This window comes from Bombus fervidus, chromosome 5 (genome assembly GCF_041682495.2).
Source record: "Bombus fervidus isolate BK054 chromosome 5, iyBomFerv1, whole genome shotgun sequence".
NCBI lineage: Eukaryota > Metazoa > Arthropoda > Insecta > Hymenoptera > Apidae > Bombus > Bombus fervidus.
In genome coordinates this window covers 11,934,013-12,006,101 of record NC_091521.1, presented here as the reverse complement: position 1 = coordinate 12,006,101, position 72,089 = coordinate 11,934,013, and the positions used below count along the sequence as shown (strand labels likewise).

Here is a 72,089-nt window from a genome sequence, read left to right as displayed (position 1 = left end):
GTCGCTTCTCTTCCTTTGGTATCTAGCTATTTTATCACTCTCCATAGTACGTATCACTATTCTTCCATATACTTTTGATTTCTGATAATAACGCGGAAGTGAAAAGTTCTTTGCTTCTCCAATGCTCTTTTCTATAAATTTTCCTCTTCCCTTCCATTCGCCTTTACAGTCTGTAACCGCTTCTTCATCACCCAAAATCCATCACGAATGTCGAAAACATTCTCCACGATCTCTCCTTCCCTGTCCACTGAAGTTCCCTTGGAAAACTGCAATCTTCTCCGAAAACCGGAATCTCCAAGAAAAATTGAGAATTTAACTGAGATCCGGCCAATGCAGAGTGCCAGTCAGAAAGAATGTCGAAAAACTCGATCAAACAAATCCTCTAAACGAGAGGAGAGAAAGCCGACGCCTGACTCCTGATCTCCCTATGCTCCGACGGGCTGAGATCCAACAGCCCGCCACAATTCTGATCGTTTGCCGCCTGTTTACCGATCAGAGCGTCAATACTGAAGTTCCTCTTCTTGTCAGCCGGCGGATGGCTGCTCGGTATCGTGGTGGTCCTCGTTGGCGCGGGATCGATTTGTCTGATCGGTGGAGCCGTGATCGGAACCGGTTTGTACAGTGGTGGAGGCGGTTCCAGGAAGCCGCCAAGCTTCAGAGCTTCCAAGGTCGACGGGGAGAAGTCAAGCAGGGGAAGACCGGGTGGCGGAGACAGATACGCGGCGCTTGGATAGGTCAGAGCACCGGGATGACCACCGCCGCCGCCAGGGCAAGGTCCTCGATCGCCGCAAATGGCGAAGGTCGCCATAATCGCCCTGTCTCGGAGTACATAATGCGGCGGAGGCCTCTTGTACCTCTTTCTGCGACGCAAGAAGCTCCCATTGTCGAACATGTCCTCGGCCAATGGGTCTAGGGTCCAGTAATTCCCTTTTCCAGGATTTCCTGGCTCACGTGGTATCTTAATGAAACAATCGTTCAGGGACAAATTGTGTCTGATAGAGTTTTGCCAGGCTGGGAACTTGTCGTGGTAATAAGGGAACCGTGACATGATGAACTCGCAGATTCCACTCAATGTCAGTTTCTTTTGTGGCGACTGAAGAATCGCCATTGTAATGAGAGCTATATAAGAATAAGGTGGCTTGATCAAAGACGAGGACATTTTGTCGTTGTTATAGGACGATGCTTGGCCGGACGAGTTGTTCTTTTGTTGACTGTTGGCCGACATCATCGAATAGTTCTTTTTGCTGCGACTTCCACCACGGTTTCTGGAGGACGCGGTGGTCTGCGGGACTGGAGAACTCGGGATGATTGGGCTGGACGATGACTGGGACGGTGACAGGTCGTTTTTGTCCAGACTCACCGGGTCCACGATCATGCTGCTGCTGTCAGAGTCGCGGTCGCTGTCCGCGCAGCCGTCGCACGACAGGTTCGACATCATCATCCCACGCGGTTCCATCGTGATCGCTTCATGGGCACATTTAAGCCTATTTTTTTCTGTCTTTCTTTTTGAAACTTTAGTTTCTCTGGTTCTTTGGAAGTAGGTGAAGATACTCTTTGTTGTTCGTGTTCATGGTGTTCTTGTCTTATTTCACCGACGAGGGTTCGCTTTCGTGAATATTTGTACGCGCTAATGTGTACTTCCTGCACTCTCTTGAAATATTCTTTCGTTTGTTCTACTTAAATTTTTTAACGAGGTATAAATGTAGGTTGTCCGTCGAAGTTCAAAAGCACTGAACGAAATCGCGCGAGCATTTCTCTTTCGACATGTTTTCGCGAGGCAACTGTCACACACACGAGCTCCGTACGAATTGTTATCTTACGCTAATAGTTTGTTTCCACAACGATAACGAGCATTTTTCTTTTTACTCTTCTTCTCCGTGTCACCCACTCACTCTATCTCAAGGATGACGGCTGCTAGTGACGCACTCCACTTTATTGCTAACGATCTTGCGATATTCGCTAATCATCACGATTGCCCCTCATGCCCCCTCATCGAGCACGCTTCGATTTTCCCTAAAATACTACGATCTCCCTAATCTATCAGTTTCCAACAACAAGTCACTTCTCCCTTGTTCGATGTAACCAATCTCTCCTTACAGAATCACTCTCGGTCCAAATCCGACACGACGAAAAAAGAAAATGAAAATAAATCACAAAGAAAGTGGAAAACAACAACGATTCTTCCAACTGTTCGAATAAATTTCAATCGTCAATTGCCGGAGGACACCAGTAGCCGCACTAGGTGTCGATTATCTAGAGAGTCCATGAGCGAGCGTTTCTACGCGATAGATCACGTTTGACGAGGTTAGGTGTACGAAATGCGGTCGAAGCTTATGATGCGCGGTTGCGAGTGTGCCAGCGCCGTGTAGGACCGTCTACGAGGCGAAATCGTAGGTCGAATTGATTCGAAGTGACTGCTTTGGTCCTACATGGGCGGACCAATGGGCGGGCATTTCAACCTCTCGTAAAAAGGGGATGAAGGGGTGGCGGTAGTGCTCCGGCTCTACCACCCCTCCAACGGCCGGTATTCCGGCGGATCCGGCGCGCTCCCTCCACATCCTCCTTCAGGAGAGAAGAGGAATCGTTGTCGTCACCACGAACGAGGAGAAACCCCCGGAGGGGACGTCGGAGTTAGGAAAATAGCGGGATAGATAAAGGGACTTTCGAGGCGGACCTGGAGGGGTAGAGAGAGGGCGAAATTGTAACACTCCGGGGGCTGCTTTGCTTTGAGCGGCACGGCAAAAGGACCAGGCGTTACGTACTAATAGAACCTGCCTGTACAGATTCCCCCTCCCCCCATCTCACTCTCTCACTCTCTCTCTTTCTCTCTCTAGAGGTATCGATACCCGTTTTCAAATGTTCTCGCTCACCTGCAACTTCCGCAGTGTAGACGTGTTGCCTTTGGTTCTTATGCACGAGGGTTATGGGGTGAATGTCTGGCAAAGGATTTGGATATTTTGTCGGTAAGTTCGAGGAAGGGTGAAATGCTTTTTGAAATTTTGTAGAGGCTTGATTTAAGTAGATCATGAGACAGGTTCGATTGATGTGACAGCGTAGAAGTAAGCGCTTTAGAATATTTTGTTGGTAGAGTTTGGATGTGAATCAGGAATTGAAAATATTTCGTTAGTGAGATTGAGAAACGAACGGATTTGTTTTTAGTAAATTCTGCAAAGGTTCCATGGGAAGTATCTTGACATATGCAACATCGGTATGGTGTTACAACGGCGGAGAGATTTCGAATATTTTATCGGTGGAATTCAAGTAAAGATAAAAGTTATTCTTTTTTTAGAGAATTTCGTTGGAATTAGTATGAAATAATGTTTGAAGTAATAGAGCGATAATGTAGGACTTTGGAATAATTTATTAATGGAATTAAGAGATAAATGGTAGTTAGTTTTGGAGGATGGAGATTATATAGAGGCATAGCCGACGTAAAATTTGAAACAGGATTAGTGCAATATTATAAAGAGCTTTGGATCATTTCGATGGTGAAACTCAGAAAAGGATGGAAATATGGTGTTAATTAGCTTGAAATAACGTTTCAAATAGTATCGACAACAATCGTAAATGAGACAAAGTGAGATTCGTAACTCTAATTAGCATCTAAATGGAAATTATTCTTTTTCAAGAGTTTTGTAAAAAGGAGGACCCAATTAGTATTTGAAATTAGTATTAACACTATTATACAGTATTTCAGTAACTTCTTTGTTACCAATGCTATAAAACTTTGACTGAAGCAGTGTCTAAAATAATAACGTAGTACTACGAAACTAATTCCTTTGTGCAATACAACGCGATCTACGAGTCACATAGCTCCTCATAAATACTACAATACTACCACATACAACGTAAAAATCACAATACCCTATGAATTTCTCGCCCGATCAATAAAACCTGAAAACCTCGCCAACTATCACAAATCGGGAATAAAAGAAAGAAATTCTTCAGACGCGTCGTTTCCACAAAATCGAACGATAGCGAGCCTAATAGGAGTAGCCGTGCAGGTCGCGAGATCCCGGCTAGGTTCTTGGATTTGCAGCCTCGAAATGGAGAACGATGGGATCCGTAGTATCGCCAACAGAGCGAGCCGAGCTGCACGCATCACGAGTTAACTTCCCTCAGGCAGCTCAAATAGAATCTGTATTACGCCGCGGTGGTACATAGAGAGAGGAACGAAGACGGGACACGAAACAGATCACGAGAGACAGAGACGAGGATCGAGTAAGTGAGACAGAGGAACACGATGATAGACACGAAACACGATAAAGGTGAGAAAGAGAGGAAGGGACCGAAGAGAAGGTGAACAGAAGAGAGAACGATGAATCTATTGGTGGAACGAAGAGAGTGAAAGGGAGTCGAAATGGGGTGAGACAGAGAGACATGGAGAACGATATAGACAGATGCGTATCTACCTGAGCGCACTATCGGTTCACAGAGCCGAGCAGAGAGCGAATATTGTGTTTACCCATACGCACGGCTTTGCGATGCAAATAATCTGGTATTATTGCACTTACTCCACGTACCAGCGAGGTTCTTCCGTGACTGGCACAGCTTCAACCCTTCTTTCCTTTCTGCATCCCTTGGCCGAGTATTTATTTGCACGATGCACGCACCCGTATATACCTATTCGTTGTATCGAAATCTATCCTGTTATTACTGCTTTTTCTAAGAGTCGCGTATTATTTACAACGATCGTTTTTAGCCGCATCGATCAAGGAACATGGATATCCTACGCTCGCTTCTTGCACAACGGGGTTTTTGGTGGTTTCTCGAGTGATTCTCTTTGGATGATCGTGGTTATTGAAACGACGTTTTCTTGGATTATTTCGGTGAAGCGGTAGGTACGGTAGAGTAGGCTGTTTACGGTTTACGAAACAGAAATTGGAATTATTTCGAAGGGAACCGTAAGTGTATTAAGGAAGTTCGTGTTTTATGGGAAAGGAATTTTTGAAATATAATAAGGTTGAGTTTCTTAGGCGATCGTATTCTAATGTTGTAATCTTGGGTTTTCATTTATTCATATTACGTGTTTTATCGTTGTATGGTAGGTAAGAATGCGCTGTTTCGTATAGTACTATGTATTTTACAATTATATTTTGCAGCACAAGAGGCTCATAGCGAATGATATTCTAATTTACGAATATTAAACGAAATTAACGAAACCTCTGATAAAATTAAAAGGTTTTTAATGAAACTGAGTGAATGGAATTCCTAGTACTTTCTAACGCTTTCTTCATATTCCGCAAGAATATATGAAGCATCGAGTAATAAGTAGAAAGGAGTAGTATATTTTCAGGCACGTCTTATAGAATTAACACAGTTTCTTCACCTTTAAAACCATTTCCAAGTACAAACCGAGTACAGAAAATTATGTATGAAGGTACTTGATGATTTCAAAGAATGATTTATAGCTAGGAGACTAACCCAATATAGTGACGTTTGACTTCAGAAAATAACGAGTCATCGATGAGCAATAAACGAAAGTGATTAAACGTAGCACATCGTGCCCAGTTAATTAATTTAAGCTTATCAAATATCGTAAAATATATTCGAATATACAATTTTCCAATAAACACCTAGCACCAGTATGGTATATCTGTATTTAGACCTAATTAATTGGTAGACTGCATCTCTCACAATACAATTAAGACCACGGTAGGAAATTATTTTATCTACCAGGTAACATATATTAATAATACTTTAAATATTTTATATATTGTTTCATATTGTGTGTACTTTGTGCAATTTTGCACTTACAAATTTTCTACAAACGCATAAAAATCCATAGTCTATTACTTAACACGTATCGTAATACCTAAAACGGTGTGCCGATACTTTTCCCAGCCACTGTATATATCTTCGTGTACCTCCGTTTGTTTATCGTGCAGCAACATTCCTTCGACTGCTCGTTCAAGGAGAAACATATCGAAGTCACAAGGAAGAGGAAGATCCCTCTTCCTTTTCACTGTCGCCTGCCGTGTCTTTCGCTGATTCAGCGATTACCACATTAATCTCAAGTTCTGGGTAGGTTAGGTTAGGTCGATGGACAGAGGAACAGACGGCGGGCATACCCGACCATAGAAACCCTTAGGCGTTTCGCCATTCACTTCGCGACGGATTGCGGATTCCACGAGTTCCACTATTCGATTCGATTGCTTCTTATCCATGGACTCTCTCACCACGCGTATTTACCTCTCCTGATTTCTTCCCTCTCGATCTTCTTCCGGTAAATCTGTCGAGGGTGTCCCTTCAACTTATTGCACGCTTTGCCTCCTGCCTCTTTTCTTGCTCATACACTATGCTCAGTACGAGCAGAAAAAAGGCTGCCTGATTAAATGATTTCGTTGGTTAACCCTTCGAATGTCAACAGCGTCCGTGAAGATTTTTTTCTTCGAATTAAGTCTCTGATTTTTCATCCAATTTTTTATATACAATCTTCGAGATTCCTCTGGGCGATAGATTTATAGCGTACCGTCTTTGTCCCTTTTCGATTTTTAAAGCTTTATCGTACTTGATATAATGTTTCGCAAATTTCGTAAATTGTTTTGCAGTTACGTTTGATACATTTATTGCGAATGTTTCTTGTTGAAGAATGTGAAGTAAGGAGTCGAAATTATTGACAATTCTAGCTGCAGAGCTTTCACGACTGTCTATAGCCCAAAGAAAATAATTACTAATCATCTAATCGGAATATAGAAATCTAAAGTATACAAAACATTCGTACTTGACAAAGCAACCATCGGATCCTGAAACCTATCGCAACCAACTTCAAACCGACATCAATCTCCTCAAACCTCGACGACACAGGATATCCGAATGCCTATCAACGTCCAATGTCTTTCAAAATTTGCGAGATTACGTAGATGCGCGTAAGAGATAATCGACGTGTAGGACGCGTGTTATGATCGATCTCGCAAAAGAATCGCGAGTGGAGGAAGCTCGAAAGGGCCGAAGGATCCGTCAGAGACCACCGAGCAAGAAGGAAGAAACGAAGGAACGCGGAGTGAAAGGAAAAGGAACGGTGAAAGGGGATGAGCAGGGCGAGCAGCCAGGGCGGAGTCAGTGAAACGAGACCGATGAAAGTGTTTATGGGCAAAAAAAAGGGACTGGCTGCGTTGGATGACTCGTCGACTTTCGACGAAAAGCCGGCAAGATTATGCCGCCATCTTGGATGTTGGTAAATATCTCGTGGCACAAGAGGCTGTCGAGTAAGGGATCCAGCATGGGCGGAGAAGTAAGCTGCTACTACTACTAGCAGAGAAGGGAAGACTACTGGCTTCGACGCTACGGTAGTTGCGCTGTAATCGTTGTGCACCGAAGACGAAGGAGAGACGATCAAGGCAAGAAAGTGAGAAATCGAGTCGAAGGCGAGGGAAAGACGAAGAGAAGAAGTGGAAGAAGCGAATAAGGAGGAAGAGGAGAAAAAGAAAGAACGGTGGAAGGGGGACAAGTTGGTTGGTGCACAAGAAGAAGGAAGAAAAGAAGGTGGTGGGTCTTGGATTTGATGCTAGTGGTAGTGGAGAGTGGAGCAGGGGTTGGAAAAGGTAAAGAAGTGCGAGAGGTCTTCGGCACAGAAGGCGAATATCCCCCGCTACAAAGAATACTGTCGGCTTTGCACCTTTTCCAAGACACCGTTTTTCCCGCCAGTAACTCTCTGCCTTTTTTCCACCCCAACCTCCTCTCCTCCAACGTCGTTCCTTTTTACCTCGTCGTGCTTACCACCTCGAGAACACCACTCCTACGATCCTCTGATCCTCTCTCTGTTTCGCGACAAGCCTCCTTCGTTCTTCCTTTCCTCCCTCTATCACTTTTCCTCTTTCCTTCTTCTTCTCCCTCCAACTTCGGCGTGGCCGCTTACAACTCCGTCTTTCTACTTCTTACTTTCTTCTTGCGTCTTGCTTTCTTCTTTTCTTGTCATCCTCTTTCTTTCTTTTTTTGTCTCCTCCCTCGTCGTGTCTCTCCCCCCTTTTTGATCGTAAGAGCCTCGTGTATGCGGTTAAAGAGAACAGCCATTTACCTACGCGATTCAGAGACGGCAAACTGAAGCTTCCTCTCGGCGAAAGAACCACGGATTTTCCCTCTGTAGAAGGCAACCGTAATCCCGGAATATTCTCTCCTTCTGCTGCCGGGTTTTACACAGATAGACCGACCACGTGTTTCGTATACAATTTCCTTGGACGCTCGTTAGGAGGAACGTTGCAGAGGAACGTTTCTGGGGTAAGAGCCGTACGACCAGCGATTCCACCGGAGCGGAGGAAGAGCACGCCATTTAAGCGAACGTTTGATCGTGTAAACAGTCTTGGGCTATAATGGCGGCACTCGTGCTTCTGTTTAAGAGGATTACTAACTTTGTTTCTTCGAGACAGTTCGGTTCATTAGAAATCTATCAGCGTATTTCTGAATTTTATATCATAGGCTCGGGCTACTGACGAATATCTGTTTACATGTGCGTTTGTTTTGTGTTTGATATTGGAACTACCAATAATGCAATTTCTGTTAGTGCAATTAATTGTTATTTTGTTGAAGTAAAAGTACAGCTATTATTACGACTAGCTTATCTATTTTCATCATATTACTTTAATCGTAAGAGCCTAAGTACAATATATTTAGGAAAACATAATAAGTGGAGTTTTAGTATTAATTCGTGATTTGAACCAATGATACAAAAGTATAATTTCTCGGCAATCTAAAAATATTATTTATTTGTTATTCATAAATGTAACTTATGTAAATATGACTGAAAATTATCGGGTAATCATATCTCTCAATTACTATAATCCTTTGCAATATTAGCTGGACAAATGTTAGTAATTTTTCTTCTGTAAACTAAAGCATACGTTGCACGTTAACAACTGAAAGGAGAATAATCATCAAACGTGTGCAAAAAATAATATATATATATATATATATATATATATATATATATATACATTATATATATAATAATTATATATATATTATATATTATTATATATTATATATATATATATGTATGTATGTGTGTAAGAATGTTTCCGAGACCCGTAAAATGATAAACAACAACATATTATTACCACGAATAAGGGAAAAATCAATTGAAAGTTGAAGATAAAATATAGCTATATTTTGTTTGATATTTAACTTTGAATATGAAAATAAATTAAATGGGAAGGCGGAGATAATAATGGAAAACAGGAGACTGAGGAAACAGAACGGTAATAATAATACAATAATAAGGTTCGACAACAAAATGTGAATTTCGGGGAAAGCAATATAGGGGTATAAAGTGATCACAGAAATATACATATATTTCTCTGGTACGTGTTTAAAAAGTATTAACATTATGGACCAAATAATGAATTTGTAAAAACGTGATTGTTCCGCTCCAAGGAACAAAAACTTGGATCTCTGTTAATTTTATAGAACACGTTTTCGCAGTTAAAAGGCTACCTTTAAGTCGAGACTTTAGCCCTTAGAACGATCCCTTTCAGCAATTTATTGTCCATTGTGCTCTCAATGGGCGAGCGTGCCATAAACGCGATTGCTTCCAAAGTGTAAGTTAGCTGATTATAACGATCCGATCGATCCTTATCTAATTATATACGAAATCTCACCTTCTTTATTGCGCTTCGAGCTCACAGAAATGCAATGAGTAATGATGCCCAGCGAGCGAAGCTACCGATTGGCAATTTTCCTACTCGAGACTTCTGTTTTGGACCTTGCTGAATGCCCGCCAAGCAAGATCAGTCTCGTGCGAGCTTTTTAAGTGTGGACAGTGGTTAAGTCGAAGGAAAGATATCAACCGAATTCAAAAAATCGTTGTATAACGCGATACAATTATAGAATACAAAGGATGCTTCTAAAAACTAAGGAAGAATTTTTAGATCTGTTAATATCTTCTGTATTTTGATCCTTGACTTTATATGCCATTAGTTTTTTTAATATTAAACGATAATTAGAATTAATTACAAATGATTGAAAAATTGTGCACATTCGTAAACGTGATTTCTTCGTAAAAATATTTCAAAACAGATACTCGACTTCTTATATCTTAAATTTTATTAGGAGAGCGATGAAATGATTCATAAATACTTTAAGAACATGTAACGATACTCAAAAATGTATAGCAAATTACTTTACTGCTATCACAAAAAAATATACATCTTCCTCAAATGGTTTAATTACGCTAACAATAATAATATTTAATAGCCTAATTTTTTTGCATTTCAAATTTCTCAAAAACGATAGACAAACTCTATAGATATGCTAAAAAATCGTAAAAAAATATCATCTTATATCAAATTTCGATCCAATTAAAATCTAAATCTATATCTCCTCCGTTCACACATATTCTTTAAAAAAAAGAAGAAAATATACAAAATCGCTAATTCTGTATTACCATTTTTCCATCGTATAATATCGCGATAATTCGAAGCTGGAACGAGGCGGTCTGTTTTGAAATTCCAACGCGTTTCCGCCGTGTCGTTTTTACTCTTGAGCCGGCGACATCGTTAACGTCATCGAGGCGACGCTCGTTTCACTGGCGCGCGCGCGCGCGCTCGTGCACACCAAATGGAGGCCTATCAATATTTCATAAGCCTGGTAAAAAGGGACGAGTGTTTACAGCACGCTAAGCGACGAATCCTCGATCTTGTTCGCCGGTTAGCCGTAAGTGTCTTCCCTCGTCGGAGAAATTTGCATGCGATTGAATTTCAAATTTCAGCCGCTCTGTGCTCTCGTGACCGAAGCCTCGAGCACCTTCGCCCAGTCCTCTTGCTTTCAATCCCGCGCGAAATGAAATTGTTATTAATGTAGTGTCGCGTTACGCCTCGACGAACTGAAGCTTCTTTTAAAATTCCCGCTTTTGAAGATATTTCAGATTGGAGAATATTTTCGAAGAAACGACGATTCTGATTTTTTTTCGTGAGAATAAACGATTTGGCTGTGTGAAAAATGGTTTGTTTCACGATCTATTGATTACGCGAGATAATCAATGCTTTTTCGTAATTAATTCGTTGTTAACTCGTTTCTAAGAGGGGTCTGAATCTCCAATTCCTCCTCACAATCTAGTGGAGAATTTTTAAAACTACATTTTCATGTTTTTCAATTGTAGAAACATCTTGACAGGGAAAATATTACATCAAATGAATTGTTACAATATAAATGATTTAATAAATGAAACAGAAAATCTGAAAGACTGTACGTTTGTAGCAAAGCGATACGAAAATAACACACACGTCTAAAGACAGCGTTTATTTTCTTTTAGTCTCTCTCGTTAATTTGCAAATTTGGTAACATTCGTATATACTCTTTTTACAAATCTGCCAAGGTATCCAGATATTTCAAGATAATAATATTCTTCGCATCTTTTCATTTTCATACTCCAAGTTAAAAGATGTTCACAACACCTATGTGAAAAAAATCTTTCAAAAATATACCAATCCTTAAAAATCGCCAGAAATACACATTCGAATAGTATGGCATAAAATATGCGAACGTTATTCGCGTGCATGCGATTGTACACGGCTGGGTATCAAGAAAAGAGAGCGCAACGGGCCAACGATCCCAATTATAAACATTTCTCGTAGCTTTTCAGAGCTACATTTGTCGAAAGAGGGAACGTGTATAGCCGGTGCATTTCATAGTTCACGCACCCTCGGTACACTCTTCACGTTCTCCGACGTATACCGCCTCCATATCGCTCTTGGTCCAAAAGTACTTTTCGTTTTCAAGTGCGTCCGAGCACATGCGGGTTGATTTTCTTCTTTCTTCCCTTTTTTCTCGCCCTCGTTGCGTCACCTTCCTCTCGGTGTTTTACAACGATAGGTCAACGGCTAGTATTATGTCAAAGGGAATGCACTTTACTGTTCCCTTCTTTTCTTTTCTTTTTTTTTTTTTTTTTTTTGTTTTCCATTTGTATGGAAAAAGTTCCTCTTTGATTAAGAATTAACGTTTGAAATGAAAGCTGGGTAGCATGAGAGGAAGAATCGGATGAAAATAATAGCACAAGCAATAATTGCGAGTTAAGGGTTGAGGAAATGTCGGTAGATGGAAAATTAAATTAAGGTTAAAGAGTTTATGTCGAATTGAAAATGGATGCAATATTAATGAATTGAAAATTACAATTACACCGATGAGTTAAAATTTGTGGGGAAATTGGTGGATTAGAAATGCACTGCAAGTTTGTACGCGTTTGTGGGAAATTCAAAGTAACGAAAACGCACAAATTGGACGTATTACGCGAAAATAGACGAAATGTCTAAAATGTACTGCGCTTATTCTAATATTCTGCGGAGAAACTAAATTTCTACTGAAATTCCATCCGTTTAATTAGATTTACGAGAATACGAATTTCAATAAAAATCCGCTGTCCATCGTTGAATTACAAATTGAACGAATACTGACGAGCAGAAAGTTGAATTAACAAATCAGAAATTGAAAAATACAGTTCGTCTCTGAATCTGATACATCGATGAATCAAAAGTTAAAATCGTACTGCAAGATTAGCAAGCTATTAACAATCTATATACTAGAACGATCTTGACAAATTTAAGAACATAATACCAATGAGGTGAAAATTGGAACAGTAGACGCTCGCTTATCCGCATTTCCTTCGTACAAGCAAGTTAACCCTCAACTGCCTCGTTTGCCAACCTGTTCGAATAAACGACGTTCTATTGTATATTCTTCCCAACAAATATACCTGTCTGTATCATCGCGTTACGTTGATGGCCGTCATCGTCAAATCTGTGATTGACACGAGGTTGCTGCGTAATCGCGAGCAAGAAAAGTATTTCGCGGCGGTGTACACGAAGGTGGCAGTGGTTCGTAGCATGTGAGGGTGCGCGAAAGACACGAAGAGAAAAGAAGAAAGAAAATCGGCAGAGAGAATGAAAGAGAGAGAGAGAGAGAGAGAGATAAAGAGAACGAAAAGTGACAGAGGGAGTGATAATTTGTTAGCATGCGCGCACCCCAAATGCGCGAAATCCCGTCGAAGTGCGGCTCGTGCGCATTGTTTCCTTGTTTGCCAGGTGTTTCGAGTGCTCGGGCCGAGTGGGGGCCACGCCATTGTTACGAGAAGTCGTGCAACCGCTCGACAAAGCCGACGATCTAATGCTCTTTTATTGTGCATTGTGCTCGGCCAAATCAAGGAACGGGGAGCACGCTAACCGAGGGATCTCCACCCGTTTCGATGCGATAGGGGCGGAGGAGGCGCCTCCGCAGCCACCACCGCTGCCGATCGCAACAAAGAGAAACCCCGTGGTGGAGGTCTTCGAGATCCTGCAGCTTTTTACAGTGTTTACGCTGGCACGAGTCCACCGGTATCGATTTAACTCGCCAACAAATCGTTGTTTTTTAATGTTTTCTTGTTTCATCGTCTTGAGTTTGGATTGTAGTTATTTTAACGCTGTAACGACAGACGGAGTGGTAGTTTCATAGAAATCTTACGAGTAGTCGAGTATCTTTTAGCGAATGAAAAATTTCATTTCGATCGAGAATTCTATTTTAGTATAAATTGAACGTTAATACTGAACATAAAAACTGCCAGAATTTCTCCCCTTTTTTCGTGTTTCTCCTGAGCGTATATTCTCGATCGTCGAGTATTTCTACAAGAATTGGTAAGATATCGTTCCGCCGTTTAATAATTTCGTATATTTTTGCGAAACGTTTTTTTGTGATATATTATGGGATTTGAGAAATCGAAGTTGATTTAATACATGTTTTGCATTAGTTCAATATAATTTCATGTATAAAAAGGAAAGATAAAATATACCTCGTAAATTTCGTAAAAAAACATAATTTCTCATACAATACGAAGGTAATAAAAATGATATCTTAAATTGCGTTATCGTTATCGTTATCGCTAGAAAAATTTAATATTCACTGTGCATATAAATATAAAGATTACCTATACGTATACGTATATCGTGTCAAAATTATTTTATCGTTAACGATCATTTCTCTGAAAGGAGAATTATACATACAATGCTATCAAAAAATTTTACATCACTTGATACAAATAACATCAGGAAATAATTCACGAATCGCCCCCCCCAAAAAAAAAAAAAAAAAAGAAATAAAAATAAAAGAATAACACGAAACTATACTTACTAGAACTAGCCTTCCTAGAAACGAAGATGGAGTACGAATGTGTCGCATGCAAACGATCAAAGAGTCATAGTAGGTTTCTTCCAAAAGAAATTTATTCTGTTCCAACATTTTTAAAGTGAAAATTTATTCGAACGGTTCCGTTCGTTTTAGTGTGGTACTGCGACTCGTGTTCACCGGGAGACTGACAATAATGCACGGAATAAATCGTCATCGCGATATCTCGTCGTATTAAAAACATGACAATATCCCACGATTAATAGCGCATACATAAAGTCACCAATGTATTATCGTAGTTTATTATAGCGATGCGGAGTACTGTGTTCTAAACGTCGTCAAATTAGTTTCTTATTCCCCTTTCTTCCATTTCATAATTATTACACTATTTACGCTTATTATTCGTGTCCTTCGTCCTGCTTATGGAACTTTCCGTTTTCGCTAATCACTTACACGTCCAGACAGAAATATATATATATACTCACTTGCTCTATTCAATTACAAGTTTTCAAATAATTCCTCTCTTATGGTAAAAATCAAGCGTTTGGTATAGTTTTATCTTCGTCGTAAATTTTTTCCCCTCTTCCTTGTCCTTTCATTTTAAATGTTATCTTGTATAATGTATTAACTACGTTCATGTAAAATCGTAGTCTTTTTCCTCGTAGCAAATCGTTCATACCTTTTCACCGTGCAAAAAGGTCTTACATATTTGCTTAAGTACTTTGTTAGCTAAAATCCCTGAATAGTGTTTTCAGTGGTCGTGATATATTGCACAGATGTTACTATTATTATCGAAGAAAGTACGAATTCTTATTCTCGTGGGTGTAGAAATTTCGTAGTGGTTGAAACAATGTTAGTGGCGAAGTTGCGTGCAATGCAACACATTGGAGGTATATATTCCTTGTGTTTTACAGTGGTTTCTCTCCTTTTCTCGTCTTTTAATCCTTGTGTGATTTATCAGGCATTCATTCCCATATTTTCTTTATAAGAGGATACCGTATGTTCTTATAGAAGTATTAAGAAACTAATCCAAACATTTATTATTTAAACGTTGCTTCGATCTTCGCTTTTAAAACCAAATAATTCAATTTACAAAAGAGCTAAAGCTTTAAACTTACAAGTAGACCGTGTTATATTCGAAGTATTTATTGTGATATTCTAAGGGTGAAACAAATTTCCACCGGAATATCGTTTCTTTAATTACATTCATAGAGATATAAATTCGCATAAACATTCGTGGTCTACTTGTAATACACGCTTGTCCAATAACTCAGAATACTCGAACGTCCGTGTAAGATAGATTGCAACTAAGACGCTTTACGAATGAAAATTTGGCAAAGAAATTCTCCAGCGAACGTAATTCTTCGTTAATAGCGCTTATGTTTAGCACAAGTGTAGACATAGATTCGAAGCTTTGATATTTGAGAGATCTTTTATCAATTTTACGTCGATTCTGTAAAATAAAAATTTTACAAATTTCTACAGTTCTCCAAAAAAAAGTGTTAGACAAAAAAATATATAAACAGGTTGAAGCTTTAATATGTGCAGCATTTTTTATGGAAGTCTATTTCGAAACACACAACTCGATATAAAAGTGCCCAAACCACATGGAGACTCGGAGATGTATAATGATATTTTGTGATATCTTCATAAGAACATGGAAATTTATTTAAAGAATTATAAAAATGACTACCGGGTTGCTCACACAAGGGTTAATAGTTAATAACATCGAACATTAATTTTTTTTTTTGTTTTTTCATTCAATTAAGCCGCGTTATAATTCAAAATTCAAAATCACGTTATTACAATCTACGCTTTAACACAATTATTGCCATTGACGGTTCTCCGTTTGCTTTAATAAAGCGAATAATGTTGCTACGTAAAAAAATCTTTAGCTTTGGTTAATTGCGTTTATGCACGTTACACTTTTAATTACAAATTCACACGATTTGTCCCATTCTTCTTAATAAGCATCGTTATATAGATAAACACAGTTGTGTAAATTAAAATTAATTTTTTGGCGTTTGAATTCTTCACGAGCTATACAAATGATCAAACAGAAATTCCTCGCTTCATATTCGAAAGTGGAATTGCATGCAAGCTATATTATTGTCAGTAAAACTCTGACTATAATTTATATCCTTAAACAGATCCAAGGTTTCATTAATAAATTAAATAAATAATAAATAATTCTTCGTTTCAAGCGTTAAATGCATTCACCATAAATTATCAACATCTATCTACATTATAAATAACTGAAATAAATATAAAATATAAAAGTACATATACAATTTTTCTATTGCAAATAAACAATAAATAAAAGATCATTTAAAATTGATTCTATTTGTTGTAAATAAATTGTAATTGTAAACTATCTAGACTGACGGAGATTTTCTTCATTTCGTCTTTTCTCCTTTTTCCCATTTTTTCGTCTTCGATCGACAATCGATCATCGAATCTACTTTGTCCTTAATACGGTATCGATTCGACCTACGAACGAAGATCGTTCCAGTCAAAAAACGTATAAAAGTCACATTTTCATTCCCCAACGTTCCGAATAATCTAACTATCGAAGGAGATCCTCTCAGGCGTTCATTGTTGAAGCTATTGCATCTGAAATTGTTAGGCATTTTTTCCAAAAAATTACTTCAATATTTTCTGAAAATGTCTTTCAACATTTTTGTAGTTCTGAAATGATGTGACCCAAAAACGAGTGTAGTTCATGAAAATATTATTATAAATTTCATTATAGCCATTAATTATAGAATATATAGTTTCTTTGAACATGGATAATGTGTAAAATGTATAAAAGTATAAATAAAATATTCGAATAAATTATTATTAACATTGGAATACAGGTAAATAAAATATTTACACAAATAATATTGAATAAGTATCCTTAGAATTTAATCAAGATGCCTTTTGCTTTACTTGTATCGAAAAGGATGTAATTACTAATTGATTATAGTAAAAGAAGTTTCGAGTATAGAGCATGAAAGTGTATGGACCAAAATAATTAGTTAAATTTTGCTTTAAGAAGAAATGCGAAAGAACAAAATACAAATTGAAAGATGTCTAACCATTTCAATTGCAATAACTATTGACGATCAAGCCTATATTCTCTATATAATAACCCTAACTCACTCGGACATGACTAGTATCGTGATCGTATGAAACGAACAAAACAGAAACGTGATTGACTATCGCAATCAGTTGTAAAAAAGTGGAATGCTCATAAGAAAATTTTAGAAGATTTTATAAAAATGTAAAAAAATTTTTTAAAAATTAATTAACTCATGAAAAAAAGAAAAGCTTGGTTGCCTAATTCTTTCATTAAACGTGATGCAAATTCGATTAACAGAATTGATATAATTTCACTGGCACACAAAACGAGATAGTCTTTGTCCAAAAAACGTTCAATTCTCGTCTTATTAGGATATTAATACTCGTCTTATGATCAAATTATTAATCGTTATAAACGTCAGTCTCATAAACGCCATTGAATCACAGCAGTCTCTGTTTCATTATTAAAATTATGTATTTTATCATGTGATAGACTTGATATCACTTCAAATGCAGAATACGAATTAATATAAAACACTCTATAAAAATTAAGTAATCTAACTGAGACTGTCGTGAGCCATCTACGATGAAAACTAGCATTCGATCATGGAATATCTCAAAATGCATAATTTCACGTTGATTAAATCAAAATATTGTAAATTAGCGTTTAACATAAACTTTACGGAGCATCCCACTTTACTTCGAACCTAAGCATAATTACACTCTATGGACCGATGATCAGGAATTGAAAGCACGCGTCAAGATTACGACAAACAATTGGCCATACAAACTGTACCGCACATATACAGACCCCGATCGACGAATCAATTTCACGCTAACGCCGATATAACATTATGTACAAATTTATTAAAACAATGACTAGCAGTCGGTACGTAGCTCGTACCCCATCGATATCTCACTATCGATACGTTAAGACGAATCCTCTTCACCGATGGACCTAATAGTGAATCAACCATAAAAGAACGCGTTTATGTCACTATCAATCATTTCTAGTTCACATTCACACTATATAATAATAAATCTCAACTAAACAACATATTGTTAGCTATAATGGAGGCAATAAGTATTAATCGTTTAAAAATACCTTTCCTATATATTAATTTTTAAACGAATTTGAACTTCAAGTCGAAGGATAGGATTTTGCAATTCTAAGAAATAAATTTTCTTTATACGCATTTAGAAACTTTCTGAATGGATACGACGTGATAGAATATTTTTATTTGGAATGTATCTTTTATTGTAATGCTGTACTGTTGATGCAATAAACAGAAAGAGGTTTCATGTTAAGTTGCTACCCGGGTCATTTTTTGATCCGGCACTACTTTTTGGTATGGGATTAGAAATTAATAAATAGCGAGTAGAATTTATTCAATGTCATTGATCAACACGCGTGATCCCTATTATCATCTACAATCATTTGAAATTACAAAAAATTTCTCAATTGAAACCTAAAATAATCTTCTATTAATCTTTCCAAGATATAAATATCCAAAAAATGAAAAAAGGTAAATGGAAAAATCATTTACTAATCGTTACTTTATCACCTCATCACGAGTACTTCAATTCAACCTTTACTAAGTGCTCCGCAATTCTATCATAAACAACGGAACGCCATATTCAAGTCTTATTACCGCTTAATAATCTCCATCAACCAACGCTTACTGCCTCCATAATAGTCTAAACCCAACCGAGAAAAAAAAAAGAAACATAGATGGTACGCGATAACAGTCCACCTCTAACTCGAGGACTAAATAGAGCAATGACAGCTCAAAGCCCGGTACGTTCTTGTACAGATAAAGTAAACGCACCTCGTCGAATCACCCCGGCACCATCTCCGAAAACCCGGAACTGACACGTGAAAACTCATCGAAATGTCCAGCACCGTGCTTATTAAGGTAAAACACCCCTCTAACGACCCATCAATCGAAGAAATCGTCATCCCCGAACGGATCGTTCTCCCTGACAAATATATTCACCGATTCTGACTTCCTAATATGCTGATCGTTCCTCGACTTATTGTTATTGTTATTATTATTACTTCCAGCAGAGTACTTTCCTTGTCGACCATGATTCTTCAAAGGTAACGTGGTCGCTCTGTGTTCAGAGACGTTGTCTTCCATTTCTGACTTAAAAGCGAACGCATCGTCGTCGTATCTCAGGTGTCCATTGAAGAAAGAATCACGGCTGCCGTCCCCTGATACAAAATCGTCAGTCGTCTGATGAGCATCTTTGGATTCACAGGGAAGCTCTTCAGGCGTAGCTTTTTGGTCAGAAGGAAGCCTTTGTCTATCGGGCGAATCGCCCATGCCAGTAGCCGCGAAGGGTAAATCATCTTCGAAGTAACTAGATCTTTTGCTGTAGACCTCATCCATACCCATCGCTCTCCTGGGAGCCTTCGGATACCTAGTCGTAAACGAAGGACTCTGTGGTGATGGTTTCCGTTCACTGCCTTCAGAACGAATTCGTGGCTCCGCTGTAGCCAGAGATTCCACGGTAGAGGGGTCCACGTGTTCTACAGTTTGGGCAAAATCGTCCTCAAATGGACTCTGGGTCTTTGCGTGAGGCTGGCGAGGTTTGTGCCTGGGTATTCTCTTTCGGTGAAGACTCTCGCTCTTGGTATCTAGCTCCTCGGACCAATAAGGCCTATCCGCCCAGCTGTCATACTCCTGATCGCTACCCCAATAACTTTGACGACTCCTGGAACGTTGCGAAGATCTTACATATGGATCAGAGTCATTATCATTGCATTCGGACCTGGAGGTGCCGAATTTTCCTCGGGATTCAGGGTAGACCATGTCAGCGTTGCGTCCCTCGTTTGCACTATTTGGCCTCTTCGGCCAGTGTCGCTTTCTACCTGATTGATTATACCTTGGGGAATCGTCTCCTGGTCTATCGGAGCCATAGTCTTCGTTCCAAGCTGAAGGATAATCGTGTGGTCGTTCCCTGCTTTCTCTATAGTAATAGTAGCTTTCTCTACTAGGATAGTCAGAATCTGGTGGACCCGTTGATCTCCTATTCCAAAATCTGGCATCCTCTTCCCATCGTCTTCTCTCATATTTCCTTCTAGACCACCTATCGTCATCGTCGTATCCCATACTTTCTTGGCTACCAAACCTATCTTCCTTCCACAGCATCATTTTCCTTTTTCTTTCCTCGTCATAAAAAGGTCCATGCTCGTGTGGCCAGTTCCAACGTTGAGGCTTCGATCTGCATTTCCAGTGACCCTCGTAGTGTTCTTCTTCGTCCTTATACTGCATCTTTCTATGAGGATAATGCTTGGGTTCTTTCTCCCATTGACTCTCATCGTGCCACGGAGAAGTGTCACGAGGCCTGTGTCCGGAATTCTTGATCCATGCAGAATCGCGAGGCTTCTCCATCATCTTATCCCGGAAGCCTCTATCTCGTTTGCTCCCCGGACCACCTGTTTCCTCGTAGAAGCTCCTATCGCCGAAAGGAGCATCGAATCTTGGATAGTGGCTACATCTAAATCTGCCATCTCGTCCCCTTCCATTGCTCTCCTCGCTCTCTTCTTCGTCTTTCCACTCGTTATCACTATCACCTGATTGTTGGTACATGCTTCCTTTGAAAGACGTTTCTCTGTGGAACTCTTTTCCATCAGGAGACCACGGCGAAGTTCTACTAATCGAAGGAGGACATTCAGAAGGGGGTCTGTCTGAAACGAAGAGACCCGTGTCGAACTTCGTCCAACTGCTATCATCTTTACTTTCGTCTCTTTCTGGTTTTAATTCTGTAAATGGGCAGAAGATATCTTCAGGAATTAGAGACTTGGTTTTTGGTGCGTGTCCACTGCTGCTTAACATTTTAATCTCTTCAAAAATATCCATCCCCATAGAACTCGAGTCTTCCTCATTTTTAGACTGCTTTTTAGGACTGGAAGGTGGAGGTGTGTCAGAAAATAGATTTAGCAACTCCACCTCGGCTGAAGTCTTTTGCTGGGTCGACAATTGAATCACAGGAGACATTCTAGTGGAATTCGGTGTGTCTTCGTCAAGCTGTTTGACTGGTGGTTCTGGTTCGCCTATAATTTCACGTAAAGCCGCGTATTTGTCGCTGGATATAGATACAGAAGACTTTACCTCAACTTTATTTACTTCAACCAAGGGCCCATTACCCTCTTCTGTAGTTGTTTCTTTGGTTTCTGGTTTATCAGAATCCTCGTTGGATTCGCTAGGTTTGTCAACAGGCTCAGGTTCTTCTGTTCTCTCCTCAATGTCGATTATAGCTTTCGTTTTGTCAGATTCCTCTTCTTCTTGTTTCGTCAATAAATCTGTCGGTACTTCGGGCTCTGTCACTGGTTCTGTTTTACTTTCTAGTTCAATTGGCTGAACTTTTTCAAATGTCAAACTCGAAGATAGTTCAGTCGTGTCTTCAGACTTTGCCTCAATTTGTTCTTCCTTGGTCAGATCCTCGTTACTAGGCGGAAGTTTCACCGTTAGATTCACCAGAGTAGCCAAAGTTTCTGATCTGATCTCTTCGCTGGTTTCTTGTTGCTGACTAACTAATTCAAACTCCTCTTTTGTCACTTCCTCTTCCTCCGCGAATTCTTTCATGACGTTCTCTTCGTTCTTCTCCATCTGTTCCAGCTCCAACAGTTCTCTAAAAACAGCGTACTTATCATAAGTAGCATCCTGCTTGGTCTCCTGGTCGATGTTCGTTTTGGTAAAAAGCTGTGGCTCGTTGAACGGCTTCGGTTGCACCATGCTAGATACAGGTTGTGCTTGGACAGTACTAACTTGCTCTTGCTTTATAGGAACTGGTTCCTCGCTATCGCTGGCAGCAGCTTCCTTGGCTGACAGAGTAGCCAAGCACTCAGTCAACTGCTGAAGAGTTAGGCTAGTCAACTCCTTTACAGTCATCCCTAAACTGCTCGCCAATTCATCTAAATTGGCAGACGTTAATTGGCTTAGAGTGATATCCAACGAAGGTTTCGTCTTTTTGGGTCCAGTCGTCGAACTGGAAGTGGAAGTGAAAAACGAGGACAAATTCGTGGTAGGTACCATAGAACTAAACGAGTCCTCGAACGCCGACGTGGTCATCACGCTTATCAAATCCGATTTGCTAGACAACTGAACGGGCGGACTGAAATTATCATCTGACTGACTCTTTGCGTCCCTCGACGGACTCATGTTCCTGTCGCTTGTCGCCACGGGCTCTCTTTCAGGGAAGTCGTAGTGGAAGTATGTATCTGTGTGCGGCGGCCTTGGAGGAGGCTTTACAATACCCCTGACGCCCTGCTTCTTCGGTGGCAGAGGAGGAGGGTTGATTAGAATGTTAGCGATTCCTCGAGGAGGAGGTTCAGGTACGAGTTCCAGTTCCGCGGACGAAGTGGATAGTCTGGAGTTGGCGTCGGAGGGACAAGACTTTAGCGGAGATGCTGGTGAATCGCTGACTGTCGAGAAATCTACTGGGAACGGTTTGTCCATAGATGGTACTTTGCTGCCGGTGATATCAATGTCAAATTCTTTCTGGCGCGTAGTTTTTATGGGACTGGGAAGCTTTACCAAGCCATGCGTGGATTCTGTGGAGTCTTTGTCTATTCTACCGAGCAGAGAAACGCCTGCGGAAGTGGGAATAGTCGAGATTGCCGAGGATTTCGAGGTAGAAGAGTCTTCAGGAGGCAAAGACACAGAAAGAGGTTGATGATGAGTCGTTCTAGGCGTCATATCTGATTTTCTGGATGAATCACTGCGCATGAAAACTGATTGAATCGCCTCGGTTTCGTCGAATCGATCGAAATTCGCAAAGTTTGTGTCCTCGAATTGATTTTCTTTGGGAACTATGTCGTTTCGTGGTTTCACTGACTCTATGGGTTCTGAGAGGACGTTAAAGTTCGTTGGGAACGTGTCTGCCGAATTAGTAGACACTAAATCTTTTAGCACCTTCTTGGGAGGATTCTTCAGGTGTTGGAAGAAGTCCTTCTTGTCTACGTAAGGTTTTATTAGACCGGTTCCTAGCGGGTCCAACTCCGTGAACACGTCTATTTGTGGGCTCTTGGCTTGGGTCTGTAACAATTATCAAATACAAAGTATTTAATTAAAATCATAAATTAAATGACAGGGAGTCGATAGACAGTTTGGAAAGACTTCATGGATCAAAATCGATAATTGTGACCGATTATATAGTAATAGAGCAATCTGTCCCCCCAATGTTTTTAAAAAATCAACAGTTTTTACTTAGAGAACTTAGAGAATAATTATATTACTTACAATCCGAGTTAAAATATTCGAAATAATTTATTCTCTCTAAGACCATTATAATATTAATGTATATATAATAAATATTTACCTCTTCCACTTCCTTTTTAACCGGCGTATTTTTAGCCGAGCTGGTGAGCTCACTGTCACTAAAGAGATTCTCGGTTTCTTTGTCGAACCACTGAATTGTACTTTGAAGTGGAGGGGTCTTGCTAGTCAGAGTGGTCGCTGGACTCGACGTGATCGACGATTGGGTGCCTGGAACCGTTTGTTGTCGCTCTAGGTGGCCTCTTTTAGAGGATGACGGTGGTGGTGGTAGAATTGCTCGTACAGTATCTTCGAGCTACAAAAATACACAAAGAATGTTTTAAACAAAACATATTATTTTAACGAAATAATCTAAAAAATAAGAGCATACTAGATGTTAAAGCTAATTTTTTACATACCTTCATATTCGCGAAAGAATCACCGAATGGATCGGTTTCAAAGAGATCGTCAGCGGAAGGTGGTGGATTTTCAGGGGTAATTTTGTCCATGTGATGGATACCTTGCTGCAGAGAGTCCAATTCGAATTGTATATCTAATAAATCCCTAATAACGCCACTTTGAGGCTCGTTTCGTTTATCAGTTGACTTATCCGCCTCTGAATTAGCATTCCTTACCCGAAGAAGAGAGGACTCTGATCCTGCTGCACCCTGTCACAAAACGATTGAACAATATTAAATATTTAATAATGAAATTGTTCTAAAATTGTATATTTTATATGTTACAAAATGGGGTGCATAAATTTCCAGCCAGATCAGTTTTTCACTTTATATTTCAAAAGCGACATTTTAATGAATCTTAACTTTAACACCAGAATATAATCATATACTATACACAACTTTAATATTATATAACAGCATACAATGTTAATTTGTTATTCTGTTCGTTTGCTATATCTTATACCAAATATTGCTTTATTATAGCTTTTTTATATACTCGATATATAGAGAAGCAAGGAAGTGGCCCGAAACTTTCGCACATCACCGTATAATAAATTATTAAACATTTAAAACTAGCGACTGTTATCGAAAAGACCGTGAAAATACAAATATAGTTAAAAAGGAAATGACAATTACTTTAGTGTCAGGGGTAGGTTCGACAAAGATGCCAGTGGTATGAAATTTAATAACGTTTATAGCGTTCTGCTCTAAGTGCTGCTTCGTTAGCTCGATCTCCTTCTTTTTTAACTCGAACACCACTTGAAACAAGTCTCGCATCGCGATTACCACCTGCAATAAAATTTTTAAGTAAAAATGCTTTTACAATGCAGGAACTTGAAGTGTTTAATATAACAAGGTACAAAAGTTTGCTAATAAAGACAAACAATTTTACTTTAATCAAAAACTAAAACAGAGACACGATATAAAAATGTCAAAAGCAAATTCTTATTACTTTAAAAATACCTTTCGATTCAAACACGCTTCGAAATAATGGACAGTTGAGAGTTACGTCCTGCGTTATACCGATATACTAAACGCGCCGGACTATACACTGTCCGCAGTCACTTATGGCCTATTCCCCTTCTATTACGTGTGTCTCTCTCTTACAGTCTAGACACATGGTCAGCCACATCCTCCCTCTCTCTTACACCTTTATCGATAACCTTTAACCCGTTTAATTGCAAAACATTCTAATCGGTGAAGTTTCGTGTAAACGTCATACCAATGTTCTAATATTATTACTACGAGCACGATATTTTAAACACTAAAATATACATAATTAGACTACTGCTTTGACCTTTTCCTACGTAAAATCATGTAAAATAGGCGAAGCTGCGTATACTACGTGTAGCGATTTCCATCGAAAGCTTTAGCTATTTTCGTTGTAGCCTAATTAAAAATTAATTAATTAAAATTAATTCTTCTACGAAATTTAAGAAATGGGAAGATAATGGAATTCTACATGCGATAATGGAATTCTTAATGGAATTCTAGCTTATTAAAGAATGAAGAACACTCACAGTATTCGCGAAAGAAAATCGCATCTTGTTGGAAATATCGAGAAACCAAAGTGACGTTTGAAATAATATTGAGATTCGAACGTAGAAATGTTTGAAGTATAGTGAAAGACCTTCCGAACGCTCTTATTAAAAACCTTGGGGAGGGTACGACTAAGCTTGTAGATATAAGAAAATAACGCCAGAACTACCGACGACCAAAGTAAGTAATGAAACTTATACCAAAGAGATGCAAATGAAAGGTACGTGTAAAGATAGCCAATTCAAACAAATACACTTTCATCCATGTACTTTCGAAAAAATCATTCAAATTCCCAAAAATTCCATGAATGAAATTTCTTCTTCCTTCTTCTTTTTTAACTATCCTAATCGTTCCAGTGTTAATACACGTATCTGTCAAATCGGTTTGCTGCACAAAGCAAAAATGGAGAAAATTGATGTCATTATGTAGACATCAATTCATATCGTATGTAATACAAGCATCAATTTCAGTGAATGAAATTGACCTGTGAATCGCTCATACATTGGGTTGGCAACTAAGTGATTGCGGATTTTGTTATTACCACCTAATGACAAAATCCGCAATCACTTAGTTGCCAACCCAATAGTACTATTCAGCTTCGTCCTTTGAAATTTTTCTCCATGTCCGTTTCAAAAATATATCTATTAAAAATATATCCCCACCCAGCTGCCTGAAAAACGGCGTATTGCAAAATGGAATAGAGAAAAGAGGGAAAATGGAAAAGAAAGAGAGAGAGAGAGAAAGAGACGAGGGCCACGAAGAAATCGCAATCTCTTTGAACGAGTACGAAGGGAATCGCGTATAATCGAACAACAATCTCCCGCGGTGTATCGTTAGGGCGGCAGACTGAATCCTATAATGCAATTATTTACATACCCCTGCGGAATTACTGGAGCTACCGAGGTCGATATTGCTTCTCCGGATTGGACAAATATCATTTTAGATCCCCTTGCCTCGGCAAAGCGAATCGTTCACGATAAATGACACGGTTGTAGACCCACGTTTAAGGATCGTACTCGCGCACGAACGGCTCTCCTATCGAATCAACGCGTACCAACCTTGTGCTTTTGTTGTTTCTCAAAGGCAATATCCGTGCCGGTGACGATATAATGCCCGGCTGTTCTTGCGTTCATCGCCTCTCGCTTTTTATCGATCACACAGACTAAACGGTTTCTTTATGTCGATAGTGGTTCGCTAATTATTGTTAATTTTTTAAACTTTCGACGAACGTGCGTTGTGTCAGGTTTAACGCGAATTATCGTAGCGTAAACGTTAGTGTTTAGTCATCGTTGTTCTTAGTAGCTTTTGAACTCGGCAATTGAGGATTCTCGGAAGGCGAATTTAATGATCGTAGAAAATTGTTGATTAATTTCATTTTGATTGGGTACATAAAGTTAACTGTTTCACATTACTCGTTGGTAAGGTAATCGATAAGGTACATTAGCAGATAATTAGTGCAAATATTTCAAAGGTATTAGGATATAAATAGAATAAAATTGTAATTCTGGTTATAGGAGAGATATGAATATAATATCGCTAATTATAAAATCTAGTAGGAAATATAGCATTAAAATACGTTTATAACGTAATATAAACGTGCAAAAATTCATAAATTTGATTTATTCGTAAATTTCGTTAAATTAACCATTTAAGAGATAGTACGATTTAAGAGTAATACAGCAACTTGTCACTTTTTCTACATTTTATTTTACCTGTTTCCCATTCTCTTGTTATACTTCATTTATAAAAGTCATTATTCAAACATTAAATTAAAATAAGAATTATGCAGAAATTACAATCTGTTGTTTTTACCAACGAGCGGACGAGGAATAGCAAAGTCAACTTCTTACGATCGATACTTAGTACTCATAATTTTTCTGATTAACGCGATAGAAGATAAGATGCACTGGATGAAAACTGTGAAAAACTTACTTGATTTGCTGCTTTATCTGTCTTGATGCCAAAGAAACGATGACCCGTGTCTGGTGACCCAAAAATATATCCAAAAGCCCTCGAATCGCTCATGTCCTGCGCGATGAACGATATCTTATGTACAGGATGGTGATACAGACAGTCCTGGAACGAACAAATTTTGATCATGTAAAAAACTATCCATTTCATGTACATATACACAAAAGTAACTAAAAAAATATTTTGTTACTAAAATTAAAAAAATATTTTATTTTAATTGAATAAAACACTGTTAAAAGATTTGGTTACTTAAAAAAAGAATGTAATATTCAATCGTTGAAAAATGAAATCCTTGACGAATATTTCTCTGTAGAAAGTTAATACTTTACTTTTATCATTTGTTATCGGATATTTATTTTATTATGAAATCTGTTATGGTTGTCATTTTTTAGAGTCATTACCCCAGACTTCTCGTCCCGCAAGCGTAATCCATCGATGCTGACCTGAACGGCGATTCGTTGTTTGTGTTCACCAGCAGCTCGAATCGCCATCTTCAGATCCGCCAAAGCTGCTTGGCACATCCGATCCCCGCGTGCTTCCGATACTTCCAATATGCCAATCAGCTTCGCCTTGAACGACACACCCTCCCCAAGAAATCGGGTTGGTTCGTTCTTGACTGCGAAACAGGCACAAACAAGATTATTTATATAGTTTCAACAAATAAGTGTTTTTTCCAATTAAGAAACGAAGAAAGAAAATTGGACAGCGTTCGTAATAAATCTCTGCTATGATTTAAGAAAGAGGAAATATTTCTCGAACAACAAGCATGAATATTTTTCGAATAATAAGTAGTAATACTCGGCATTTCAACTCCAATCCGAGTAAATGAAAAAGTTCCATTGAATAAAATTTCCATAAGGAGAAAGAATCCGAGCGTAAGAGCGTTATTTATTCACGCGTTGAAAAATATTGCTTGTAATAGATTTCGCTAATTATTTCTCTGAAAACGGAAATACTTCTTGCAAAAGGTAAAAATACTAATAATACCTATTCTATATTTGAACTTGAACCTGGATGAAAGAGGAAATATCGAAACGAGTCTATAAATTTCGATAGAGAAAAAAGGACAACTTATATAAGAGCTTTATTCGTCCAATGAAAAATCCACAAGCTTTCACTTATTTGCAAAAGTGAAAATACTTATCCCTGTATAAGTAGTAATAGCATTTCGAACGATCCTAAATTAAATTAAAAAGAAAGTTTTAATTAATATAAATATCGATAAGAGAAGGAAGAGAATCTAAATCGGTAAATTACCAACGAGTCTATCAAGTGATTCGTAAATCATTCGCAACAGTAGAATTGCTCCTCTCATTACAAGTAGTAATACTCAGTGTTTCAACCCTATGCAATTTCCTACACACTCGAGAATTATTAAATAACGTTTCATCTACCGATGTCTCCATCCAAGAACGAAAAAAGAGAAAGGTTCCAAGATCGAATTATTATTCGTAGAAAAGGAGAGGCGAATAATAGGAAGGAGAAATAAATTGCTTATCCGAAGGATACTCGAAAGGATTCTCGTTTGATGGTTTCGCCGGGTGAACTGATCGTGTGGTCGATCGATATTAAGTTCAAGAGGCTTGAAACCATCGCCAACGGATCGTTTCGAATCCCCGCTGTTTCGAGTTCGATAATTCGATAGAATCACGTCGTACGGGATTCAACTTGGTCCCGGCTTCAACCAGACCGCATGCAGGGATATTAAAACGAGCACCAACCGCGACAGATTTCGCGTTACTTTGTTAGTCGTTGCACGGTTCTTCGTCCTCTATCCGCTGGAAAATTGATCTCGTTAAGCCTATATAATATAGCCAGTTGCTGACGAATTTAAGAATAAAACGTTGACGATTAATTCGAAATTAGACGACGGCAATCGCGTTCTCGTCCGTTCTCGTCGTGATCTTTAAATTATCTGATATTTCGGCACTTTGCTTCGAAATATCAAATCGCGATTATTATTGGATTCAATTCTAATCGTGAAGTAATCTTACTTTATAAAACTGGATGTCATTTCGTTTTATTTTTATCTGTCTCAAACTACATCCTCCGAGCGATGATGTATTAAGAACGAGATATAAAAATGCATGTTATTCTATAAAAAGAACGTAAAATGTTTCCGACTACGAACGATAGCAACGGATGATCAAATCCAGAAACTACAATATCAAAGTCGATATTGTAAATAAATTTATATACTTATAAATTTTGATACTTCGTTTCATTTCATAAGATACGTTTTCATCTCATCAAATTCTCAAATATCCCGATATATTCTCTATCGATTTATCATTTTACCAACGAATAAACAACTGCGGCAGCTTTCAATTGCTATTAAACATACACCATCGCTACCCTACAGTCATCTCGACCATCATATAGAAAATTCTCTCTTTCAATCATCAAGCAGGCATCCCCTCGCGAGTCTTAATCTCTGGCCACTCGTACCTCCTCGATTTGCCTTTCTACAGACAATTTATCGAAATGTCCGTGCACACCCCATTCTAACATGAACGCGTACAGCTTCTTTAACGCACACTTTGCACGACCCCTCGCGACTTTAATGGCCACTAGGCACACCGGCGCATTTGTTTGAACGTACTCGTGCGACTCGAGTGGAGAACGCCAACTGTCGATACTCGAGCTTCTATCCGGATAACCAATTCATGCCCTTCCCACCCCCTCGACGCGGTCACCTTTGTACGCCCTTTGTATCCCGTTCTAGTCCTTGGTTTTAGTCGATGCACGCTGCCTATTTAGCCTAACACTGTGTCACAACTATACTACGTGATAGTACGTCAAAATATTGATCGAAGGAATAGCATAATAGATCGATAAGGCGCACTTAAGGAAACTACAAAAATATTTGTACACCGCTATATCTATTATGGTATTTGTATACTAATTAATTAGTCTGTCGCTGTTACTATGCTCCGTGATGGTGCGTCAAAATATTTATCGAAGGAATAGCATCATGGATCGATAAGGTTCATACGGTAACTACGAAAATATTTGTACACCGCTGTATCTATTATCGTATTTGTATACTAATTAATTAGTTTATCGCTGTCACGACTATAGTACGTGATACGTAGCACGTAAAAGTATTGATCGAGGGAATAACATAGATCGTTAAGATGCATCTTAACGCTACAAAACTATTTCTACACTGTATATATTGTTGTATTTATATACTAATTAATTAGTCTATCGCAGTCACAATTATGCTACGCGATGGTACTGGTGAAAAGAATAATGATGAATCGATAAGGTACGTACAGTGGCTACATAAAATGTACCTGCACATGGCTGCGTTTATTCTCGTGTTTATATACTAATTAATCAGATTTGACTATAATAAATTTAGTACTAGAGGTAGAATTAGAAGTTAGAGTATATAATAGCGGTAACTATTATTGGAATGATCTTTTATAAGACATTACGAGAAATTTTTTACAGATAATTAAAATAACAACAACAACAAAACAAATATTAGAATAAAACGTAAATCATTTCCTGATGAATATTTTGATCAAGAAATAGCTTAAGATATAGGTAGGATAATCTTTAATTCATACAGAGTTATAGCGGATTAAAATTGTGCTACTGTTCGAACGATTCTTTATCTTTGTGAATAACTAACTGCTCCTCTTAGTTCAAAATTTCAGTCTTCTTTTCGTTTCTCAAGATATGTCGAGCTACGTGAAGTTTCCCCTGTATTTCATTTTCTAAGCCAAGTTACATTATATAGGAAATAATTATATTATAAATAAAATAATGGCTCACTATAGTATATTGAATGAGAAAAACGGAAGATGACACAGAGTTGATGACTAAACTTCAGGTTTCTTCAGTTTCGAAATGATAGGTATAGCATTTTAATTAATAATTAATACGCTGTAAACAAACTTCTATTTTTGTACATGATATCCTTCGAGATTCAATTATAGTCGAAATTGAACAAAACGATTGGTGCACGCTAAAATAGATCAATAACAGATCCACAGAAATTTAATTTCTCCCGTCACAAAGAAGATATTTTGGATTTGCGTGTCACAGGACATCGTCGATTGTTTTGTCGATACAGAAATATCGCAGGAAACTGCTTAACGTGGTAATTTCAGTGGTAAAAAGTACTTCATAGATCAAACATAATAATGAAACAAGGAATGTTAAAAATGCTACTTCTGTAGACGATGAATTAATTTGATTTAATACGTTCAATCTTCTACTAAGTTGTTATCAGACAATTCAGAATGTGCATCAAGCACGAACATGTTGGACGTAAACTAAAATTTCTAGTAAATTCTGTGCTTTTGTGTGTGTGTGTACGTGCGTGCGTGCGTACGTTAGAACGTGCAAGCGTTCAAGTGTGCGTTACAACGTGCGTTACAACGTTCGTTAGAGCGTGCGAGCGTTCGAGCGTGCGTTACAACGTGCGTTAGAGCGTGCGTTACAACGTGCATTAGAGCGTGCATGCGTTAGAGCGTGCGTGTGTGTGTGTGTGTATACACAGAAACTTCTAAAATTACCGAATTACTATCCAAAGTCTTCGTTAATTTTAATTACCGAAATTCTTAGATAGATTATTAAGTAACTTTTAATAAGTCTCATATGTTATTCTAGATGACGTTTACTCGAAAAATTCGTTAGTCACTTATTGCACATAGTTACTCAACATTGTTATAAATGGTTATAAATTCTTATAAATGGTTATTACAGTCATACTAATACACAATTTAACATAATAATATACTGTAAGAATAATAATCTTAATAATATGTATTAACAATGTAATATTTATAACATTTTTCTCTAATTAAATTGGTATTTGTATGTACGATACTCTTGCTAGATAATATTTCACATATTCCCTTTTCCAAACATTACGTCACAGCTTGTCTATTGTCAAACACAATTACATAAAATGAGTTTTACTTTAGGGGAACGTGATTTACCGGTTCATTCTATATCTGTTGTATTTCCCTTCTTACTTGTATGCATAGGACATGTCTATATTAACTCGAACAGAACATTATTAATTAAAAGATAAAAAGGAGCAAGCGTAAAAGTCACGTTACATTTTAAGGGTGACTCATCTTTATTTAATCTCTTTATTTTTATGTACATTCAACTTATATTTCGATTTCGCATTGAAATTTTCAATAAATATATTCTGAACGAATATTCTGAGTATACATGTTGAATTCAATTCATTTATCTTTTGAATCTGCAATGTTCAAACTCAGTGAATTTAAAGCGAAGGATCAAAATTGTTGCCACGTAGAACTAATTGTCAAAGTAGTATAATCCTTAATATCAGGTGTCCGAAATATGTAGTGCTGCCATCTATTAGCGGTACGACGTACAAACAAACAAACAAATCAACAAACTACGTTACCACGGTCGGTAAATTATAAGTCTATAATGAAAGCTCGCGCGAAAACCACAAAATTAACAGTGTCGTCCTCAACAAAAGCACCCAGCATTTCATCAGCTCCTTCGAAACTATGCGGCTCACGTATTTATTCAATACATTCTACGTTATTCATGTACGAAATTAATCTGTGTGGCCCAAATCGAGCAACCGTCATCTTTCTCCCTCTTACAGAATAGGGAAGCCATATTCCAAAGCTCCCTTTGACCGATCTACAGGGTGATATCACACAACGTAATTCTTACGAGAACGTCGAAGATCCCACGAAACAGGCTAAGACTATCAGAGGCCACATAACTCGCCGATACGTATATCACAATGTATACACCAGATACACAGGACGACGTCAATACCGCACGAGTTTAATGGTATCCACGAGAAACTTGTGTAAATTCGTTTACGGGGGTGGCTTTTATTTTCTTTTTTTCTCTCCCTTTCTTTTCTTACTTTTTCTTTTTTACTCACACTTGCACGGACTGTTTTTCTTCCGTAAGGTCTGCATCGATAGTCCCGTGTAGGCGACGAGAAAGTATCGGATATAGGAGAGGAGAATGCTACCGATCTTCTCTCTCGGCGCACCCTCGGCCGCCGTACTATCGTGGATGGAATTCTCAACACAGACACATGTCGCTCACACGTCTCTTTCTCCCTCTGTTTCTGCGATTCCTCTTCTGTCGCGCTTTCTTCCCGTTGCTCTCCCACTCGTTCGCTCCTTCTCCGTCTGTCTCTCTCCGTTCACTCCCACTACCCTATTCCCCTTTCACCCCCGCGACCTATCTTATGCCTTAGCTATCCTAGCTGGCTGTTACTCTGCCGTTACTCTTCCGTTACTCCCTCTGTCTCCTTCGATTCGTGTATTTCCACGGGAGTATGAGGCTGGCGCGTTTCACGTACGGTCGGTACTTCTTGTCCAGGAACACGGTCCACTTTGTCCCAGACACGCAGGGAAAACGCCGAAAACTTGTCCAGACACTGTTCAAAGATCGGTTTCTCGCGGTACACGCGCGTCGCGTAAAAATACAGAGGAAGTAACAGCTGCCTCTGCCGGCACGGGTCACCCATGTTAGCCTCTCTTATTGATCAATAATATACCATCTAGTACGTGGCGTCGTCGCTTCGGGGCCACAGAGAGCATTTCCCGCTTCGTGCGCGCTTTTCCACGCCGAATCTACACTCTTCTATTTCATCCCCTAGTGTTTTCACTATCTGAAAGCGAGAAGCTACTTTTCAAATGTTGATTTTTCTGATAACGAATTATAGTTGTATATATATCGATTAGATTATTCCTTTTTTTTTCCACTATTTGGATATCGACTGAGAAGACATATCGATGGGTAGACTGTTTTTATACTTCGTGACAACCTTCATTGCGGGGTGGCACAACTGCAAGTGATGTCGTGGCGTTCGTGATGCTTTTCCGTCTATAGTTGGCTGTTGCCAGCTACTGTTGCGCGAGAAAGACGGAGAATTAAAAATTACCATGTCATTGCGTGGTAATATGTAATTATTGTTTGGGATAGGTCGATAAATGCCGACCATTTTCTTCATTGTTCTCTTTTACAATTCATCGTTTAATATTACAAAAAAATCGGATTGATAGTGGTGCAGTTGTGTATAAGAGTGGATTATTTTATCCTAGTGCATTACGAAGTATTTATACAATCAGATTTTGTATTTTCTTGTTGGCATATTATTAGCAGGAAAATTACAAGGGATTAAATAAATGTTAATTATTTCATATAAGATCGATGCACGCGAACTGTTGAATACAATCCGTATCCTATATAAAACTATAATGAATTTATATTTTGATATTCAATGTCGAGCATTGTACTGAATTTATTCAATTTATTTCCATTTGATTTTAATACAATTAAAAACGAATGTTCCCGCGAGGTGGTGGGTCATAAACGAAACAGAGTCGATAGGGATGCGAAGTTTGAATTATGTACACATATATGTATTTCATCCTAGTGACGATAGATGGTACTGTAAATTTGCGCGCAAAAATTGAATCTTTTCTAAAAGGAACAAAGTATACTTTTTGTATTCACTTCCTGCATAAAAGCATAGGATAAATAATAATCAATGCAGTTTATGTAACTTTAGTATCTTCTGTACATATTGCAAATTTCAATTAGATATTCATTAATTTTATTCAATTTAGTTCTTTGAATCAATCATGTACATTGAATGTTAAAAATTACTAAACAACTACTAAGAATTTTACAAAATATATTTGTTATATTATTTATTGCGATAATTTTGAAGAAAATGCACTTTGTTTATTTTTAAACAATAAAACAAGATGCATTTTTGTATGATTTATATAAAAGGAAACTTATTAAAATAAAGAATTATGAATTAAAAATTGAAAAAATTATCATTTTTATTTCTTATAAATAAATATCAGGTATATATATATGATATGCAAAAGTTTTTAATATTTGCTGTTATTTTCTGACGTAAATACGAAGCTTCATAAACTTAACAATCTTAATACTACTGAAAGTTCTTTACTATGATTTATCTCCCTCATGTTGAAGGTTAAATGAATTTAACTGCAATATTTTACGAAGTGCGACAAATAAGATATACAAGTCTGGCTTTGCAATTGGACAGGTTGCTCATTGCATCAGAAAAGTATTCTTAAACGAGATTAAAAATATTTTAATACGTATAAAACGATATTATATAATTAACAACAATTTTTATTAACTAAAAAGATGTACAAATCCATTTAATACTGTTACAGATATGTTATGTTTTATGTTATATTTTCGGTGAATTTTTTAAAATAATTTAATCATCAACCAAAAAATTTACCGTGTAAGTACTCTAACATTATTATTAAACTATATCAAATAAAATTTCTACAAGATATTTCCAAATAATATTGAAAAATAAGATGTTAAAAATTTTGAATAAATTGCAATTGCAAATGAATATAATATACATATAACTTGTCCAACACGTATAATAATAATATCTGCTTAAACGTTTCCGTTAACGTTGCTTAATTACTCGAATTAAGGCGACAGCATTTTTAATGACATTTGAGAAGCCTGTCCGCAGAAACGACATGCTACGCCACTGGTCTCCTCGTTTTTACCTTCATATCGAAGTCACGAGTTCTCAGTTCGCGCATAGCCGCCGTAAAGTAAGGATGTGCTGTGTCGTTCATCACCTCCTTCTATTCAAGAAGACAAAGAGAAATTAGGACTACAGTGTATCTACGTGATATTTATACTCGTCACCCGTGTCTTATCGATATTTTCAGGCTAATTAGGCGACTGACAAATGAACCCACATCATGACATCTCGTAAAAACGTGGCTGTTATATTAATGATAGTACTTGGAATTTTCACGATTAACATTCACGCCAGATCCTGGGGTAAGTAGAATAAGCATTTGTTTAACAATTTTATGTGACGAAAATTTGGACTAACAGCAATTTAACGTTGTATAAGTAACACCGCGTTGCGGGTCGCGCGAACGCTGTCTCCATTCACGCGGTTTCAGTGGTCACGTACGCCACTTCTCCCAGACTGTTTTACCATGCAGAACATCGAAATACGGTTGTAAAGGTGAATGAAACCGACGTTTGATTTGTCTCGAAACGCTTCGCCAAACTTTCACGATTCAAATTCACACGGAAACCAATCGAAACGGTACTTGTCCTTATACCTGTTTACGTAATGAATGTCAAGTCGTAGACTGCGTTCCGTATACAGAGCAATGCGCCTTGCTAACTGGCCGCGTAAAGCCTCGATCTATGGCCAGTTATCAAGGGAGGTATGTATCTAAAAAATCACGAATACCTTTCTATTCTATTAAGTACGAGTCGTATCGCGTGTAAATATTGAATATATTTATTTATTTTGCATATAAAACACGAGATTCGTTTTACAAAGTCACTCCTAAAAACTGATACAGATAGCAACGATCAGCTCGGAAAGTAGAATTCCAGTCAGTTAGTGTGTATGTAGTGTATATTTGTACACGTATACGGGAATCGATGTGTAACGAATGAACAGCCGTTTTATTGAAAATCTAATGGAACGACGAATAGAAAACCATATTAGATTACCGTGGTGTGGTAACGCTGCTAGAAACTGTCGACTACCGGTGAAATTTGAAATCATGTATTCATGATGATAAGTGTATTGGCGGGGACCTATTTCACCTACTTTGACTATTCGGTTCTTGACTAATATCGAAAGAAAAGCATGTGGCATGGAAACCTAAAAATAACCGGTAATCGCACAAATTATGTCACAAAAATTTTTCGAATGGTAGACGATGTTGTGAATTCTTCGAATTCTTTGATATTTCTCGCACGTTCTCGTGAGCGCGCGTAGAAAATCTGCCCCACTGCGCCGTGCATCTTACTGCTAGACTCAATAACCGATCCGTGTATTATACAAACTGCGAACCGAATTATGCGAATACGATGAAGTGTGAAATTTCGATTACGTAACAAGCGAAACTGATAAGATTGATCGGTTTGTTTAATCCTACGAACGCATGGAAAGTTTACATTGTACAAGACTGTCTTTATCAATGCATCGATATATGATATAACAGAGGTTCTAATATTTTGACGGTACTATGTATTATATTTGAAATGAAACTATATTATCAGTGCTGGAACTTGACTAGTCTGTGAAGTAAACAAGGCGAATTAATTTCTTATTCCCAGTTTGCTACATCTTGAACTTGATTATTCCTTTATTCAAGGATCTCTTACTTGTTATATAGTATGTTTACGGTACTATGTAGTTCCGTTAGTGACTTTTTCCTAACTGATAACATAGAAAAGAATAATGCTTTACTATTTCTTACACACCATGTATATGATTATGTAAAATGTGTGTCCGTACAGCATAATAGACTAGTTTAATAAGAAATACGTTGATCAGTTTTCGATCGCATTTAATCTTTTGATAAATTGACACAACAAGTATAACGAACACGTGTGGCATTTTTTATTACACGTATTCCATCTCATTAATAAGATTTACGAGAACGTGTTTATTAGAAATAAGCATAACGAGAACGTTTCAAGCGCAACGAAATTGAATAAGCTACATTTTCATTTCGCGATCGCGAAGCAGACGATGTAAGACGTTCCGAGTTCTGTGTATAAGACAGCGAAATGTAACACTCGAGATAATTTATAAAAAAAAAAATCGAAAGTGGGAATAATAACAGTAAAAGATGACTCAGCTTTACATATCATTTTTTATTTTCATCATCAATTTTTTTCTATGTATGCCTTTACCGCGTCACTAATTTGATAAATCACTTTTCATGTATAGTAGATTAAATTGGTAAAAAGGAAATGTGATATTATTATTTAATTTGATAAAAAGTAAAAAATTGATAAATGAGAGAAATAAAAATTGTTAGAAATGTATTTGACAAAAAATATTATTACAATATATTAAAAATATGTTTTAGAACCGTCGAAAATAATTGTTCTCGCAATTACTTGCTTATGCTAATGGAATAAATTTTTCCTTATAAAAATTTAAATAAATAAACGTTAATAACAATACATATATATATGTATTATTATAACATTTTAAATATATTTTATTCTAACATTTTTGCATGTGCATATACATTTATAATACTTGCCTTTTATAACCATATTTCTATGCATATGTATGACAAAGTTATGTAAGATATTGTTATCAATATTTATCATTCTAGTTTTTCCATTTTCACGTTGAAATTTATGAATAAAATTTGGAAAAGCCACTGGTAAACAGTCAATAGTATTGTTAGGATATTTTTGTGAATATACATTCGTAATATTTTTTTACAACTATTTTTATTTCGTGAACATATATATATTTCTATTCATCTATATGCCAAAATTGTATGTAAAAAATATAAGCATTAAAGTACGTTAATTAAATATTTACATTAAAACTTAGAAAAACTATTAGTTATAGTTATACTGTTAGTTATAGTTATTAATTATAGTTAAAGTATCTAATAAACATTGTTTACTATAGTAAATCTTACAACTACTATATATATACGTTTCCATCTTGTTGTCTACTCCTGCATAAACAAAATCTATGTTCATGCGTACATGATTCCGTCAACGTTGCTACTACGATATCAAGCCGTAGTTACTTAACATATTCGTACGCGCGAGCACACGAATATATTGCAAGAACGTCAACAGTTTATTCGATATTTCGAAGGCATTGCGCACTTCCATTTCCTCTTCGCTAGGTCAATTGACAATGAAGAAAAAATTCAATGATCTTCGACTTTAGATCTCATTTATCGATAGCAAGTTTTTAAATAAGTTTTAATCGCTTGTCGTATTTCCCGGACAGTTTGTCGCATTACTTTCTTACTTATAATTAGAGCTGATACGGTGCGCAATGTATAATTGCGATACGTGTTTTTGAGTTTTCGATATCTAGAACAAATAATATACTAATAAAAATTTAGACATTGGGAAATTTCTGGAACAGAAATTAAAGTTTCATCAGACGCTTATATTTTTGTACAAAACGACAAGTTGCTGTTTTTTTCTTTCTTTTATCTTCTTTCTTTTTAGTCGAAAGATTACTAGAATATTAAATATTTTGCTTTATGTTATTTCATTTAATTTTAGTTGCAACTTTTCTTATTTAAATTGCAATAAAGGTGATTTATAATTAATTATCAACATTAGAAACGTTACTTATAATATTAAAAGAATCATACGATACATAGAAATGTACATAATGTACATAACAAGAGGAACAAAAAATTCCTTTACTGTTTTGTGATAAAACATTTAACTTCGAGATATAGTGTCAAACTTTCTACATTAAATTTCTGGCGCGGACCTTTTAAATGTTTAGTAGTTGCGCGCGCAGCGTCACAAAACCTGTACGTAACTGATAGCACGTGTACTTGATGAAAGAATTATATATATTACACAAAATACTTGACACATGCAGGAATAGATAAAAATTACAAACTTTATTAAGCTCTGACCGAATTGGCTCAACTTTGAACTTTCAACTTTAGTATTTTTCCTTTCATATTTCCTTATGTATAGAAAATTTATATATCCTCTAATAAAGTTCTATATACAGTCGTAAAGAGTATCAATCGATGCCGCCAATTTGTAGGTTAATTTATAGCCTCGATATAATCAACTATATGTATATAAATATACATACATTGTAGTATCATAGAAATTTAAATACAAGCTTTTTCAAATTATAATATATCACTATTAATCTAAAACTTATGAGAAAAAGATTATTATTTATTACAATCTTTTATTTCAATCTAAGATCTAGGAACTACTGCTTGTAAATGTTGATAGTGTTGACATAAAATAAAATCAAACAAAATATACGTAGCATTATAAAGAGTCATACTGATATTATCTTTTGTATTATATTATTTATATTCAAAATTGATACTTTTGCAATTTTCCTTGACGTAATGCTAATTTCTAGGATAACTGTAACAAAAATAGTAAAGAGACATGAACGTCGAGGAGTAGTGGCGTAAATGATTGATCGCTATTACGTGAATTGAGGAAGATCTTTTGAATAAACATTATCAAACAGATATGTACATATACATATGTACCCGGTATTGGCACTACGTTATATTGAAGGCGACAAGTTCAATTTTTGTCCATATCTTGTATTGTCAACATATTTTTAAATAGGAATACATGATAAAGTTAATAAATAAAGCTTAATATAAGTTTCAAATTGTTTTCGCCAACAGAGCTGTAGTTTCGATACTTGAAAAATTGCAATTATTGTTTCTCCTTTATCTTCTTTAGACTCGTCGTAAACTTAAATTGTTTGAAATTATAAGAAATAATTGTTATATTTATAATATTTACAGAGAAATGAACATGATCACAGGAGTCAGGGTTAAGAAGTCTTAATTAACCGATATCTTAATGCAAATATACGAATGATAAGTGCGATGCATGGACGCTATCTTTAGTTTGTGAAATCGAGACGATTGCTACTCAACTTGCGCCCTGATATAATAAATTTAACCGTTACGATCTTTGCATTTTTATACTTCGATTCTGCTCTCGTCTTATCAAACAAGAAGGATTTATAGAAGAATTTTAAGAAGATACGTGACATACAATTGAAACGAGAAATCATGCATACACATAAGACTTTTTCCTTATTTTGTTCAAACTGCGTTAATGTTAGAAGAATGTAATCGGATCGGAAATTACCGAAAGAACATAACAGATTTAGTTATACGAATTCATTTATACTTTCGCCAATATTTATCCAAGTGCTTTTTACTCAATGTACTACTATCACTATTATCGAGTACTAATCTTTATTTGATCTAGATATAACAATATAAAGATATTTCCAAACTAGGCAAGAAAAGAATTTATATATATATATATAGATCTATAATGGAAAATTATTTATTATAGATATCTGTATAATTATTATGGATATAATTTATTGTATAATTTTTATTATATTATTATATAATAATTGTAAATGTAGCAGAGACTTTTAACAACGATATAGTTTTTAAGAAACATACGTAATTTGTATGATCATTATTAAACAGTTAGAAACAATTGAAAATAATTAGAAGGTTCAGGTCCACGAGAAAAAGGAAAATATCAAGTTTTAACATTTCTCCGAAAACTTATTAAAAGAAATTTATTTTTCAATATATGTATAATGTCACAACTTCATATTTTCTCATAGATATTATATCAAAATGAAACATTTTATTCTTCGTTTTAAAATACCTTGTATACCTCAATTTCTTATAACTGCTGTGAAAATTGTAATTCAAATTGGCGACATAGCCAGTGATAAAGAGCAGGCACAGGAACGTACAGAAAAATGTTAAACTTATTCCTCTTTTCTGTCGTAGACCCTTTAATTATTAACACGTTAACGACAGCTAACGCGTTACTATGACTCAAGGAAAAAATAAATTTCTTGTGTCTATTTCCATTTGTAATTATAAGCGACATAGAGTCATACATGGCGTAATATTTGAAATTAAATTTTTCAAATATTTCTTAAGCGTAAAACAGCGTGATTCGGTTTAACATTTAAGTAAAGCTAACAACTACGAATGTGTTAACTCTAGAGAGATAATATTTCTCGAATATTACGTGATTAGCAAAATTGTAACTTCAAACAACATCCATTCCATAGTGCAACTTAATATTCGTTGAAACTACAAACCGTCCGGGATTAATTTTTCAATAGTTATCTTTGTCGGTAGCAAATGACTCGTGTATCATAAATTACTAAGATAAATATAATTGCACCCCTTATAAACAGCCAAAAGATAACGATAAAGCTATCGTAGGTGCTATGATATTAACAAAAATGAGGAGATAAGAAAACTTAACTTTCTAAAGTATCTTTAAAGTAACACTGTACGATATTTTCAAGTTCTAGGTAATAATCGATGATAATTGATTATTAAACAGAATTTTAGAGTATATGCAGATATTTTTTCTAGTAATTTGCGGTATCCCATAAATCAGATAAACAATATTAGTTTCTAGATATTTTCTAGACCGTCATTTGAAAAGCTAAATTTTTTTTAATTTCTAGGAAATATATAATAGAATATATCTTCTTGTGTTACGATATTTATATCCTTGAAACTGTATATTGTTGTCTTTGAAACAATTATCGTATCTTTTGAAATATTAAAAATAGATAATCTTCTATTTTTACACAAATCTTATGATACTTAAATTACTATATAATTACTATGTCCTTACATAGGACAAACGCATAGGAATGTATATAATAAATGTTTGAATAACTAAATTCATACATTGATAATCGAAAAACTATCGTCGTTAAGGAAAAGCAACTACTCAATTAAATTAATTGTTAATTGATTAAACATGACAATTTCATTGAATGGTTGCAGTGCAATTTTAATGAAATGCTTGCTTAAATATTTAAACAATTTGAGAAAATATTCTACTAAGTTCAGATATTTTTTGGTTTGCAGATATAGCGATCGCGATAGGACGTGAAGTTGAATTTCTCGCACAAAATCAGACGCTAATCGGACAGGCAAAGTTAGCGGAAGCTGTAACTCTATCGGGGGTGGCCTACGATGATATCACTAGAACAATGTATTTTAGCGATGTGAGCAACAAGAACATAACCATATTTAGTAATGACCTGGGGGACAAGAATTTCACGTTGAAACCGTTACTTAAAAGTAAGTACATTAAATTTCTTTTTACTTTATATATTTCTGAGTTACTTTCAACTTATTTCTGAATATTATTACAATTGTATTTGTGTAATGTATAAAGATAGATAAAGTTTATCTTACGTATGCACCTACTTGGTATTGAGAAATTACGAAATTTAAATTACCCCAATGTTACTCAAAATGGACCAAAATATGAATAATAAGAGCGAATTGAAACTTCTTTGAAACTAAGAAATATTAATTTATTATTAATATTATTCAGTAGATATATTTCAAATATCAATTTAGCTGATAAACTTCCATATAGCATAAATATCCATGTCAATATTACTTTCTATGAAACGTTTTATCAGACAAACATTCATTAAAATTTACTACACTAAACGTCTTTCGTTTTGCTGGCTAAAAAACGTACAAAGCATAATATAGTATTAAAAAATATTCAATTAGCACTTGACGATAATTTACGACTGTTAAAATAGAATGATAAATACCTCGTGCAAAATCGAATTATTACATTTATAATAAAAGAGAAACATATAACAGGATTACTTATCATCCATGTATTATCTTATACGTAATGCAATCCAAGTAAGAGTTTCGTTGTGGGAATAAAGAAATCATTGTCATATTTTACATTAATCATATAGATAGATTGGAATTTTAATAAAGAATCTTAATTTGATAAGATAAATTTTAAAATACTATTCATTCCTTAATCCTGCAAATTGCATGATCTATTGAGCTAACTTGAATGATAGCTTGAATTTCATTTCGTAGAAAAGTATTTTTAAATATTTTTAGTAGGATATGAACTTATGATATTAGAAATTTATTTTAGTATTAATCTTTTTATACGTTTACTCTATAATTACTTTTATCTGTATCATTATTGTTATTTCTTTTTTCTCACATATTTTATGTCCTATTCCTATATATATATATATTAGTAATTTCCAATTGACTATTTATTAAACTTCTTTGTACAAATCAATGTATCAATGTACAAAGAAATAATTTGCTTAGAAATCGAGCAAACTTTTCTTTCTCAAGATAATGGTAGGTTTTCTCCAAAGATACGCATCTGTGAAACTTTTGAGAAGGAACGGCACCATTCAAGATTTTATCTTTCAACTTATTATAGTCGTTCTTAAAGAAACAGCCCACAATGTAAAACTATCATTTTCCATAAAGAACAAAGGAAATGCCCTTTTATCTTTTGGGTGCAGCCATGTGTTTTTTATTCGTCACAAAGGGAGATTTCGTGAATAATAAAAGACCAAAAGGCAATATTGAAGTAAATGATGACGGTACTTATTTGAAAAACGATCTGAATGTCATTTAGATGAATTCATTAAAGATAACATAGATTTTTAACTTAATGCCTTGAATATAGATAGAATATAGAATGTCAGATAATTACATGTCTGATCTCCAGAGAAGTTGTATTTTACTTAAAAAAGAAAAAAGTAATTTTCACCTTATACCACCAGCATTCTACAATTTCTTACGCTCGAAATTCAACCGTACAATCAATAGAAAAATAAGTGTACTTTTACATTTAAATATAAACTTGGTCTTTCGAAAGAAAGTATATATAACAAACGATGTTCTTTATTATCCGTAGAACAAAGCAAAAGTTACATTCTTGCGCTTGCCTTCGACATAAAGAGTCGAACCCTATTTTGGAGCGACGCTTTGCAAGGAGTGATCATGAAGATGCACGTATCAGAAGATGGGCTACCGGAAGAACCAACGATCCTCCACAATTTAACGTACCAGAGCCCACGCGGTATCGCTCTGGATGTATGTAACAGGTGTGCCATTTATGTCCTAGTTAGAACGCTGTCGTGCTCATTCACGACAACGTGCAATCTCGACCGGTCTAGTTCCGTTTAGAAATTCGCGTCAAACAAGAAAGAATAAAAATATCTTCACCGAACGGGATTAGGAAAAGAAAGAAAAGAAAAAGATAAAGTAACACGCGATATAAAATGAAACTCGAATGTCTGATAATTGTACGTTGTTTCCAGTCACATATACTGGGTAAATAGTAACAATACAAATCCAAGTATCGAGAAGTCGAATCTAGACGGAAGCAATCGAGTAACAGTGATCAAAGAGGATTTGTACGAACCACTGGCTGTCGCTATAGATCACAGTAACAAGAAGCTATATTGGATCGACGATGCAGAAGGCCTAAGAATAAAAATCGAGCGCAGCAATCTCGATGGTTCCGAGCGTGAACTATTGGTTCACCCTAAGCGTCATCAACCGGTGTACCTGGCGTTAGATCATAACTCGATATATTGGTCAGATCTGGTGCACAGAGCTGTTTGGACAATACCAAAAAACGCGAAATTTGAAGAGCCAAGGATGTTTCGCTCGTACCAGTCAACTCATGATGCCGATCCAGCTGGGATCGTAACCCGTGATAACGTTGGCAAAGTAGAATGCCCGGTGAATACGAATGCAACACAAAATACTAACCCGACGAACTTGTCGCTTGACGAAAGGTCGTATAATAATTTGATAACCAGCACAGAGGAATCGGAACTGACCACAGAGACGTCCAAACACTGCCTGAATGATGGTCATGTGGGTGAGAAGGATGGAACGTGCCAGTGCAGGCTTGGGTAAGAGTCTGATGCTAGATATGTACATAATTTGAATATCTCAAAAATATGTTATTCAATCTTGAACTCGTAGAATACAAACTAAGTACAAATTCAACTATTTCAGATTCACTGGACCGTATTGCGAGATGGATCTTTGTCACAATTACTGCTTCCAAGGCAATTGCAGTATAAATAGTGACGGATTGCCCACATGTAAGTGCAATAACGCATTTATTGGACCAAGATGTGAAACAGACCTCTGCAAAGACTACTGCTTGCATGACGGTCAATGTTCCGTCCAAGATGAAAAACCAGTTTGTAAATGTAAATATTCCGAAGGATCTCGTTGCGAGATTTTAGGCAATACTGCTGAATTTTGTGAAATAATTTGTGCAACAGAACGAGTTCCTACTAGCATCGTTACCACTCACTGCAGGTATATTGCTTTTGAGAAATTCTTAACTTCGTAATTTTATGAAGACCTGAAGAATTTCTGCGACCTCCTTACTTAGACTTCAATCAATTCTGAATTTTTAGTCTATCGGTTTTAATTAAAATAATTGTTAATTTCATAGCAGAAGTTTTTAACAATATCGATGACAAATAATAAATAAATAAATGACCCGACTGCTGACATTTTGCGGGTAGATAGTAGCATGTGTCATGTTACTATTGTGTATAAGATTCGTTTTTGTATAAATAACTTGTCCACTTAACAGAACAGTATCTTTTCTGAAATATCGCATTCACGCATTTGTTCGTATAGTTTTTTCACGGATGAAGTTACTACAAACATATGGTTAATATTCGAATGAGATTATTTCTAACCAATTTAGTACAATTAAACTTTAAAGACTATAAAACTTATAATTCTCGTTATTTTCTGTTAACAGGTGTCCTGAAAAGAATCGCCTTGCACAAATGGTGATAGCTAAAGAGGAAAATGAATATAGTACGTGGCTACCAATTTTTGGTATAGTCATTGGTGTACTTATTCTTGTAATAGTCGTACTTAGTTTTTATGTAAATAAATTCCGAAAACGGCCACGCATCAAAAAGCGTTTCGTCGTCAGTAAAGGTGGTGTGACACCACTCACATCTCGGCCACAATTGCCGGACAATCAGTGTGAAATAACCATAGAGAACTGCTGCAACATGAATATCTGTGAAACTGTGAGTGATCGACCAGCTAAAATATAAACATTATTTATGTGCATGCTAAATATGGGCATACATGTGCAATGAATTGGAGATGTAAGATACGTACTGCAGCTACATACATATTCGAGGAAAAAGAATCAGTTAAGGGCTTAAAGAAAAAAATTCAAACAAGAATCTTAATAAAGTAGATTGTTTCTTTTTCCTCTGTGTAAGAAATTGAAGTGCAAAGTAAGAACAAAGAGATTGTAATATCGCTGCTCTCTAATTTTTAATAGTAAGATTGACAATGCTTACTATTATTTATTAAAGTTGACGCTTAATTAATTTGGGATACTTAATATTTAAGTAATTAAAATCAGTTGCATATTTATTTTTTACTAACTTCAATGCTATTGCAATAAATATTATTTTATGATACCTTTCGCTTATGTTCTGATTAATATGCTGCTATGCATGAATTTATATAAATTGTTACACATTGTACGTTTCTTATAAAGATCTTCAGTATATGCAAAAAATTCATTACGACAAACTTATAATCATTATGCGATACAAAATAGGTGCTGCAGTATGAAGTAAACATTCAGTAAATTAATGACTATGAGTTCGAAACACCTTGTATTATCAAAACATTAAATTTTAAACAAATAAACAATTTTTAAATATAAAAGTCATTTCGAATTAATAGTAACCTTTCTATAGAATAACAGCATGGAAAAGAAATTAATACTTTATTACGAAAATACTACAGTACTGAACATTAATGAATGCAACTCACAGTATTTCATATAAGCTCTTATGTACAATTTATTCACATATAAATTAATTCTTAAATTCTTTTTTTCATCTTTGGTATTTAATCTTCTTTTTAATTTTATTTTTTATGGTTTATCAGAGTTCATCGTCTTTATCATACTTGACATCATCAAAATCTCGAAGCGAGCTTAATCGAATTCACATCATTTAAACTTTACTTTTTTACAGCCATGTTTCGAACCAAAATTATGTGTGGCAGCGTCGGGAACTAATGTTTCTAAAAAAGAGGAGAAGAATTCTTTACTCGATAATATGGAGGAGAATTCGTGGTAGCATAAACTAATATTTGGATGTGTCAATTGGCAAAGATTTTATGGACTTAACAGGAAATCCGTGGAAAGTTTAACTTCACGAAACTGCACGTCTGTACATACCGCAGAATGCTGTAGTATTACTGTTATGATTAATAACGATGCTTACAAAATGTACGGGAACACCATGACAATGATAAAGTCAGAAAAAAGAAAGCCAAAGGTCTTTTCGAGGACTCTTAATTTTTATTACATCATATAATATGTAGGGCTGTGTTCATATAAAGATTATTTCATCTAGTTGTTAAAAGGTTATCAATTTTTGTTAAAGATATGTAACTATATATTTTTCATAAGACAACAAGAAATCTTAAGTCCTATGGCATTTTTTAACTGCCTTGGTGTATAAATACATAGATATATGTATACATATACATATATGTATGTCTATACACATAAAATTTATAAAAGTTCTATATAGTGCTTTGTTCAATATTTCTTGATTCTCTGATTTATTTTTCATTCGTTTCTATTTTCTGTTCGACTCTTTGTTTTGAAGCTGATTCAATAATAACAAATTATATCTCAAAATAACTAGCTCTGTAAATTAATCTTGAGTGCAACCGAAAGGGTACATGAAACATGCCTTAATTGCTAGGCTTAATGATTGCTCAATGTACCACTGATTGTGAGTACAATTCTAAAGAAAATCTTAATTTTCATTACAAAATTATTGTAATGAACTGCATTATGTTTATGAAAAAGAAAAACGAACGTTTCTAATTAAGATCGTCATCGAGTTTAAATTTTAAGCATTAAATTATTAAATCGATAATTTTTTAAATTCATCTATGTTCGTTTTCATTTTGTACATTTGCAGATAAAAGAAGGACAAAAATTACATATTGTTTTACTAAAAAAAGAGAATGTTAGCTTTTAGAAAAAACAATATGAAATACCAAATGACTTTTTTAACTGCCTTATACATTCTATGAAATACAAAAATATTATTTGGATAGCTTTAAAAAATCTAATTTTTTTTAAATTACTTTAAAATTAGTATGAGTGATTTTTTTTTTTTTTTTTTGAACGATTACACTTGTTTGTATAAAAATTATATAGGGCTATCTTAAACATTTGTGTAAGTTTGTGCGCATGATTCTTCAAAAGAAAGAAATTCATTATTTACATTCTCAAATAATAATAAAATTATTATAATGTAAATTGTGGACGTTTACATCCATAGAAAGTACAACAAATGTGTTGAACTTCGTTTGCAAACTAAAGGATTCTGTGTAATCTCTTGGTTTTGGAAATAGAGTACAAATGGTTATATACTTAAGTGAAAGTAACTTATGCGAAATATGGTAAAACAATGAAGGAATCTGTTTGAAACTGTCATGTTATGTTTTCCGTTCTATTGCTTCCAATAATGAAATACCAAATTGTACTTTCTATCGCTCTCTTTGTACTTAAACTATACAATTGTTCACGGCAAATGGTAGCTAACTTTTTACGATGTATAGCTACTTAAAACATAAACTTAAATTTATACCAAAGTTCTACATAACATTATCAACACTAACTGTAATAATATAATTTCTAAACATTATTTCGAGGTAATATTAAAGATTAAGTTTATAGAACGTCATATATATGATAATAATACTAGTAATAATAAAATATCTTTTTTGCACCAAATGAAGCTATATTAAATAAGTAGATAAAACAGAAAGGCAATTGTAGCATGGCAGTAGTTTTTACAATGCAAAAATGTTGCGCAACTATGTCCTGATTTAAACTCATTTACGGACATAAAATATACCATTTATTATCATGGTATAAACGAGTTAATATTTTAAACAACATACGTTTTTTCCCCGATATGTACTTCTATATTTTACGCTACGGAATAATGTTCCTGTTGTAGAGGCAAATTAAGAATATGGCGATTTATTTTGTTCCTGTACACGATGCTAATATAATTTAAAAACCATCAATGGCGTGATAATTTTTTGAAAAGTTTAGTAGACAATTTTATACAACATATTTGTATTTGTTAGGCTCCAAAATATGTTCAAATAGAATGATACAAAGATATATATATATTAAATATTACATTTGGAATGTAGTCCTTTCTCGAGCACTCAACCCCAGAGGAGGGTTAGTGGATTTATAGTGAAGGGCTTACATTCCCTCATAAATTATAGAATAATTTGTATATAGCGAAATTATCATCTTTATTTGCTATTGTCTTCCAGTAATAGAAAAATATAATTTCGTTGATACGTCACATATCGTTTCGTATCATAATATTACTCGGTACTTAAATTATTTTATTGTTTTTATAATGGAATTTATCTCATCGAAATTATTCGAGATTTTAAATAATTTGTATCATTCTATTATAATTAACATGTTGATCGCTATTGTATACAAATAAAAATGTAATAAATGATTAAGAATAATAGATATGTTTTATATTTTTATTGTATAACTTTTATGCTACATCCTTTTAAGTTTCTGTATGTATACTACACTATTTTTCCAGTTGTACAAAAGATAAGTAAAAAAAAAAAAGTCCTGTATTTTGAATAGAAATGTTAAAGTGGAAAACAAGGATTAACAATATTAAGAATTATTATTATAATAATTACACGCAAAAAATTAACATAAAAATAGAATATGTGTGTAACTCACAAATATTTCACTAGTCTGCTTTTAACTGACTTTCAAGTAAAACTACTTTTTCACCAGGTTTAAATGCAGGCATACCAAGATACGGACAACTAGCACATCGAAATGCATCACCAAGATAGCACTGAAAAGTACATGTATATTACTATTTAGTCAAATTTTTTTAGAGGACTAATATAGAGATGTATAACAAATTACTTACATTTCCACATGAAGACTTTGCAGTTCCTTCAGGTGCAGTTTTTCCATTTAATTCTTCAGCTAATCCACAAGAACAATCTTTGCATGCTTTTCGTTTACCTGTTGTGCTACATACTAAAATTTGTATATGAATAGAAGTATTCAACTAAAATTTGTATATGAATAGAAGTATTCAACTAAAATTTGTATATGAATAGAAGTATTTGTCTAAAATTTGTATATAAATAAAGTATTCAACTTACCTTTCAAATTAGTTATAGGTTTGACAATGTCACTTTCATCTAAAAGATCATCTTCATCAATTAATTCTTCATCAACAGCGCTATCTAGTTTCCATACATTAGAAGATTTTTTTTCACCAAAATTAAGTGTTACACTAGAACCAATCTATATAAATATAATACAGGTGAAAATAAGTATGTCTAATCAAAACTACATTGATTTATGAAAAACAAAAAAATATCACTTACTTCAAATGAACGTTTTTCTGCTACTACTTCACAAATATTATCTGTACTATTATATATATTAAGTAGAAGATCTTTTAATTGTTTTGTATCTAAAGTTTCTTGTACTTTTACTTTAAAACCAATTAATTTTAAGTTGGACACCCTTTCATCATAAAGAGAATGTGCATTTTCTTTTTCTTGGAGTGACTCATAAATAATCAATGTTGCTCCGGGTTTCAACATTCGCAAAGATTCTTCTAAAAGCATTTTAAGATTCGGACATGATTGTTTAAAAATGGAGATAATTGCATCATAGGAAGAATTAATACCTGAGAAGGAAAACATTAAAGTTAGTGCATAATGATGAAACACTTTTTATATACAAAATTGACTAAAAAGCACGTACTGAAAATCCATTTTTTTAAATGGTTTAGAATATATGAATACATATGTTTATGAATCTACTTTATACATACGACAGTACTTAATTACTTACATTTTTGTAGCTCTTTCGTTGATACAGTTGTCAGCTGTTCGGCATTGCTAAGATGTTTTTTAATTCCACTGATAAAGTCTATGATGTCATTATTGGAAATTTCGCTATCTAGGATCACCAGTACACTATGATTTTCTTTGAGAAAAGACATTTTTCACTACACACAGTAAACATAAAATATTGTTAAGAGTTTCAGAAGTTAGGAGTTTATAAAATGCAATATTTATGCAATCTGGAGTTCAGCTGATTCCACAATCTAACAGAAGGTAGATGCGTAATTCTGTTGATAATGAATACCTGCGATACTAGCGCTACTTGTTATGAAACTAAGTAATTAATATATTTGAATACAGTAAGAATATATTTCTGAAAAGGACATATTAAAATTATATGTCTACTACTAATAATAAATATGACATTATCAATAAAAATAAAATTATTTTTCAAACTATTTTAAAATGTGTTTAAAAATTTCTACAGAATGACTCAGCGTTGGTAAGCGTTGTTATCATTTATTACTTTCTGTTAAATAAAATTTATTTATTTATTTGCTGCATATAATATAATATAATTAGATATATGCGTATAAGCAACGTAAAAATAAAAGCTGATACTTTTCTGATACTCGGATGAAAATATTATCAGTTGATTAACACACCTTAAGTAATACATATACAATACATGTATAATTAATACCATTGTAATATTATGATAATATTGTTATCATATTACTAATCTTCTAGAATTATCGTGTTATACTATATAAATTGTATATCTCCACAAAGATCAGAATTCTTCTGAAATTCTTAAAAAATTGTGTAACCGTTTTTTCAAATCGAACACATACAATGGTTCAAATAATTATCAAAGAATTTCCTACTTCGCTTATATAAAATACTTATATAAACTTTTATATAAATATTTATATAAACTTTTCATCAATATCATAATACAAACATTTTATTGTGCTTAATTCTGTACTATATTATATTAGTGTAGAATAAAGCAAAAAGTTAAATTAATTTAAAAAGCATTTTTCTCATACTTAATTAGCTGTAGTTTAATTTGTAATTGCAAAGGAATGTAAAGGAATGTACACACAATAATTTCAATCCTAAGAGAGAAGCGGTTTGCTGAGGAATAAGATATGGTAGGGACAAATTGCTGTATTCGTGTATTGTGACTTTCTAATAAAACGCAACACATACACACACAAGACGTATCTTACTCGATGATAACCTAATGGCCAGTCGTTCACTGTTGTTTGAGCAGTTCTGTACGAGTTCCTTAACAAGCTAGAAGTTTTAATTCAAAAGAAAGGTCAGTTTTCTATATTTATAATCATTACATACATGTACATATATAATCATTTTTAATTTATTTCTATTTTATAAAATAATTTAGCTATAGTATCTCAGCAATGTTACTTTCTAAAGTAATTTAATAATAGTGCCTTCCTTTGAATGCATATTTGCTGTATGTATCGTGCTACGAACTTTTAATACGTTAAACTATACACAATAGCAAGTACAATTTGACGATTTTGCAATTTTTTTATAAACGTAATGACGCATAAAAAATTTAATTTTGCTACAAATGTCAGTTTCTTTTTTATAACATGAATGCAACAGGTGATAAAATTATCGTTCAAACAACAAAGAATTAAATATAAAATTTACCATAATATTACGTCTAGAATGTTTTCATTTGAAGAGCTTAAGGAAACAATTTGATATTGTAATTTAAGTTTTTTCTATTATATCTAGATACCATTATTATTTTGTTATTACTAATAGTATATTGTTTTCATAAATATACTTTAATAAGTGTATATATTGGTTTAAGATGATATAAATTCTTTTATAAATGTCTCATTTTACATGAATTTCTCTATCATAAATTTCAAGTTTTACTTAAGTGTTTTTCTTTTTCTTATTTCTTACTGGAGGTTCATGGAAGGCATGTAGGTCAATCTTATCATAATTTCCTTAAGCAATATCTATTGCAAAAGTATTATGCGTTAAAAATAATAATATAAATATTATTGTAAATGTATGTACTTGAAATAAATGTATTTGATAAAAAAAAGTTTGGAAATCAATATCTGACAATTTTTTGTGCAAAGAGAAATTTATTTTTTGATAACAAATACTACCAAAAAGTACAAGATATATGTTTTCAAAAGATAAATTTCTTATAAAAAAATTTTTTATATCTTTCTGATAATGAAATGTACAAAGTATATTATTTTATCATCTTTCAACAACAATAATGCATATGATTCAATAATAATAAGATGCAGTCAGATTGTATTGAACATATGTAGAAATTTGTATAGATTTTCATATTCTGGAAAAACAAGAAAACAAGAATACTTGATTTCTTTATTGTCAAGCATAGTTATAGAGGTATATAATAATATTACTATATTACACTAGTGAATAAATAATTTTGAGAATTTCTTTCACAGGTTTCATTGAATTTATAATAAGCAAAAATGGTTCAGGATGACAAAACCATTGCTCAATCAGCACTTGTCACATTAAGTAATGTAGGACATGATAGAGTTTCACATACTTTGGTATTTTATGTGAATGGCAAGGAGGTATATACATATTTTATATATAGCATAATAAATATGCATGTGAGAGAAATGTGACAATTATATTTATGGTACATTCTTATATGATACATTCTTATATGGTATATTCTTATACAATATATCTTATTTTAAGAATATATATTTTCCTTCAACTAAATTATTAATATTAAAATCAAAAAGCTCTTTGACGAATGTTACACTTAAATAAACTGCCAAGAATGTATTTGTATGTACTCTAAAACCTATTCTTCTATTCTCTTTATTTTACTTGTTTATGTATATTCTATCTATGTATTTATTTCAAGTTCACTTCCAAAATTGTTTACTTAAAATGAAATGAACAATTTTCTGCTGACTCAGAATTCTAGTATATAGTATATATACATATATTATTGAATTTGATAAGTATAATTTTTACGTGATGCTATTAATTATTTATAATATAATTAATTAATTATTTATATATAACTTTCTTGTATAGCTGAAAATTAAATTCTATTTCTTTGTATTCAATCTTTAAAATAAATATGTAATATGCAATAAAATATGTATTGTGAAAAAGATATATAAATATGTAAAAAAATATATTTATAAAGACCACTATCTCTTGATTACTTTATATATAACATTTATGGTTGTGTAATGTTTTTGATCGTGACATTTTTCATTGTATTTTTTTTAATCAGCATTTTTAAAAAAATTTCTTTAAACAACAATATTCGACGAATTTTGTAGAAAAAATAAGTTTTAAAAAGATATAATTTCTACGCGCGATTTTTCATTTTACATTATAAATATTGATATTATAGGTGGTAGATGACAATGTCGATCCACAATGGACTTTACTATGGTATTTGAGAAATAAATGTATCCTTTCCGTATCTGATATCTATATGTCGTGTATCGATATGAAGTCTAAATATACGTATAATCTCGTCATGCATTACGCATGCACGAATATTGAAAGAAGATATTAGCGGAATAATGCAGAAATTGGGATTAGAGTTCATTAGAAATAAACTTGAAATAAATTAGTTTGTATATAAAATATATCGGGTAATAAATTTTAATAAAGACAGGAATTTATTTTCTTCTTTTGACAATATTATATTGTTTTAATGTTGCTTTAAACGCAGAATAGTTGATAGAAATTTGTAATTTATCGAATACAAGATTAAATATTTCTTGACTAAAAATGTTTGACACTATGAAGTTTTAAAATAAATGTAAGATATTAAAAATTGGCAAAATTGTTGCTAAAAGATAGTAAAAATAGTCGAACCATGATGTCCAATACTAAATATAAATAATACGGTGACGGGTAGAAGTAAAACAATTATAAAGGTATTAGAAATGTTGAGACACAAATAAAAATACTTTAAAAAAAAAAGATTCTTAACTCAAATAATTTAGTACACTTAACCGGGACGAAACTGGGCTGTGCAGAAGGTGGTTGTGGAGCTTGCACTGTAATGATATCAAAAATAGACCGTGCAACAGAAATTATAACGTATCCTTTACAATACCTTTAAAATCATTTTCTTCAAAATATACATATATTAGATCATCCCATAAATAATATCACTTTTTGACTCTAATACTAAAAAACTATTAACTAAAACTAAAGAAAAATATAAACTGTCTATGATCTTTTTTCATTTTTCAATTAACTAACTTTGATTGCATTTTCAACAAGTTCTTCAGGTTTTGTATTAAGAAACTCGTTCAGAGCTAATTTTATTTGCTCACTATTGTTGAATTTTTTACCAGTGAAAAGTATCAATGATGTATCATTGACATTTTCTCATATATAGGACATGTTCATTGTACTATAGTACTTTAGATGTATTGCTTTCTTAAAATTCGTATAGCATACAATGCCGCAAATGGTCTTTGCCGATGCTCATTTTATAACTTAATGTGGAAGAATACCGAACTAATTGCCTTAATTTTCCAGAGGGTACTGCTGGAATGAGACAGTCGAGAAAATACTCTTAAACTCTTAAGAAACAAAAGGCGAAACTTCTATGAACACATCAGCGAAGCATGATACACACAACATAATACATAATTTATCCAGTAAAGTAACATAAGACATTACTTATGGGATGACCTGATATTTTCCACAATAGAATCGCAAATAATAAGTAACTGGATGATGATAGATCGTTGAAAGTAATGATGCGCATACTGTTAAATTTCCAATTCCAAAATCATATTTTTATATCCATTCGAGACTTAAGTATTTCTTAATACAAAAATCAACGTGCCAAAGTATTCTGGAATCATGAATAAATATTCGAATCAAAAAAGAAACTTCTTCAAAATTAAAAAGTTATATATAAATAACACCGAGGGATAATCTTTTCCTTGACCGCTTAATATTTAACAAACAGACATTTAGCAGTAAACGCGTGCTTGACTCCAGTTTGTGCTATGCATGGTCTAGCGGTTACCACTGTCGAAGGTATTGGTAGTGTTAAAACGAAACTTCATCCGGTTCAAGAGCGCATAGCAAAAGCACACGGGTCACAATGCGGTTTTTGCACACCTGGGATTGTGATGTCTATGTACGCATTGCTACGAAACACTCCTAAACCAACCATGAAGGATCTTGAAATTGCCTTTCAAGGTAAAATTATGATCATTTATGCAACGTTGCTGCATACGAAATGTAGTAATTTCAAGTTTCGAAAATAAGGTAAATAAAGTAGAATGTATATAGGAATATTAAAAATAGTCAAAATAGTCCCTTCGAAATTGTATACACGCATTTTATAATACCATTGGTACTCGTATTTCGATATTTATCTCAACTCTTTGGCTTATAATGTTATTGGCAAGTTATAAGTAATTTAAATTTCATAATATTACAATATTCCAAGCAATTTGTATTCAATAATCCCCAGTCTTGAAATTTGGTATCAAAGAAAAAGTTAAAATTGAACTTTGTTTGATTCAAGTAAATATCATCGATAAACTTGCCATCGATTTATTTTGTCCTTAATTCGTGTCACGAGTGTGCCTCAATTAATCGAATATGTGTTCTATTTATAACTCTTTTTTATTCGAGAGAATAAAAAGAAGTTATAGCGAGACAAATCAAGTCAATAGAGAGATACTACTCGTTTATATTTTTGCTACTTTATTAAAGTTATTCTTGAAATTTTATTAATACATCTCGTATGTTGTTGGACAGTTATATCATTTATATTATGATTCAAAACTACACTTCTTTTTCTTCTCTTTTCTTTTCTCCTGCTTTCTTGATATTCTGTTATGTGTTTTCTAATTGTATGTATAACATCTGAGCATTTAAGAGAACTTAAGAATGACTTTCAGAATGGATAATTAACAGACAAGATCTGTGACTTATCCTCTGATTTAATTGTTCTATTTGGTAATAGTTAGAAAGCTGCTGATATTAAATCTTTCTCGAATATTTTAATGCTTGACTTTTTTGTTCAATTCGTGTGTATATCATCAGTAACAATGACATGTTGTTTCTTTTTTTTCCTTTTCCAGAGAAAATCTTCTTATTGATTAACTTTTATACAGTCTTCTATATTGCCACTTGTCTTTTTACGAAATTAATTTATCATTTAATTTTTCCTTAATATTGTGCTGTTATTTTGCAGAGCTGTTAAATTTATTATCTGCAGTGCGTTGAACGATCGAAGACTCGAAGAATTCGTGACTGAAGTTGAAAAAAAATTTCGTACAAGCAAAAATAAAATTGGCAAGAAGTAGGTAAAATAAACCGAGTCAAGTTTTATATAATAGTAATTGAATTTATATACTTTCGAAAGAAGAAATTAATGAACATGAAAAATAATTGTTGCAGACAACATGTTCTTTTATTTAAATGGTACTTACACAAGTGAATAATATTCTGAAGAAGAAAGATAGCGCCTGGAAAATTTTGTGGATGGACTATGTCTTCTTCATTTTATATAATCGTCTCACGTTGATGATCATTTAATATCAGCTTTCTAACATAGCAATATATAAATATAAATAGTAATAATATAAATATTAATTTTATGATTTCGTAATTTACAATTAGCAGTTTCAAAAAATTTTTTATTTTTTTGTAAAAGATATGTTCCTCAGTGTCTAAAAATTCATATAAATCAAATATCATTACAATACATTACTTAGTGTCAAAGCTATACTACATAATATGACGATTCCTAGGTCCACATTTTCGCGACAAAGTAGCGCCGAGTTGCTGGTAGGTAAAGTCCGAAATAGCTCCAAGTGCAAAGGACTAATTATAATTTTAAAGAAGACTCTCAGATTATTTCACATTTTAACTTTAATTTTTGTGATTTTATATATATTTTAATAATAGCAAATACTGTCCCTGTATTTCATATTTCTGTACATAATTATACATACATTATTATACATAATTATACATACATTATTATATGTACTTTACTGATTTATTTAAATTTTTTGCTTTATTATTCATATTATTATTATTTTATCATTTTTAATTGACAGTGTGTTTGTAGGAAATTTATGCAGGTGTACTGGGTACCGTCCTATCATAGAGGCTTATAGAACCTTTACAGAAGAATGGGAAAAAATGCAATTAATGTCAAAAAGTAATGAAAAATCTTTAACAAATGGAGAATGTCCTATGGGAGAAAATTGTTGTAAAAAGATACCAATAGCAGAACCTACAGAAGTTTTTGATACGAAAGAATTCTGTCTGTATGATCCTTCTCAAGAAATTATATTTCCACCCAAGTTACATGTAAATTATTTATTCGATATTAATATCTTTTAAATTAATCGGTTTGAACACCCGATGTATGACTAACATCTCGTTTTCGTTTTAATAAATTAAATAAACTTTTTCTAGATTTCTAAGCACCTAGATGAAGAATACTTAATAATAAAAGGAAAAGATGTCACATGGTACAGACCAAAAACTCTTACTGAGTTATTGCGATTAAAAAATCAATATCCAAATGCAAAAATTGTTGTAGGAAACACAGAGATAGGTAAAATTTATTTACTTATTTAAAAGATTATTTAAATTTGTATATCTTTTTAATATAGTTGGAAAAATAAACTGAGTAAAGAAACTAAATTAATTGTACATACTTTCAGGGGTTGAAGTTAAATTCAAGTATTTATCTTATCCAGTTCTTATACAGCCTACTTTAATTAAAGAAATGTGCGTTATAGAAGAATATCCAAAATTACTGAATGTAGGTGCTAGTGTCACGCTTGTTGAGATGGAGAAAGCCTTACGAAATCAAATTGCCGTAAAACCTGGTAGATACTCCTATATTATATTTCAAATTTTGTATTGTAAGATATTTAGAGTGATAACTTTGTGGATATATTATAGATTATGTTTTATTATTACTACAGAATACCAAACAAGAATTTTTACTGAAATAATTAATATGCTTCATTGGTTTGCTGGAAAACAAATCAGAAATGTTGCTGTAAGTAATCTGGTTTATTATAATTTTTATATATACATTATATTAGCCTATTTATTGGTCTACTATAATATTTTTATTCTTCAAAATGATTTATAAATTTTTTGCTGTGAAATGTAACTTTTGAGCTAAGAAGCTTTTTTATTTTTCTATAGGCTGTTGGTGGAAATATAATGACAGGAAGTCCCATATCAGATCTAAATCCAATTTTTATGGCAGCTGGAATAAAACTGAATGTTTCGAGTATGAAGAATGGAGTCAGGCTTATTCCAATGGATCATACTTTTTTTAAGGGCTATAGACAAAATGTTGTTTCCCCAGAAGAGATTTTACTTTCAATTCAAATACCGTTTTCTGGAAAAGTACATAAAGTTTTGAAGATAACAAAACAATATTGTATTACTTATTAATAAATAGTTTACAGGACTATATTTTCTTATTTCGTAGAATCAATATTTTGTTGCCTATAAACAAGCAAGAAGGCGAGATGATGATATTGCTATCGTTAATATGGCATTAAATGTATTCTTTGAACCAGAAAGTGACATTGTTAGTCAAGCACATCTGGCTTTTGGTGGAATGGCTCCAACGACAGTTTTAGCTAGAAAAACTTGTGACATTATGGTTGGAAGGTATTTTATAAAATTATGCAATATTTATTTTTTAACTATATCTCTCATAAAGAAAATATTAATGTAGAATTGTTTTAGAAAATGGAACACAGATCTTCTAGAAACTGTTTACGATTCATTATTAAACGAACTAATTTTACCAGATAGTGTTCCAGGTGGAATGGTCAAGTATCGTAAATCTTTAACTTTAAGGTATATATATATATATTTATACTCCAATAATTTTTTCTTCAGGTCCTTGAAAGAGATGTTATTTGTATGCTTTTGACTTTTACAGCCTATTCTTTAAAGGATTTTTACACATAGCTAAAAAGCTTCAAGTATGTTTGCCAAAAGAAATTGAAAGTGCTGCAGAAGGATTCCACACTAAAGAACCAAGAAGTTCACAATATTATCAAGTGGTACCTGTTACTTAGTCTAATTTGACACATTGTTTTATACAATGTTTCTTGAAAGTATATAATTTTGTATATTAATATTTTGTGTATTTTGTGATAGGTTCCAAAGAATCAGGAGGTAAATGATTTCGTTGGAAGAACAGTTGTTCATGCCAGTGCATTTAAACAGGCAACAGGAGAAGCAATATATTGCGATGATATGCCAAAATTTTCTGACGAGCTTTATTTAGCTGTAGTTTTATCTACCAGAGCTCATGCAAAAATTTTGAAAATCGATGCAACTAAAGCATTGTCGTTAGAAGGAGTGGTTGCCTTTTATAGCGGGAAAGATTTACCTGAAAAGCAACGATTTTATGGTCCTATAGTTCAGGATGAACAAGTGTTTATTTCAGACAAAGTAAGAATTTTTGGAATGTTTAGAAAACAAAAGTTAATCTTTTATTCAGAGAAAATATATTTATATAGAAAGAATTTTGCATAACATATAATTCAATATAATTGAATTACAATTAATCTCAGAGTAAATAAAAAGTGAACATGTTCCTTAAGGTGACAAGTCATGGTCAAGTAATTGGAGCAGTCATAGCTGTTAATCAAGCTATTGCACAGAAGGCTGCCAGAATGGTTGAAGTCGAGTATGAAGATTTACAACCAGTGATCATTTCTATAGAGGTATAATAAAAGTACATAGCCAGAATATGTATCTTAAATTAATGTAAATTTTGAATTAATTTTTTATCTTAACGAATAAGTCTTGATGTTTTAAAGAAGTATTCTTAAATAATTGTAGGACGCTATTAAACATCGTTCCTTTTTCGAGCAAACACCAAAACGCATAAAAAAGGGAGATGTAGAAAAGGCTTTTACCGAATCGAAACATATTCTCGAAGGAGAAGTTCGAATAGGAGGGCAAGAGCATTTTTACCTCGAGACAAACGCAACTTTGGCAATTCCCAAGGAAGAGGACGAATTAGAAGTATATTGTTCAACACAACATCCTTCAGAGATTCAGAGATACATTTCAGATGTTTTAAATATTCAAGCTAATAAGGTTGTGGTTAAAGTGAAAAGATTAGGTGGTGGTTTTGGAGGAAAAGAGTCTCGTCCTGCGATACTTGCTTTACCAGTTGTTTTTGCTGCATACAAGTAATTATATTTACACGCAATAAAGTAATAAAACACAAAATGTGGCAAAACGAAGTTATCTTTAAATTGGATTAACAAGAGGATTTACATTATGATAATTTACCTTTACAGATTAAGAAAACCAGTACGCTGTATGTTTGATAGAGACGAAGATATTATGATAACTGGAGGAAGACATCCGTTTTTGTTAAAATATAAAGTTGGATTTGACGATAATGGTGCGATTAAAGGAACACAAGTTTATATTTACAACAACGCGGGTTACTCCCGCGATCTTTCTTCGTCAGTATGTTAATATGTATATTAATATTTCCAGAATATTTTATTTATAAAATGTTAGATTGTATTCATATATACATATATTTGTTAGGTTGTAGAACGTGCTATGTTTCATTTTGAAAATTCGTATAAAATACCAGCAGCTGATGTGTATGGTTTTATGTGTAAAACTAATATACCGTCGAATACAGCGTTCCGTGGTTTTGGAGGTCCACAAGGAATGTTTTTAGCCGAAACAATGATCAGACATATTGCAGAATATTTAACTAAAGATCCTACTGAGGTATGATCACAATTTAATACTATATATAAAAGCATACAATTTTGAATCACTAAATAAATAATCTTAACAGGTTGCAGAGTTAAATTTATACAAGGAAGGAGATACCACTCATTATAATCAAAAGCTTATTAATTGTACATTGCAACGTTGCTGGGAAGAGTGTATTTTTTCTTCAAATTACAATGAACGGCTTGTACAAGTTCAAAAGTATAACAGGTATGTATTTCTAAGTACTGTTTTAGTAAAATACTTTTTCTATGTTTCATTTTTATTTTATATTTCTCATTTAATTTATTTCCATTGTTCTTTTCTTTTTTGTATTTTATAATTTTCTTAAAAAATGCTATAGTTTTATTTATTATACAATCATGATTGTACTCTAAAGTTTCAATGATACAAAGTATTGACTCTAATAAATACTATTCAAATAGAGAAAACAGGTACAAGAAAAAGGGATTGGCAATAGTTCCAACCAAATTTGGTATTTCTTTCACTGCACTGTTTTTAAATCAAACAGGGGCACTTGTACATGTTTATACAGATGGTTCTGTATTAATTAGTCATGGTGGTGTTGAAATGGGACAAGGTTTACATACAAAAATGATACAAGTAAATTCTATTTATTTTTCTATTTTGATTTCACTTAAATTATCATTCTCATTTCTTATATACTTTTTACAAATTTAATAGTTTCTAATTATTTCATATTTAAATATTTTATTCATTTTTTTATTCATATTATTACTGACATTATTACGAGTAATGTGTATCATAATATATTATATGATATTTGTTTTCTACACACCACACTACAGTTCCTCCATTTTCTATTTAATATTTAGGTAGCAAGCAGATCACTGAAATTGAAACCAGATAAAATACATATAATGGAAACTGCTACCGATAAAGTACCAAATACGTCTCCTACAGCAGCTAGTGCTGCTTCAGATTTGAATGGTATGGCTATTATGGTACGTAAAAATGATTTGTTTTCTTTCAATTTATTTCCAACGTTTTTTGCTTATTTCTTCTATTCTTTTACTCTTATTTAAAACTTTGATATTATAATAATCTATTACTCATTACTTATAATCTATACACATACTTGCTTTTCCTCACTTAAATTTCGATCTTTGCAATACAAGTAATATAATATACTTGCAATTAAACAATGATTTTAAACGTTGTAAAAACATTTCAGTATGCTTGTAACGAAATTATGAAACGACTAAAACCAGTGATGGATAAGAACCCAAATGGAACATGGGAAGAGTGGATAAAAACAGCTTATTTGAAAAGAATTAGCCTTTCCGCTACTGGTTTTTATAAAACGCCTGGTATAGGATACTCATTCGAAACTAACACAGGAAATCCATTTAATTATTTTACATATGGTGTTGCGTGTTCTGAAGTAGAAATTGATTGCCTGACTGGAGACCATCAAGTAAATATATTTCAAGATACTTATAGATATCAAAAGAAAATTGTACATGTTAAAATGTACTTCAATATAACTATAAATTACTAATATCTAAATATTGATATTCGTATATAGGTATTGCAAACTGATATTGTAATGGATTTAGGAGAAAGCATAAATCCTGCAATCGACATAGGACAAATTGAAGGAGCTTTTGCTCAAGGATATGGTCTTCTTACGCTAGAAGAAATGGTATTTCTCAGATCTGGAGCCCTTGCTACTAGAGGTCCAGGTGCATATAAGCTACCTGGTTTTACAGATATTCCCGAAATATTTAATGTATCTTTATTGAAAGGTGCCTCAAATCCTCGTGCTGTCTACTCATCCAAGGTAATGTATTCTTAAGAGAAACCAAGAATTTGATTTATATTTATCATTTCTCATTTTTTATTGTTATTGTTACTGTTAAGGACGACAAGATATTGGTCGTTTTTCGAATTTCCCAAATTGTTGGCAATGTCCCAGCTGTTTAGCAGGTTTAGCTCGTCTTGTCTCTTTTTCTATTCTGTTATTCATCTTCAATGGCCTACCGTGGTCGGCAATTTCTGCTGTGGTCAATAACAGCGCTCCATTAACGGTATTTTCATTGTCTGCCCATCAAGGATTCGACGAAAATTATTTTTTCAAGTTTTACTGCCGTTGAACTTCAGTATCATCCTCGATGAAGATGATTTGGACCGCTGCATGTTTAGAATCTCAAATCCACTATGCTCGCAGAGTGATCAATTCAATTCCTGGATATTCGAGTCGAGTATTGTTATCCATAAACTAAGCGAATTCCTTCGTCGCGTTTGGCACTGAACTTTGCAACTTACTATTTCACTTAATCGCGATAATGGTTACACACGCTCATATCCGCATTCGCACTTGTTGTTAAAGTAATGTTTTATTATTATTATTTGTTCGTTTCGAATAATTATAGATTTCTAAACAATTACTGTTATTTTAGGCTGTAGGAGAACCACCACTCTTTTTAGCATCTTCTGTGTTCTTCGCAATAAGAGAAGCTATTAAATCTGCTCGTCAGGAATATGGTCTTAAAAATTACTTCCAATTAGACGCACCTGCAACTGCTGCCCGTATTCGACTAGCATGTGTTGATGAACTTACTTCAAAGGTGAATTATATGTTTTGTATAAAAACATTTGATATAAACTCATTGAGAATTTTGTACTTATAAGTTGTTTAATTTATACGGGAAAAACAATAATTTATATTTATATATTTCACGTTACAGATTGCAGAATCGGATGTACAACGTCAGTGGAATATTGTTCCATAGAAATATTTTGATGAACTAGGCTAACTAGAGAATAAATACTCTCAATTTTGTTACTGAATTTTATTACATTGTAAATGTAGAATAGGTAATAGTTTTAAAAGACTTGTTACACATAGAATGTACTAATTTTATTAATGTTAATAAAATTAATGAAATTACGTTTCATAGGCAATTTTTTATTTTACTAAAACCACGTAAAAAAACAAAACCAAAATCGCGATCGCAGCCATTATCTCGTATTATTTGTTATATAATTCGTAATTGTATCACATATAACAATGCAATTAGTAATTATATATCAAACAATACGATTGCCCAGGTCTCACCACGAGGAGGTGCTGCGAATGGAGACCCACCCTATCCGCATTCCATCCACCCTCCTTAACAAACTGTGAGTGGAACGGAATATACTTGTTTTGCAACTATAATTTACTACTAATATTTATGGAGCAGAAAATAATCAAAATCAAACGCGAAGTGTGCTTTGTTATATCTGCAATATCAATTAATATACCATTAAAAAAGAAAAAAGAAAGAAAAGCGAAAATTCCCGAAATTCGATACGCAACGCTAATAAATATAAATCTATGCACTCTTATTTAAACAATACGCAACACTAATAGCGAGAGGTTGCAGTGCAACCATTTAGGAAGTTGCCGATGAACGATCGGAGTTGTAGAGCTCTTATAGCCGTATCGTGTGATCCAGGAACAGTGTCCGACAAATACAGTCGGAGAGCATTTGGGCATTTCGTAAACGCAACTCCATTTAACAAAACGCGATCATTCGTTATCGCAACGCTAAAGGGAAAAATTAATAGAACTCGCGATGGAACAATATCGCAACGCTAACTCTTAAAGTGAATTTAAAGAAAATTACTATTTATTATATGAAAAAGCTACTTCTAATATTCTGATATTGTAACTTGAAATACTATAAAATTAATCTTGTGTGGCAGTTTGCCGGGCCTCTTCGGCTTATAGCCTCTTTTTTTCCACCGATCCACGATGTCAAACGATGTCCAACGGCGTCAAACGGTGTCAAACGATGTCCAACGGCGCCAAACGGCGTCAAACGGCGTCAAACGATGTTCAACAGTGTCAAACGATGTCCAACGGCGTCCAACGATGTCCAACGGCGTCAAACGATGCCCAACGGCGTCAAACGATGCCCAACGGCGTCAAATGATGTCCAACGATGTTCAACAGTGTCAAACGATGCCCAACGGCGTCAAACGGTGTCAAACGATGTCCAACGGCGTCAAACGATGTCCAACGGCGTCAAACGATGTCCAACGGCGTCAAACGATGTCCAACGGCGTCAAACGATGTCCAACGGCGTCAAACGATGTTCAACAGTGTCAAACGATGTTCAACAGTGTCAAACGATGTCCAACAGCTTCAAACGGTGTCAAACGATGTAAAACGGTGTCAAACGATGTCCAACGGTGTCAAACGATGTCCAACGGTGTCAAACGATGTCCAACGGTGTCAAACGATGTCCAACGGTGTCAAGCGGTCACCCATGTTGCAGTCCAGTCTAGGTCATCCAAAATTCTTTCAGCGCCTTTTAGTGACCTAAACTGGACTGGTGCGTAGTTCTCAGCTTGGCATCGTTTTCCAAAAATTGATCAGTTGATTAATCTTTGGAAAACGATGCCAATTACCAGGTCTCACCACGAGGAGGTGACTACGCACGAGACCCGCCCATGAGTTATTTAAGATTATGCATCGGTCTCGACATTCAACCTATTGGCAAGAATGTCGAGTTCTGACTCTACTCGATCATGGGCCTGCGTAAAGAGATAGTTATTTCGTAGCCTAACCGCGAAACACCTATCTCCTACGCAGCAGTTACACGAATCTTTACAAACGTAAAACAAATCTTACACGACGCAATATCTATCTCCCACACAACGCAACATGTATCTCACACACAACGATTACATCGATCGGTACAAACATCGTACAATAATTCGCAACCCTATCGGCAACATTCCGTATCAAAGATACATTTGTCTAACTTGGAACGAAAGAAAAGAAATGAGGCTACTATGGAAAAGGAACCTCAACAATCAGACGATGAAAGAAAAACCGCGGTTCGCCCGGAACGTACGTAATCACGATCTCTCGAAAGAACTAACAAACCTACGTGACGTACCGCCGTGCACCAGATAACCCTAAGATTCAGAGGAAGCGCAAGCATTGACCTTCGCTCGATTCCTGTCACGTCGTTTGGATCTTATCACGGTCGATGGCACTTACCGATGATACCAGTGTCCAGCAAATGGGCCTGCAATTTAACACACTCCAACTGAGCAGTTGAACCCGGGGAGGGACCGCTGAACAGGATTACAAAGGCAAGGCCCCAACTGAACAGTGGGGTCCACCCCCGCGAGTTCGAACAGAATTACGGAGGACATTAAACGCAGGTCCCCTGTCCAAGTACCGAAGTACCAACCGGACAGGATTGCGGACCTGCGACTCAATCGTCAACAGATTCACAGGTATCACCAGCGTGATGACAACGCCCGCGATTCGAGGCAAACAACGAGCAGTCGTCGAGTAGTCACCAAGACAAGAGGTATCCTTGGGCGACCTGCGAATCCAGAGATTTGTCCAGTGCACGTTGACCCGCACGCACCCGGCATACGCGCAGTACGTCACGCGACAGTTTGAAAGAACTGAGAGATCGCGAATCGATAAATCGCGGGTACAATTCTTCAAGTGTGGTAAGCGAGAAGATCAAGACAAATGTGATTTTTATTTTTCGTTCCAAGATGGATAAGTATCGTTGTACAGAATGAGCTCACAACGCACTTAACATAGGTATCTATCTTAAGATTATTTAAGGCTAGAACGCACGTATTTCACAGTATCCCTCGAAGACCCACGCTGTTCTACGGTGTCCAACGGTGTCCAACGGTGTTCAACGGTGTCCAATGGCGACCAAAGGTGTCCAACAGCGTCCAACGTTGTCCCACGGCATCCAACGTTGTCCAACGGCGTCCAACGACGTCCAACGGCGTCCAGCGGCGTCCAGCGGCGTCCCACGGCGTCCAACGGTGTCCCACGTTGCAGTCAAGTCTAGATCATTCTTTTGCCGGCTTTTGGAGATAAACACTGGACCAACGGCGCCCACGTTGCAGCCCAGTCCAGATCATCCAAAATTCTTTTGCTGGCTTGTGGAGATCCACACTGTACCAACGGTGTCCCATGGCGTCCAACGACGTCCAACGGCGTCCAACGTTGTTCCACGGCATCCAACGTTGTCCAACGGCGTCCAACGGTGTTCAACGGCGTCCAACGTTGTCCCACGGCGTCCATCTACGTCCCACGGCGTCCAACGTTGTTCCACGGCGTCCATCAACGTCCCACGGCGTCCAACGTTGTTCCACGGCGTCCATCAACGTCCCACGGCGTCCATCAACGTCCCACGGCGTCCATCAACGTCCCACGGCGTCCAACAACGTCCAACAGCGTCCAACGATGTTCAACGGTGTTCCACGGCGTCCAATGACGTTCAACGGTATCCCACGACGTCCAACGGCGTCCATCGGTGACTATCGGTTTCCATCGGTGACAGACGGCGTCCAACAACGACCCACAGCGTCCAACATCGTCCCACGGCGTCCAACGATGTTCAACGGTGTTCCACGGCGTCCAATGACGTTCAACGGTATCCCACGACGTCCAACGGCGTCCATCGGTGACTACCGGTTTCCATCGGTGACAGACGGCGTCCAACAACGACCCACAGCGTCCAACATCGTCCCACGGCGTCCAACATCGTTCCACGGCGTCCATCAACGTCCCACGGCGTCCAACAAAGTCCAACAGCGTCCAACGATGTTCAACGGTGTTCCACGGCGTCCAATGACGTCCAACGGTATCCCACGACGTCCAACGGCGTCCAACGGTATCCCACGACGTCCAACGGTGTCCCACGACGTCCAACGGTGTCCAACAACGTCCCACGGCGTCCAACAACGTCCCACGGTGTCCAACAACGTCCCACGACGTCCAACGGTGTCCCACGACGTCCAACGGTGTCCAACAACGTCCCACGGCGTCCAACAACGTCCCACGGCGTCCAACAACGTCCCACGGCGTCCAACAACGTCCCACGGCGTCCAACAACGTCCCACGGCGTCCAACAACGTCCCACGGCGTCCAACAACGTCCAACGATGTTCCACGGCATCCAACGTTGTCCAACGGCGTCCAACGGTGTCCAACGGCGTCCAACGTTGTCCAACGGCGTCCATCAACGTCCCACAGCGTCCAACGTTGTTCCACGGCGTCCATCAACGTCCCACGGCGTCCATCAACGTCCCACGGCGTCCATCAACGTCCCACGGCGTCCATCAACGTCCCACGGCGTCCAACAACGTCCAACAGCGTCCCACGATGTTCAACGGTGTTCCACGGCGTCCAATGACGTTCAACGGTATCCCACGACGTCCAACGGCGTCCATCGGTGACTATCGGTTTCCATCGGTGACAGACGGCGTCCAACAACGACCCACAGCGTCCAACATCGTCCCACGGCGTCCAACGATGTTCAACGGTGTTCCACGGCGTCCAATGACGTTCAACGGTATCCCACGACGTCCAACGACGTCCATCGGTGACTATCGGTTTCCATCGGTGACAGACGGCGTCCAACAACGACCCACAGCGTCCAACATCGTCCCACGGCGTCCAACATCGTCCCACGGCGTCCATCAACGTCCCACGGCGTCCATCAACGTCCCACGGCGTCCATCAACGTCCCACGGCTTCCATCAACGTCCCACGGCGTCCAACAACGTCCAACAGCGTCCAACGATGTTCAACGGTGTTCCACGGCATCCAATGACGTCCAACGGTATCCCACGACGTCCAACGGCGTCCATCGGTTTCCATCGGTTTCCATCGGTATCCCACGGCGTCCAACAACGTCCCACGGCGTGCAACGACGTCCAACGGCGTCCAGCGGCGTCCAGCGGCGTCCAACGTTGTTCCACGGCGTCCAACGGTGTCCCACGTTGCAGTCAAGTCTAGATCATTCTTTTGCCGGCTTTTGGAGATAAACACTGGACCAACGGCGCCCACGTTGCAGCCCAGTCCAGATCATCCAAAATTCTTTTGCTGGCTTGTGGAGATCCACACTGAACCAACGGTGTCCAACGGCGTCCAACGACGTCCAACGGCGTCCAACGACGTCCAACGGCGTCCAACGTTGTCCCACGGCGTCCATCAACGTCCCACGGCGTCCATCAACGTCCCACGGCGTCCATCAACGTCCCACGGCGTCCATCAACGTCCCACGGCGTCCAACGTTGTTCCACGGCGTCCATCAACGTCCCACGGCGTCCATCAACGTCCCACGGCGTCCATCAACGTCCCACGGCGTCCATCAACGTCCCACGGCGTCCATCAACGTCCCACGGCGTCCAACAACGTCCAACAGCGTCCAACGATGTTCAACGGTGTTCCACGGCGTCCAATGACGTTCAACGGTATCCCACGACGTCCAACGGCGTCCATCGGTGACTATCGGTTTCCATCGGTGACAGACGGCGTCCAACAACGACCCACAGCGTCCAACATCGTCCCACGGCGTCCAACGATGTTCAACGGTGTTCCACGGCGTCCAATGACGTTCAACGGTATCCCACGACGTCCAACGGCGTCCATCGGTGACTATCGGTTTCCATCGGTGACAGACGGCGTCCAACAACGACCCACAGCGTCCAACATCGTCCCACGGCGTCCAACATCGTCCCACGGCGTCCAACATCGTCTCACGGCGTCCAACATCGCCCCACGGCGTCCAACATCGCCCCACGGCGTCCAACGGCGTCCAACGATGTCCAACGGTGTCCCACGACGTCCAGCGGTGTCCCACGACGTCCAACGGTGTCCAACAACGTCCCACGGAGTCCAACAACGTCCCACGGCGTCCAACAACGTCCCACGGCGTCCAACAACGTCCCACGGCGTCCAACAACGTCCAACGATGTTCAACGGCGTCCAACGATGTTCAACGGCGTCCAACGGTGTCCAACGGTGTCCAACGATGTCCCACGTTGCAGTCCAGTCTAGATCATCCGAAATTCTTTTTGCGGCTTTTGGTGACCCGAACTGGACTGGTGCGTAGTTCTTAGCTTGGCATCGTTTTACAAAGATTAATCAACTGATCAATTTTTGGAAAACGATGCCAATTACCAGGTCTCACCACGAGGAGGTGACTACGCACGAGACCCGCCCATGAGTTATTTAAGATTATGCATTGGTCTCGACATTCAACCTATTGGCAAGAATGTCGAGTTCTGACTCTACTCGATCATGGGCCTGCGTAAAGAGATAGTTATTTCGTAGCCTAACCGCGAAATACCTATCTCCTACGCAGCAGTTACACGAATCTTTACAAACGTAAAACAAAGCTTACACGACGCAATATCTATCTCCCACACAACGCAACATGTATCTCACGCACAACGATTACATCGATCGGTACAAACATCGTACAATAATTCGCAACCCTATCGGCAACATTCCGTATCAAAGATACATTTGTCTAACTTGGAACGAAAGAAAAGAAATGAGGCTACTATGGAAAAGGAACCTCAACAATCAGACGATGAAAGAAAAACCGCGGTTCGCCCGGAACGTACGTAATCACGATCTCTCGAAAGAACTAACAAACCTACGTGACGTACCGCCGTGCACCAGATAACCCTAAGATTCAGAGGAAGCGCAAGCATTGACCTTCGCTCGATTCCTGTCACGTCGTTTGG

At 35.7% G+C, this 72,089-nt stretch overlaps 5 protein-coding genes across 11 annotated transcripts in view; 2 read left to right on the top strand and 3 right to left on the bottom strand.

The window, feature by feature from the left end:
- Positions 1-2,524, bottom strand: part of LOC139987179 (forkhead box protein D3-A) — a 5,552-nt gene extending 3,028 nt beyond the window's left edge. The window contains exon 1 of the mRNA XM_072003131.1: positions 1-2,524. This exon is cut by the window's left edge and continues 3,028 nt beyond it. Coding sequence (XP_071859232.1) covers positions 383-1,456 — 1,074 coding nt within the window. The 5' untranslated portion in view covers positions 1,457-2,524 and the 3' untranslated portion in view covers positions 1-382.
- An 11,641-nt stretch (positions 2,525-14,165) lies between these two features.
- Positions 14,166-34,124, bottom strand: Dab (DAB adaptor protein). 3 transcript variants are annotated; one of them, XM_072002871.1, is made up of 7 exons: positions 33,282-34,123; positions 27,781-27,995; positions 27,341-27,484; positions 24,506-24,658; positions 23,831-24,079; positions 23,476-23,727; positions 14,166-23,192 (listed from the first exon to the last, which is right to left on the bottom strand). In XM_072002871.1, exons 1-7 carry the CDS (start codon positions 33,316-33,318, stop codon positions 19,089-19,091), a joined length of 5,154 nt encoding a protein of 1,717 aa, XP_071858972.1. In that variant the 5' UTR covers positions 33,319-34,123; the 3' UTR covers positions 14,166-19,088. The 3 variants fall into 3 exon arrangements, with proteins under 3 accessions (XP_071858972.1, XP_071858973.1, XP_071858974.1); XM_072002872.1 differs by lacking the exon at positions 24,506-24,658 and having other exon boundaries at positions 33,282-34,124; XM_072002873.1 differs by lacking the exons at positions 27,341-27,484; positions 27,781-27,995; positions 33,282-34,123 and adding an exon at positions 24,833-24,925.
- Positions 34,125-35,942: 1,818 nt separating this feature from the next.
- On the top strand, positions 35,943-50,364 carry Cue (Low-density lipoprotein receptor repeat domain-containing protein cueball). Its single transcript, XM_072004533.1, has 7 exons — positions 35,943-36,211; positions 42,838-43,053; positions 44,678-44,867; positions 45,084-45,686; positions 45,793-46,104; positions 46,562-46,841; positions 47,814-50,364. Exons 1-7 carry the CDS (start codon positions 36,130-36,132, stop codon positions 47,916-47,918), a joined length of 1,788 nt encoding a protein of 595 aa, XP_071860634.1. The 5' UTR covers positions 35,943-36,129; the 3' UTR covers positions 47,919-50,364.
- A 4-nt stretch (positions 50,365-50,368) lies between these two features.
- Ciapin1 (cytokine induced apoptosis inhibitor 1) lies at positions 50,369-52,035 on the bottom strand. The gene is made up of 5 exons (XM_072004534.1): positions 51,740-52,035; positions 51,265-51,572; positions 51,037-51,181; positions 50,796-50,908; positions 50,369-50,717 (listed from the first exon to the last, which is right to left on the bottom strand). The coding sequence occupies exons 1-5, from the start codon at positions 51,888-51,890 to the stop codon at positions 50,607-50,609; spliced, it is 828 nt and encodes a 275-aa protein (XP_071860635.1). The 5' UTR covers positions 51,891-52,035; the 3' UTR covers positions 50,369-50,606.
- A 922-nt stretch (positions 52,036-52,957) lies between these two features.
- On the top strand, positions 52,958-65,463 carry Ry (xanthine dehydrogenase rosy). 5 transcript variants are annotated; one of them, XM_072002856.1, is made up of 25 exons: positions 52,958-53,059; positions 54,210-54,344; positions 55,151-55,208; positions 55,755-55,851; positions 56,738-56,973; positions 58,862-59,106; positions 59,215-59,356; positions 59,466-59,633; positions 59,733-59,809; positions 59,962-60,168; positions 60,254-60,438; positions 60,517-60,630; positions 60,716-60,839; positions 60,937-61,233; positions 61,386-61,508; positions 61,627-61,982; positions 62,094-62,268; positions 62,353-62,544; positions 62,615-62,760; positions 62,976-63,153; positions 63,387-63,515; positions 63,746-63,988; positions 64,100-64,354; positions 64,974-65,141; positions 65,262-65,463. In XM_072002856.1, the coding sequence occupies exons 2-25, from the start codon at positions 54,237-54,239 to the stop codon at positions 65,304-65,306; spliced, it is 4,068 nt and encodes a 1,355-aa protein (XP_071858957.1). In that variant the 5' UTR covers positions 52,958-53,059; positions 54,210-54,236; the 3' UTR covers positions 65,307-65,463. The 5 variants fall into 5 exon arrangements, with proteins under 5 accessions (XP_071858957.1, XP_071858958.1, XP_071858959.1 ...); XM_072002857.1 differs by lacking the exon at positions 52,958-53,059 and having other exon boundaries at positions 53,594-54,344; XM_072002858.1 differs by lacking the exons at positions 52,958-53,059; positions 54,210-54,344; positions 55,151-55,208; positions 55,755-55,851 and adding an exon at positions 56,454-56,615.
- Positions 65,464-72,089: the final 6,626 nt, after the last annotated feature.

Excerpts from the sequence above, each read along its gene's own strand:
- Dab (XM_072002871.1), bottom strand. The coding sequence starts at position 33,318 with ATGCAGACCTTACGGAAGAAAAACAGTCCGTGCAAGT. Across the intron at positions 27,996-33,281 it reads GAAAAACAGTCCGTGCAAGT|TCAAGAACGAACCAACCCGA; the intron begins GTGAGTAAAAAA and ends CCTGTTTCGCAG. Across the intron at positions 24,659-27,340 it reads CAGATAAAGCAGCAAATCAA|GTGGTAATCGCGATGCGAGA; the intron begins GTAAGTTTTTCA and ends ATTTTATTGCAG.
- Cue (XM_072004533.1), top strand. The coding sequence starts at position 36,130 with ATGACATCTCGTAAAAACGTGGCTGTTATATTAATGATAGTACTTGGA. Across the intron at positions 46,105-46,561 it reads ATCGTTACCACTCACTGCAG|GTGTCCTGAAAAGAATCGCC; the intron begins GTATATTGCTTT and ends TTCTGTTAACAG. Across the intron at positions 46,842-47,813 it reads ACATGAATATCTGTGAAACT|CCATGTTTCGAACCAAAATT; the intron begins GTGAGTGATCGA and ends ACTTTTTTACAG.
- Ciapin1 (XM_072004534.1), bottom strand. The coding sequence starts at position 51,890 with ATGTCTTTTCTCAAAGAAAATCATAGTGTACTGGTGATCCTAGATAGC. Across the intron at positions 51,573-51,739 it reads AACGAAAGAGCTACAAAAAT|GTATTAATTCTTCCTATGAT; the intron begins GTAAGTAATTAA and ends TTTCCTTCTCAG. Across the intron at positions 50,909-51,036 it reads ACCTATAACTAATTTGAAAG|TATGTAGCACAACAGGTAAA; the intron begins GTAAGTTGAATA and ends TACAAATTTTAG.
- Ry (XM_072002856.1), top strand. The coding sequence starts at position 54,237 with ATGGTTCAGGATGACAAAACCATTGCTCAATCAGCACTTGTCACATTA. Across the intron at positions 55,209-55,754 it reads ATGGTATTTGAGAAATAAAT|TACACTTAACCGGGACGAAA; the intron begins GTATCCTTTCCG and ends CAAATAATTTAG. Across the intron at positions 60,439-60,516 it reads TGTGACATTATGGTTGGAAG|AAAATGGAACACAGATCTTC; the intron begins GTATTTTATAAA and ends GAATTGTTTTAG.